The 63,393-nt window shown below is 39.1% G+C and overlaps 4 protein-coding genes across 12 annotated transcripts; 1 reads left to right on the top strand and 3 right to left on the bottom strand.

Moving 5' to 3' along the window:
• Nucleotides 1–15,213: 15,213 nt before the first annotated feature.
• Nucleotides 15,214–25,684, bottom strand: apbb1 (amyloid beta (A4) precursor protein-binding, family B, member 1 (Fe65)). 4 transcript variants are annotated; one of them, XM_044202699.1, is made up of 15 exons: nt 25,512–25,684; nt 24,198–24,856; nt 22,358–22,563; nt 22,214–22,273; nt 21,810–21,889; nt 21,639–21,705; nt 20,987–21,133; nt 20,495–20,622; nt 19,731–19,736; nt 19,420–19,534; nt 19,225–19,309; nt 19,047–19,127; nt 18,774–18,889; nt 18,191–18,367; nt 15,214–17,907 (listed from the first exon to the last, which is right to left on the bottom strand). In XM_044202699.1, the coding sequence occupies exons 2-15, from the start codon at nt 24,832–24,834 to the stop codon at nt 17,752–17,754; spliced, it is 2,061 nt and encodes a 686-aa protein (XP_044058634.1). In that variant the 5' UTR covers nt 24,835–24,856; nt 25,512–25,684; the 3' UTR covers nt 15,214–17,751. The 4 variants fall into 4 exon arrangements, with proteins under 4 accessions (XP_044058634.1, XP_044058635.1, XP_044058636.1 ...); XM_044202700.1 differs by having other exon boundaries at nt 24,198–24,851; XM_044202701.1 differs by lacking the exon at nt 19,731–19,736.
• A 1,636-nt stretch (nt 25,685–27,320) lies between these two features.
• On the bottom strand, nt 27,321–42,062 carry LOC122879053 (integrin-linked protein kinase). 4 transcript variants are annotated; one of them, XM_044202709.1, is made up of 14 exons: nt 41,909–42,002; nt 40,606–40,682; nt 40,350–40,474; nt 33,509–33,674; nt 32,064–32,159; nt 31,856–31,952; nt 31,664–31,747; nt 31,344–31,429; nt 31,123–31,232; nt 30,763–30,890; nt 30,437–30,558; nt 30,168–30,267; nt 29,162–29,292; nt 27,321–29,018 (listed from the first exon to the last, which is right to left on the bottom strand). In XM_044202709.1, the coding sequence occupies exons 3-14, from the start codon at nt 40,436–40,438 to the stop codon at nt 28,869–28,871; spliced, it is 1,359 nt and encodes a 452-aa protein (XP_044058644.1). In that variant the 5' UTR covers nt 40,439–40,474; nt 40,606–40,682; nt 41,909–42,002; the 3' UTR covers nt 27,321–28,868. The 4 variants fall into 4 exon arrangements, with proteins under 4 accessions (XP_044058644.1, XP_044058640.1, XP_044058643.1 ...); XM_044202705.1 differs by lacking the exon at nt 40,606–40,682 and having other exon boundaries at nt 40,350–40,537; nt 41,909–42,062; XM_044202708.1 differs by lacking the exon at nt 40,606–40,682 and having other exon boundaries at nt 41,909–42,060.
• Nucleotides 42,063–45,104: 3,042 nt separating this feature from the next.
• Nucleotides 45,105–50,254, top strand: rrp8 (ribosomal RNA processing 8). 2 transcript variants are annotated; one of them, XM_044202703.1, is made up of 9 exons: nt 45,105–45,310; nt 45,398–45,517; nt 46,114–46,375; nt 46,507–47,389; nt 48,334–48,463; nt 48,543–48,649; nt 48,742–48,838; nt 49,091–49,182; nt 49,357–50,254. In XM_044202703.1, exons 1-9 carry the CDS (start codon nt 45,149–45,151, stop codon nt 49,394–49,396), a joined length of 1,893 nt encoding a protein of 630 aa, XP_044058638.1. In that variant the 5' UTR covers nt 45,105–45,148; the 3' UTR covers nt 49,397–50,254. The 2 variants fall into 2 exon arrangements, with proteins under 2 accessions (XP_044058638.1, XP_044058639.1); XM_044202704.1 differs by lacking the exon at nt 49,091–49,182.
• A 382-nt stretch (nt 50,255–50,636) lies between these two features.
• si:ch211-149e23.4 lies at nt 50,637–62,553 on the bottom strand. 2 transcript variants are annotated; one of them, XM_044202697.1, is made up of 14 exons: nt 62,429–62,553; nt 59,433–59,765; nt 58,897–59,205; nt 56,277–56,558; nt 56,030–56,183; nt 54,986–55,155; nt 54,584–54,865; nt 54,152–54,445; nt 53,711–53,995; nt 53,434–53,596; nt 52,663–52,823; nt 52,444–52,519; nt 51,277–51,304; nt 50,637–51,098 (listed from the first exon to the last, which is right to left on the bottom strand). In XM_044202697.1, the coding sequence occupies exons 1-14, from the start codon at nt 62,493–62,495 to the stop codon at nt 50,952–50,954; spliced, it is 2,751 nt and encodes a 916-aa protein (XP_044058632.1). In that variant the 5' UTR covers nt 62,496–62,553; the 3' UTR covers nt 50,637–50,951. The 2 variants fall into 2 exon arrangements, with proteins under 2 accessions (XP_044058632.1, XP_044058633.1); XM_044202698.1 differs by having other exon boundaries at nt 50,637–51,095.
• Nucleotides 62,554–63,393: the final 840 nt, after the last annotated feature.

Below are 63,393 nucleotides of genomic sequence, written 5' to 3'. Positions count from 1 at the left end.
ACCATAATCTTGAGTAGTCTTGTGTTTCTGAAATGCCACTGAAGACGTGTTTAAAATGTTCAGCGGTGGATGTGGATTTCCTGTTTTTTAGACACTGCATTTGGTCGTCTTTGTTTGCTGTGTTTATAAATACCAGTGCTGGATGAAAATGGCTGCTAGAAGCCTGTTTCAAAAAATATATGTCACATTTTCCTTTTTGCAAATTACACAAGGAACAGAATGGCAGACTGCAACTCAAGCGAAAGCAACCAGCTGTAAAGGTTTTACACAGGTAAAAAAAACAACAAAAAACAATCTCCTTCTAGGAGAGAAAGAACTCAAACCACCATCTCAAAACAGTTAGAAACTGACTGTAAGTAGAAATGTTTTTTCATTATATTGTCCGTTCCTTGATGTTTTATTGTAAGTTGTATGTTTTTCATTATATGTTTTATGTATTTTAATATGTTTTATGTGTCCTACTGGATGTTCAAGTCTGTGTGTGTTTGTTCTGTTTTTCAAGTGGCTGCATTTTTCGCTTGGGAACAAAAAAAGTTAAGTTAAAAGGCTGAGAGGTTGAAATGGCCTTTTCCAGCCAATATTTGGTGTATTAAAACGGTGCTTCTCTAGATACAAGTAACAACACTGGCAAAACATGTGCACTAATGACATGAGTGATGCATGTTCCCGCATAGAGTGCATCACACTTCATTCTGTCATTAAAATGAAAGAAATAGTCAGCCCGTGTAGAGTTTTACCTGCCAAAGGCTCTGTGGGGGATTGAAAATGTTAAGTTTTTGGATGCAGCTTAAAGGAGCTAAATTTCACATATTATATATTATATATTTAGTGAAGGACTGTTTAATAAATGCACATACTGTATGAACACAGTTCAAGTAATAAAAACCATTTATTTCTATATGCAATATATTACATAACTACAAAGTGGATGAAATCTAGCACAACAGAGCCAACGCTTTTTCCCAGGTTGGTATTTGTGTCAATCCAGCAGGACCAGTTCCAAATAAAGATTGAGTCCAGTTGGAACCACATGTATTTTAAAAGCAGTTCATCAGTCTCCTCTTAGACAGTACAGTGTTATTATTCCACTCACATATGATTCAAAGATTCATGTCCCACAGGCTTCGTGTTGGCTACTTTGTGTAGTTTTTAGGCATTTATAGCCACACACACACATACACATGCACACACAAGAGCACTTATCCACTGGATTGTTATAATAGTAATCAATAATCAAAATTTAAATGTTTAGCATTGAACCAAACCTTTTGTTGCATATGAAATACTGCATTCATGAATATCAATTAAAGGCAGAGAAGATAAAAACACTAATTTGTTTATCTCTCAGTGGTGCACTGCAATATCCTGGGCTTTCACTATAATTCATGAGGGGCTCTGTCTAATCCATTTCGAGCAAAACACCATATGCCAATGAGTGCACACATATGCGGGGCACCGGGGCCTGCGAGCCCATGTCCAGACTCGATGGATTTGTGTTGATTTTTTCTCTGCTCACGACTCAAGGTCACGGTTCTCTGTGACTCTGCATGGCCTTGCAATTCCTGCTGCACACTGTGTTCTCACTGAAGGCCGTGCTGTCTCAGCTTTCTGTCCCACAATCTGCAAATGCTGCCCTTGCCCTCTCGACATCCCAGAGCTCAACCTGTCAACCCACACGCCCCCAAAACCCTGCTGCAGTGCAGCATGGGGGGAGTGGAGTTGGTGAAGATGTAACAATGGAAGAAAAGGGAAAGAAAGATTAAGAAAAAAAAAATGGGGGAGGCAGGTATGGGCTGTAGAGCAAAAGACAGAAAACAATTTAGAGCGGTAAGAATGGGAAAAGCCAAAGCGCTGGAGATTGAAGGGCCTCTTCCTCTAATTTGCACCGTATTCATCACCTCAGAGGGCAGACACTCTCATATCGCTTTCCATTCACTTCCTCACCCTTGGCTGCAGGTCAAAGGAAAAGGCAATTTCCCCTCAGCCCGTGTACAAGCTGCTCCATTCCTCATGGATAAACTGTACTTTTGAAACACGTAGAAGTGAGGGCATTCATCATCAAGCCACCCCCCCAGGAAAAGCTGGAAGAAGCAAACACATCTGATTAATAACTTTCTCCTTGTGCAGTTAAAGACCGCTCGGCAGGGCCACTGTCAGTCAAGAGGGGCAGTGTTGGGCATACTGCCCACCTAATTCGCTTACTGAGCACTGGGCAGCGTGCCCACCTACTGAAGAGGCAGAGCAGACCGTCTCAGGCTGTCAGACTTTCATCTTGGAGATCCACCATGCTGGGCCTGCCAATGAAGACACCAGGAGTCTGTTACAAATCCACTCTTAACATTCTCCCACACATCTTCAGCTGGGAAAAGAGAAGAAATACCGGCAAATGAAAGTCAACAGAACCAAGCAAAATATGCCTTGGATTTAAACAGATGTCAGTACAGAAGGATATACTTATATGTATGAAGGCAAAGAGGGAGACATTGTGTGCCTTGGCTTTATTTAGCTATTAAAGTAAAGAAAAATGTTGTAAAAATAACTCAATAACATCCCTGTCAAGGTGGCAGCCAGCATGCCCCAAAAGCAAAAATGAACACTTGTGTGAGAGCACAGATACAGCCATTCTTCTCTCCTATCGCACCAAATTTCCATCTCTCACTCACACGCTGAATTCCTCTTTAAAACATCACTTCTACTTCAGAGGGATGGAGAGTAGAGAGAGAGGGCTGGAAGTAGATGGATGGATGATGATTATTCAGACACATTCTCTCTTCTCTTTCTCCTCTCTCCATTGATCCCGTCCCATCAGAGAGGCTATAAATATTAATAAGAGGGCTTTGTTTTAGCAACCTGTGTGAAGATCAGAGAAAGAACAATAGAAGTATCTGGATGTGTTTTTTTTTTTTTTTTTTTTGCAGGCAGACAGGCAGGCAACCTGCAGAGTGTCCTTGGGGGAGGGGAGCCTGGGGGGGAGCCCAGCCCTCAGCCCAACGCCTCGGGCTCAGTGTGTTCAAGTCAAGGGCAGCTCAAGGGGAACTGCTAATGTGGGAGACCTGAGTCTGGTTCAAAATTAGCCTTTCACAGGATAACTCATGGGGGATGACATCGTGGACATACATTGTAGTGTGTAGAAGATACAAAACATTTATGTACTTTTTCTCTCTATTTGTAATTTTTAAAAAGGTCAGTTCACCAAAATCACACACAAAAAAATGTATATTCTCACTTAGTGCTAATGATATCGAGCCATGCAGATTTTAAAGGAATAACTCAATATTTTGGGAAATGCGCTTTTTGGCTTTCTGGGAGAGAGTTAGATGAGAAGATGCCACTGTAATGTCTGTACAGTATAAGGTTACAGCCAGCAGCTGTTTAGCTTAGCTTAAAAAAAATCTGTTGTCAAATGAAATCAAATGATTTGTTTTCTAGATCTTCAGTTCTTAGTTTCTAATATATCTTAATGTCAGACACTGAATACCTGTCTCCGTCTCAATAAGGTTGCTGGACTGCGTAAACACCAGACAATAATGAAAATAAGTCCAGTACTTCATCATTTTATCCCTAATAAAGTCTGATTTGTTGTGATTTTATAAATATATTAGAATGTTGTTAATAAACCAAACCAAAAAAAGGTTTTGGGGCTGCATAAATCTCAGATACTTCAAAACCGCTAGATACCACAAGGGGTAAGTGAGAAAAAACGTTTTTATTTGGTTTGGGTGAACTGACCCTTTAACTTAATTAAAGGAAAACCATACAGAGATGAAATAGGTCAAATATAATCCCTCCCTCTCAGTGTCATTTAGTGTCTTAGAATAATATGTGTTTGTGTGTTATGTGACCTCCATTTTCTCATCCTGACCTGACTGATAGTGTGAGCGTGTGGGGTCACGGTGTCCCTCCACTTGGTTAAACGTTTTAATGTTGTACTCGACATCATTGTGTTCACAAACCAGTTCTCCCTCTGACGGAGGGTCTGGCCTGCTAAGGTTGCAAAATAAATAAAAAAATGAAACCAAGACAATGGTTTGACCCAGGAGAGAGAGAGAGAGAGAGAGAGAGAGAGAGAGAGAGAGAGATGGTGCCTGGTGTCAGAATGGATCCCTCTGGTTAATGGGAGTTTAAGATTTACAGCAGATGTTGGCCAACTCCTTTTCAATCTAGAAACAATACGCGTGACATGGGGCCCATTTCTAGAAGGGAACGAATCGATGATACAGAATTGTGTGGAATTTATGAGAAGTTGGGCTGGCTTGGCTGTGGGGGTATGACTGATGCAAGCCATCCAAGCTGATCCACACAGCACAGGGGCTGCCTTTGTGATGTGTGGAGGCAAAGTGAAGCAGGAGGCTGGGTTAGACATAGCCACTGTTTGTGCCACTCATGTATTACCATGACATTGAATTCACAAAGCTAGGCATTGGAACAGGGGGGGGGGACTATTATTTGGAACTTCTTCAGTCTCTTTTTTCTTTTTGAGAAAAACTTGGGAAAAAAAAGATTTGACAGAGACAGAGCTAAGCATCAGATTTTTTGAAAAATAAATACTTGTCAATCTTTGAAAAACCCAGAAGGTTGTTAAACAACACGTACCACTTTTCTGAAAGTATTTCCAGAGTTCTTAAAGACTCCTTTCATCTAAATGAAAAAATATTCTGTCTGTTGCACAATAAAAAGGTTTTTAACTCGTTTCTCAAGTTGCGACTGAAATGAAATATGTCATTGCTCTTTTTGTAAAACACAATCAAAATATTTATTTATCTTTTATTATTTTGTATGAAAATGACAAATTGTGTAACATCAACATATACCAGTATAACTGACTACAAATTCAGGAAGAAGATACTGTATGTCATTTCCAGCTACCATCTTTGTTTGGAGTTAAAATTTTTGCAACAGATTGAATATTTATAATATGAATATTCTTTCTGATTTTACCGTCACCACCTTCTGGGTTTTTGAAAGATCGGCAGGTACATATTTTTTGGGAAATTGAATGCTTAGCGCAGTGACTCAAATGTGTGTGTGTGTGTGTGTGTGTGTGTGCAGAGGGGTATTCTGGTGTTTCTTCTTTTTTGTCATAAAAAAGCAGATTATCATCCAGTTGAGGAATGAGCAAAAGAGAGCTCCAATAACTCCTCTATCGCTTGGAACACCACTTATTACTTTGTCTTTTTCTTCTGTTGTTTAACTGCAGATTGCATCCAATGCTGCATTACCACCCTCTACTGTTCATCCTTTTTCTTGATTTATTCACCAAAAGGTTATGGGTAGCCCTTGACACCGAAACTAAGTGCAGTGGTAAAAAAATCGAGTTCGGAGGGAAAGCAGGGGGTTAAACTGTTACTTGATAGAGTACATTTGTGATTTGAGACACCGCTACCTCTCATGAAATGTGCAGTCAGAAGAGCTCAAGTTTAAAAAAAAAAGCAAAGCAATAAAAGAGTCTTGTGGTGTATTTGAGGAATTCTGCCTCTTATATTCAAAACAAAGTTTGTTTTTAATGTTAATCAGCATGACTTGTATGATAAAAGATTATTTACTCACATTGTTGAAATGACATGCACTACCTTGATTTTATACCTAGAGTAAAAAAAATAAAGATGTGTATGACAATAGCAGTGGGAGGAAATAATCAGGGCTCATTAGAGTCCACGTGTCATGAGAGAAAAGGAAACTCAAACCTTAAATCAACAGCTAAAATTAAGAACAGTGGGGTGTGCTGTTGATGGTGAACCTGTCCAATAGTTTGAGAAATATTGTGACATGAATCCCGCTGGGGCAGCTACAGCAAATGGCACCATGGTACCAAAAATGTCGATTTTAAGAGCTAATATTTAGCCTGTGACAACAAAGAAACAGAAAAATTATTCCCCGTTGCAATGTTGTTTTTTCATCGCTCTCCGCCGAGAAACAATGAAAATGCCAACGCACAGTGGACAGGCAATGGTTTGCATTACTTTGTTAAACAGACCAGACCTAGGTTGCAGCCTATGACAATTATGAACATGCCCACAGTCTCAAATGTTGGTCTTACGGAAAACATAGTTGAGTGCGCCCCCACGCAGGAAGAGACAGCATTGTGTTTATTAGACACAAATTTTTGGAAATTGTTATGCACACATAAAAACTCACGTTGCAAAGTGCTTTACTGTAAGCCTATTACTTATTTCAGGAACCTATATATACAGGAAATTAAATTTATACAGAAAAACCCCTCATCCTACCGAGGTATTCTTTTTGTCATATCTCACAGGTTCTTTATTCTATCATTCCAATTTTTTTTTATGACTTTGTCAATAAATTTGTTTCTAATGACTTCATATCATTGTTTCTGTTTCTGTTTTAATTGGTGCTTTTTAAAAATACCAATGTATTGGGGTCGTGGTGGACCCCAGTCAAAAGCACCCAATACTGCCTTTTAATAGATGGAACTATTTATGGACTTCATGTTTGCCATGGGTGCTAATTTAAAGTATCACACACTATCGGGGGGGTAGGGTCTGTCACTTTGAAGAAATTTTGAGACAGACACAGATGCAGATTTCCTCATCTTGGCGACCATAAATACTGCTCATCCTAAGGTAAGATGATGTTCAAAGTCAGAAATACAATACATATAATTTCATAATCAAATGTTTTATGACTATCAAATTTAAAAATTTAAAATGTATGCAATATTATACAAGATAAGACTGTAAAATAATGTGTCATGCATATGATTGACATGCATTCTGAGCATGATCAGGACATTGTGTGAGGGAAAAAGCACAAATGTAACCATTTTTGAGGCTGCAGAGGGAGATGGCGAGAAGGAGGGGTACGCGAGGAGATGGATTTGAGGAGGTTTGCTCTGTTTCTCAGAGCTCCTAGATGTGTTTTTCTTTCAGATGACATTCATTACATAACTAATATTGTTTTGAGAAAAAATAAGTTAACATTTTGCTATGATGGTTGTTTCTTACAGTAGTTTATTCTTGGGATCCCCAGGTACCCCAGTAGTCCTTGTATGTTAAATATGTTAGTAGGATGAGGGAAAAACCAGTGGCACCAAAAATTAGGATATTTTAGAGCTCCCCGTAAATTGAGACTTTCATGTCTCTTTCAGGTGAGCCGAGCTCCCCGTAGCTCCCCTGTATTTCGAACCGTGTATACACTTGACCGGTTTGACTATATGAGGCTTTTTCTCTGCTCCCTCTTAAAGCCCTATTGAAGCAACCAGCAAGGTGTGTGCTTGCATTTCATTTGCTGCGAGCCACTTAAGTGTCTCCAGTATGACCTGTAAACAGGTTTCTCTGCGTCCCAGCCAGCGTCGCCTGTCTGCAACAGTGCTGAGCCAAGCGTCGCCCATGTCACGCTCCGATAGCTCAATTTAAATGGAAATTGGATGAACTGCTTGGAAGTGATCCAGCCATCCAGAACAATTAACCCATATTACTGGCAGGCCTTGAAGGAGTAATTTGACTTTAAATGAGAATGGGGAGGAAAGCCTGTGGTATTTAATACTACTGAAAACAAAATAGCCTCAAGTTCAGAAAAGAGCCTGTTTGCTACTTTTGGTACCAGAGATTTAATGTCAAACACTGTCTCTAAATCCTTTAAACATAGATAAAATGATAACAGTAATCCATTGTTAAAGTGGAAGCACTTCACCAAATAGGATTTAAATGAATGATAATGTTTATTTTCACTCCACTATTTCATTCAAGCAATAATAAAACTTGTATTCAAATGGTTTCTATTACTGCTACCCTGGATGATGGGAAGCTTATCTACAGAAGTCACTAATCCGCTGCTGTCTTTAGTTGAAATTTACAACCAATATTAAAAGCAAACGGTGCCCAAAGAGTAAAGCTAGGGTTACTCTATATCTTTCTTATTGTCAACAAATCTCATTAAAAGACCAAAAACAAAATATCTATCAGTCCGATTTTCAATACTTTTCTTCTTTTCTACCTGTCTGTTGCATTCAGGCCCAAGCACAATTGTTCCTACTGAAGACGTACATTTTCAGTAATTTCCTCAAACAGCTGGCCAATGTAGTTTTTAGCAAACGTTTCTCAAATAGGAGTAAAAAGGAGCATATAGGGGACTATTTTCAGCCGTGGATGAATACACATTTTAAATTACATCAGACTATGGGTAATGTGTCTTATCTAATATGAGCCTCTCAGAGGGTAGACGCCAAACGAGAAGAGAGCTGAGGAAGAAGAGAGAAGAGTTTGATAGACAACGAATGATGACCTTCATCCCTAAAGTAAGGGCCATTTTCAGGCATAGTCGAACCGGGCAGTGGCCTGTTAGTTTCTGGTACAGCCGTGGGGCTTAGCAGTAATTAAATCCCTAGACCTAAAGGTCAATTCATGCTTGCTGTATCCACGACACCATGAGGTGTCAATTTTGTCATCTGCCCATGCCTGTGAAGGTCCACCGCCAAAAATGTGTGACTTTTGAATTAAAGTGGACTGTACACATTACAAGCACGCCAACTGTGCATGCACTAGAAAAGCAAACTGGATGCTTGTTTTGTGTACTGTAGTTATGTGCTGTATTGCCCATCCTTTTATCCAATTCTCATTAAGCTGTGGCACACACCATTTTTCTTTTTTCTTGACTTCTTGTTGTTCAGCCACATACAACAAAGGTGTTCTTCTTCTTGCTGTCATGAGGTCGTCACCTTTCTAGCGCGTGTGTTCATGTGTGGAACGTGTCTGCGTACACAGTCCCCTGATTGTAGCATGTATGGAAACACGTGCACGTCTGCTGTCTGTGTACAAGTCCACAGCTGTGTTCATCCGCATCCGTATTGAAGAATGAACAAAGCTTAACAAGTAATTTTACCAGAACTACCTTGGGTGACCTTTCTCTTTAGTGATTTTAAAAATAGATACACAAGCATGTGCAGTTAAAGAGCCAACCATGATCCATCACAACCAATCTAGGAATTAAAAGAGAGGTGTAATATAGAGACTAGAGCTCATCACATCCTAACCTTGCCTGGTCTATGTAACACATATTAATTTTTACACAAAGCGCATCACTAAAAAAATAAGTATTCAGAGATTTCCCTTGTCCCCCTGTGGTGTTGACAAGAGAGAGTTAGATGAAAGGCAAAGGAGGGGGAGAAGAATGGCAAAAGCAGTTGAAATCACGGCACTCTGTATGCAGGGGACTCAAGCGTGTTGGACTTTTGAGTCGGTCAGGTAATGGGTGAAATTGTGTCTGCTGCACAGCTTATAAATCGCAGTGCTGGCAGTATTTATCTATGTCTCAGACAATCCTGCTGGGAGATGGGAACGGTGAAATGAGAATCAACAGCCGACTTCTCCTCCCCTCAGCTCCCATCAGGTCATTTCACCTCCCCATCCCGCCTCTCGAAGGCAACATGTGAGAAGAAACTGATAAATATAAAGCAAGTTGAGAGCCGCCTGCTTCTGCCCTCTGCATTTCACCACAATTCCTGAGGTCATTTTAATGTATTTTGTTCAAACCTAAAGGGAACTCAACTGAGCTGCCTCTCTTGCCGAAATTCCTTGCAAAGCTATCCCATGATGAAGTATTTATTCCTCTTTTAAAGCACTCTGTGTCCACCACTACTACATTAAAGGCCATCAAGTCTAATCCTCCATCGCATTTCCACTCAAACTTTGCATATTTCATCTCCCAAATCAGGGGTTTTTACACTCTGGTGATGGCAGGTGTGTTCTGTAATAAAAGATGGGACAGGAGCTATTTCTAGTCTCCCATCCAAGACAATTGCCCTTTAGCTTTGTCTCTTTACAGTCACACCTTGTTACCACATCTCCAAAGGATAGAATAGAGGGGACAGACGTGGGCATGAGGAAAAGGCTGGATAGAGAAAGAGGACAGGAACACGGAGAGGTAACAATAGCACACAATTTCAGGCTTCATTGTAATTCCGCTCTCATCTCGGTCCCAAGTGACAAGCGGCGAGCCGCCCAGGATTCTAATCATTCCTGTTGTCAGATTGGTACCCCAAGTGAGATTGAGTTGATTGCTTGAACAAATTTGCAAAGTAACGATGCAATTTGCTGCAGTATGCCTTGGGAGGGTTTGGGCCGTCAGATTGGTGGGGTCTGTGGAGAGACTCACAGGAGACCAGGCTGGCTTCTTAGAGAGACTTAAATTAATCTCCCTGTTAATCATTACACCTGTAAGACAATAAACTGTTTTATATCTGCATCGGCTCGGTTTAACTGCAGCAACACAGAGCTACAGAGAGCTAAAGGAATTTTTTGAGTTAGATGAGAAGATTGGGTAAGATGGGGAAACAGCTAGCCTGGTTCTGTCCCACCTACTTGGACATCTAAAGCTTCATTTATAGCTATGTGCGTAGGCTCTGTAGCTATGACGTAGCTGACGTGCACCTCTTCAAAAATTTGGACTACAGTTGCTACAGAGATACCACATGGGGACTGCAAGAACTGTGATTGGTCAGCTTGGACTGTTCGTGTCTTCTCCCAAAATTGTTTTTCTACGAATATACTGCTGGCTGTAGCTTCACATTTAGTGTACAGATACGAGACTGATATCAGTCTTCTCATCTAACGCTCAGCAAGGAAGCAAATAAGCGTATTTCCCAAAATGTGGAAATGTTCCTTTAAAGCTCAGAAGATTCATGTGAAATGGTTCATTTGACTATCTGGAAATGAGGAGTCATTCAAAATGTTGTGTCTGTAAGAACCTCAGTAACACTGTTGGAGTGTTTCATCCTCATGTATAATAAGAGATTTCATTTTCCACTAACTCCAATCATTGAACATTACTGCCTGACAAACCCCAACCATCACACAGTATGAATATGAATTGGTTGCTGCCTGTCATCTCAAGTTTAATGATTCCAGTGACATGGCAGTGCACCAATATAAAGACCATTCATTTCAGTTTGACAGTTGCTTTTCTTCATAGCAATTACTCTATTATTTATTTATATAGAAATGACTGATTGGAGGTGGGAGAGAAGGGGCCAAGGTGCGCCAGATAAGTATATTTGTCTGTCTGAACAAAAGGACTTGTCACTGAGTCATATTGAGATACTTGCGGCAGACTCAAAAGTATTTGCATCCATGCATTTGTTGCAAACATGTCCGTGACAAACTCTAAAAAGATTAATTTAAAAGGTAGCTGGAAGATCAATGGACTATTATACTCTAGGAAGAGTCCTGATTGTTCCAAACTTCTTCCATCTAAGAATTATGGAAGCCACTGTGCTCCTGGGAAGCGTCAATGCTTTGTAGCCTTCCCCAGATCTGTGCCTCGATACAATCCTGTCTCTGAGCTCTGCAGGCATTTCCTTCGAGTCATGGCTAGGCTTTTGCTCTGATATGCATTGTGAGCTGTGAGACCTTATATAAACAGGTGGATGCCTTTACAAAACATGTCCAAGCAACTGAATTTACCATATGTGGACTCCAATCTCCATCAATGTGTAGAAACATCTCAAAGATGTTTAGAAATAATGAATTTAAACGATTTTAGTATAATTTCTGAATGATTTTGATCTGAAAAGATTTTGCATGGAGGACTTTGGCCTGTAATTGAGTATTTTTACACTGGAAGAGCTAATTACTTCTTTCTCTACTGGAAATTACTAATAAAATGTTTTTACTGTGCACTGCTTTAGCAGTGAATTTAAAATTGACCAGTCTTAAAATACATAAATAAATAAATAAAGAGAATATTGAGTTTTGGGGCGTATGTATGGTTTAGGTTATGGTCTAGTTTAACATTGTCGTGCATCATCACATGCTACATGCTACAGTACAGCAGAGTCAGTAAAGACAGTGCTTCCTCTCAGATTGGTGTGTGTACTGAACTGCTACTTAACTGCCGCTGAGCTGCTGGAATCGCTGGAGGACCACTGGAGAAATGATTACTCAGACACCAGTGGGCAGCTGGCTTCTCCCACTGGCAAAGCAATCACTGTGTTATTTGGGAGGGAATGAATTACTGAACATTTTGAGATTAGACTACTTAATCCCCAAATGAACGCCTCAGGGCATTATTAGAGACTGCACCAGCATTTGTGTCTGTACTTGCATCTGTATTGTCTGTTGTTTATTCTCCTGTCACCTGTCATTTCATGTTTTTTTTAATGTATCCCATTTTGTTATGGATTTTATTAGACTGCGAAAGCAAGAACTGTTTACACTCCCTACAGTGGCAGCATAGGAAGTATTATCCTCTCCTTTGGTTTTTCTTTGTAGTTGATCCAACTGCCTTCATACATCTCCTGTGGCCATATTTGATTTGCTGTGGCCCTGACCAAAGCTCTGCACTCGGTGGTGTCTTCCCCGATTACCAAGAATCTCTGCAGAACCCAGAAGTGGGCAAAAAAAAAAAAAAAAAGCTGCAGAAATCTTCATGGGTAAGCACTGTTGAAATAAAGGCTGCAGAGAATATGAGAATCCTTGTAGCAAGAGGTGTATTCTTGCAATATGAATGTGTTTGAAAAGGCCCTACAGGGATTTCCATCATCTCTCTCAGACCTTGGTACCAGGCTGAAGACGGAGCTTGCACTGGCTCCTTTTATCTAGCCTGCGATTGGTGATTAGATTGAAGAGCCCAGCAGAGGACACGCAATACCTCTCCTCCACACTGAGAAGGAAAGCAATGTTCCACAAGACTACACATTCATTACTCCAAATAAATCTCCATTAAACAAATGCCATATGCATAATTAGGCTATAGGAATAATTATAGTTGTGATTAGTTTCTCCATGGGCCGACCTATGTAAATTGTGATTGACACCCGGCAAAAATGGAGTGCATAAATCTGTCTTCAGAGATACATGGACACACACTGCAGCACAATAACAAGCATCAGAATACAGAGGCGACAAAGGGATTTAGGGATTTAGGGCATGGGTGGCTGTAAACATGCCACCACCGCACATTAATAATCCAAGCTATACAGACAAGGCTCTACACAATTACTGTATGTTTTCTGTATAAGGAATAAACAGTCAAAAAATGCATTACACCGAAAACAAAGTACACTCAGTTGCAGGTTATTATGTAGTCGACACCTACTAATACAGTCCAATATAACGGTCCAGCAATAAATCCTACCTTCATGTAAGTTATAATCTTCAGTTTTTGTTGAAGCTGTTTATCGCCTCTAATTGATATAAATGAGGTGGGCAAAATACTAGAAACACATCTCATTATAAAACAATACAATTCAAAAGCACCACAAACCACAGCCCCCAAAATGACCATAAAGTTCAATTAACACCTCTCTAAATCAGTGGTAACAAAACACATCAGCACAATACATCAAGGGAGAATAAAAACAGATTGTGCTAGTGGGATTCAAACAAGACTCAAGCTGGGTCCCAATTCTATACTATATACAACACTTAATATATAATATACTTGATAGTAAATTGGTTTTGCAGTTAGTATAATAGACATTAACATACTAAACTGGTTTATACTAACAGGAAATGATACAATGTGTGCGCCGTGCAAAGGCAATCAAACTGCGACTTTAGAGTGCTCCTGCCACTTAAACCTAACAAATTGATGGAAAAATGTCCAGTTTCTGGAGCTGTGTCACCACCATCAATACTTCCAGCTAGCATGATTAGCGCCTCCTTGTCCTTTGTGCATTGCATTGCGGGAGAATTGTGTCTATCAACAGCAGACTCAAAAATTAGGGGTTTTAGTATGCATACTGAATGTTTTGAGTGTACTTTCTATGTCACTTTTCTAGTGTGAACACACTGCATATTCAAACCTGCTTAGAATTTGTATGTAGTATGTATTTGGAAAACAGATTAAGAGTCTAGAGCCATACTAGTGCTGTCAGGTAAACATATCTACCATGTTTACCATCTTCGTTTAGGGGTAACAGAAAATAGAAAAAAAATGACCAACAATTACCAAACATTACCAAAAAAAAATAGACATAGGATACACACATATATGAATTGCTGCCAGCAGGTATGACATTCAAATGCTAGAAAAGACACAAGGAAAGAGAACACAACATTTGACAAAACTGAAGTAGTTTGTCTCATCAAAAAAGCTTTAAAGTAAATTTAAAATTTGTGAGAGGTAGATTGTGTTGCAATATGATAGTACTGATTGCACGGTCGAGATCCTCTTTATCCGAAAGACAGAGTAGTTCCAAACCTTGGAAAATGCAAATTATTTTTCACGTCTGGTGGCTGAATTTGTCTGGAAAAATTGATTAAACTGTTAAAAGTAACAAATGACTTTCACCAAAAACTAAACATTACAACCTTCATAAATGTCTGTTGCCAGGCCGCTGTGTTAGACTGCATTAGTTTTAGCTAGGCGTACCTAATAAACTGACAGCGAAGTGTAAATATGAGCTATAATCTGTTAAGAGATAGTAAAAAAAAATAAAATAAAAAAAATCACATGCATGCATGTTGCTCAAGTCGACTCATGTGGTATAAACAGAAGCAATATTTGTAGTGTATTAAAGAAGCAGTCATTTTTGTCTATAGTACACCACTGATATGTTTAACACACAAAGCAACAGGACAGACTATAGCAGGTGACTCAGATATGTTTGATTTACACAAACATATGTCAATAAGTCACCTAGCACAGAAGACCCCGTCTCTCTTTTCAAAAGGAAGCGATTATAGCCAGAGCACTGCTCCAGGATCCCGCTGACAGGGTAGTCCTGATATTTGTGTGGAGATAGTGAAGCCAATTATTACCAGTCTGCGCCTGCTGTGGATTCCACTTGATGTGCACCTTTCATCTTCAAAAGCCATCTCTTAGGGAAACAATACCCAGCCCTACCCATCCTTTTGAACTCACCAGGTGGGGGCAGCAGTGCTGATATGAAATGAACAGGTGCCTCGAGTGGGGGGTTGTGTTTATGCACTGTGTGGCTGGGCTGTCAATACATATGGTAAAACCAGTGTTAGCAGGTTTAATGCATATGCAAAATGGCCAGACAGGCTGAGTATGTGGCTTCTTTTACATTTTAATGGAAAAGCTGAGAAAGACAGATAAAGTCATTAATAAAAAATGAAAAATTGTTTATGCTTCCACAACCAGAAACCAAAGCAGACATTTTCAGGCTATAGGATATGGACCTGCTCTTTGGAAGACAATCTCTTCAGACCCACTTGGCTTCACACAACCAAAAAAGAAACATAAAAAAAAAACTGCCAGGATATTAAAAGACCACAGTTACATAAACAGTTATGATATGTTCACATTTATTGTGCAGTGACTTTTAAATACATACATTTTATACACCTAATTTACATGAACAGAAATAAATTAATCTGCTAATGTTCTTTAACTCATCTGGCTTTAGTGTTGCCACTGACTGGACACAGCAAACGTCAAAGGAGAAAAAGCAAAAATAGTGACACATGAGTGACAAGGCAGTAATATGAGTCAATGTAGTCTAATTTTTATTAGTGTTATATATTACACATATAAAGAAGCAGTTGGTAAGAGTTTTAGTGTTTGATAACTTCTAAAATGTTAAAAACATCTATAGGAATCTATGAATGAAAGTTTGAGAAAGGCCAGGCATCACAAAGCACTGCTTTGCTTTCAAAATTGGGTGACAAGGTCATTAAATAAGGTCAGACAACAGAACAGACTCCATGACAGCTTTATAGTCGGAAATCTCAAGAACACAGTGTCACACTTCTCTATACTCACATTCCCAATCCATATGTTTCAAACATGGATTATATATTTTGTCGCTATATATTTTACAAGTACCAAACTTCTCTTAGAACTCTTTTGAGGACAATTCAGATTTCTGCTTTTTGCAATATAGAAATAATATCAAAGATGACAAAACATCTAGAAAGTTAAAAAAAAAAAATCTGAAGTTGTGAACAATGCAATGCTGACAGCAGGTAAAGGAGACTTAATTAAAATTATTAATTATTAAAAATGGCTTTATTTTCATTATGCACCAGTTAGATTTAACACGAAGTATCACTTTTTATATCAGCATGATATAGTGGGCATAATCCGTTATCCACTAAGGAAATCACTGTTTCAAAGATGTATTTTATGTTTTTAAATACAAAGTTGTATTTGTTATGCATGTCTATATATTCCTTTTGACAATATTTTGTTGTAATTTAATTGAGTGATACTTTTCCTGTAAAATATCTATGTGTAATACAACATATTCTGATGTGGTTTGGTTTTTATTTGTAGACTTATTTCTATGTAGCTGAGTCAGTTAGCCTGAGGATATCCAGTAAGTAGCTACCAATGTCTCAGACAACATGGCCAAACAAATGCCTTGCAAAGGCAAATGTCCAAAATATCTTACAAACTGCAACTTTAATATTTGAGATGTCTATTACTATTGTGCTACATAAAGTATTGATCACTGACAGACACATAAAGATAAAATACGACTTGGCTAATTAGTGTGTTCTTTATAAAAAAGTAAATCTAACGAGATAATGTGAAAACCATCTTAACAGTGTACATTGTAGTGCGTGTTAACAATACAAAATACATTAACTGGAGTGGCCAGAGTCCACACGTCAAAAGGTGGCCAAGGAAAAAATAAAAATGTAAACCACTGGAGAATCATCTCTAGGTTTCCCATATACACAAACTGTAAATACAAACATTAACCTGCTCTCATCTTTTCACTCTGAAGGAACTGACAGGAAGTCTAACTTTCTACTGCTAGCTTATGATACACTGACACTAACTAGAGTGACATGCCAATGAAACACGAAACAACACATCAACTCCAGCCTCCTCTTACCATACAGAAACATAGAGAAGGAATTTACAGTATACATTGATGGGTCTTAAGCACTAAACTGCTGCAAGCAGCAAGAACTCTAAGCTATCAAAACATGCAGCTTGTGGCAAGTTTCTACAGTACTATTCAGTAGTTATTGTTGGTAAATGGCTGTGTGAAAACCCAGAGTTTGTATTTTTTATTACTATTATTTCTATCGCAAGATAATGATTTTCAGCATGGCTCTGTTGTTCCATTAGCCTCACACTCAATCTAGCCAGACTCTCTCATTAAAGTGAACAAATAATCACATGGCAGCCATCTTATCACCACACCATACAGGAACATCTGATTATTGCACACTAGCACTGAACTTGCAAACGTTCATGCAGAATGTATGAGAAACACACTACACTCAAATCAGTGGTTGCTCACTAAATGACAGATGACCATACAGATCTTTGGAAGACTACAATACATTGTCTGGGAGGGTCAGGGACAGGGACATATAACTACGTGGCACACTACTGAGACGCCTACAGCGCTTGTATTACAACCTAAGGTGAGAGAGAGGTGCAATCATGTTTTAGAAAATCAATATTAGGTTACTTGACACCAACTGACGACGACCGTGTTACAGTACCTTCTTTAAAAGTAGAAAAAGAGGAGCGTTAGAGATGATAATTGCACCAAGGAGGAAAAGGGGAACGAGACCATTTCTGTGAGAGAATCTAGCAACATCCAAATCCAACATTCATAGCATTGTTTCTGTTAAAACACAAAAATAGTTAAGACTCACAGAAAGAATCCCAGCAAAGAAAAAAAATAGACACACATTTTCCTCACAAACTACTCCACACAATATACTATTGACTAGACAAGTGAAACGGTCGTAAGGCGAAACTGTGGCAGAAGGATGAGGAGGAGGAGAAGAAGTGAGATTGAGAAGGGGATGTGGTGATGGACCTTGTGTTTAATGGACTGTGGATCATCTTCACTCCAACTCAAGGGGACTGAGAGCCTGACCTGTAGCTCTTAAAGCTGCCCAGCAGACTCTGCACCCCCTTCTTGACCCGTCGAGCCACAGAGTCAGCAGGAGGAGTGGGCAGGCAGGAGGCTAGGCTGGGCGGACGTGCATCCAAACATTTCTGGTAGCGAAGCTATAAAAAGAAAACACACACACACAGCATAGATTACATATTACAGACACTCAACTCTAAACCATTGCTTGTGAATGTAAACAACTGTGATTCACATTGGTACCAAATTAGCTTTCAACTTTGGGACACAATAAAGTGAAGTCTTCACAGAATGAAAAACACAAATAACGCATTTCTCAAGTGTCTTCCTCAGGAATAATTTGTACGTCACTTACATCTCCATCTCATCTCTACATCTTTCCCCCTGTATGGTTTTCCTCTCAAGTATGTGTTTACGACTCACCATGCAGGCAGCCTGCACAGCCTCACTCAGACTGGCAGCGTTGGGTTCACACCAAAACATGTGACAGGTGAAGTCTCTGGGACCCTCCGCCATGATGAAAGCAAAGGTGTGGACGTCCTTTCCCACACCCATGAAAGACAGGAAACGCACCCTGCACTCTGACAGCACCTCCTCATTCTGGGGTTAGAAATACAAATGACAGCAAAATTATTCAGTGTAATTGAAATATTTTTGTGGCAACATTTGTACTTTGTGAAATAAAACACGCAAACATTGCAACACTTAAAAGGTCAAACAAAAGATATCCTAAGCTAATCTCCATCTTAGAATAATAATATTAAGTTGCCAACAGAAAAAACAAGAAAAAGGTCAATCACAGTTGACACATATCCACACTAATTTTTACAGATTTAAAGCTATGAGTAGGTAACAGTGCATGCTGAAGGTAATGCATGAACATTTTACACTAAAACATATTGCTGACATCCCTGTAAATGCATATGATGAAACTTTAGCCCCTTATTAAAAACATTACCATATCACCCTCCCTGAGTCCTGTCATGTTCAGTTTGTTGTTTGTTACCTGTTTTGAAAGTATTGTGAGGGTGGCTGGTGCGACATTCACAGAGACAGGAGTCCATTCACTTTTATCTTTACTATTCACTGCTACCTCAAGCGCATCATTTATTACATCCATACCTGAGAAATGCGTACAAGAGAACATGAAACATTACATTAACCTTAACACAGAAAATCATAATTGTGATCAGGACACAGAAAATACAGTTACCATTTCAAGGCACAAACAGCTGAAGTGTTTACATAAACCATTATATATTTGAAGGTGTTTTCTTACCAACTGGCTTAGCCACAGACTCACAACCAAGGTAATAAACATGGAAGTGCTGGAAGAGTTCATTTTTTGGAGCAGGAAACTCTGTTAAGAAAGGAGGAAGCATTAACTGATCTGTTTCCACAATTTGAATTGTGAGGATATTCAAAGTGTGTAAGACCCTGAAGGTACTTTTCTTTACCTTCAACCGGGATGACCACAGGGTTACTCGGGTCAGAGCTGAGCCTGCTCACTCCTGGCTTGGTCGCCTTTCTCTCCATCATTATCTAAAGTCAAATTACAGGGAGAAAATGTGTTAAAATTTTCAAATGCATGTTTGATTATGAACCAACAAATTGCACTGAATTCATAATGAAACAATCCAATAGTGGCTGACCTTTGAACACATCTCATGTAAGCTGGTGGCTATGTTCTTGGCAGGTGAGTCACAGCGGAAAACATGACACTTCAGAACTTGGGTCAGGTTGTCTCGGGCCACATAAGCAAAATCCCTACAGGTGAAATCAAACAGAAAAGGTTACATTCCCATGAATACTGAATCATTAACACAGTATAAATGAGTGAACCAGTTTGAACAAATATATGCATATGTGCACACAGAGCACACACAAACATGCTATTGCAAGTAACAACAGCACAAAACAATAATTTCATAAAACTTTTAAGATAGTAAACATTAATGTATACCTTTCCCTGTTCATGATGGAAAATGCAGCATGAAAGAAAAAACATGATTGTTACAATACAGTGAGACAGGAAGCAAGCAAGCAGAAACAGGGTCATATTTGTCTGCAATGTTCTTAAAATCCAGCAGAGGGCAGCAGCATACAATAAAAAAGTACACACAAAAGTATAATGTGCCTGCCATGACAAGAGGCCTTTCTCATTTCTCAGTTTGTACGTCCTCAATTCCTTTCCTTGCCTCCTCTCCTCGTGTCTTAGTCCGTCTCACCCGAGATGCAAGCAGAGGAGGTGAGGAAGAGACACTAGGAGAGAGGAGTCGAGGCAACAGACATTTAACAAAATGAGACATCCTTGCTTCGGAGTCGTCATTTTAAAGTGACGTCAATTCAATATAACGTGTGGCATCATCTGTCCATTGTCACGCCTCTTTTATATGTCACAGGTGCTAAGACTTCTGCAAAGGATACACCTGTGCATCATAGTTCCTATGTCAAGCCTCCTCTCTCCTCTCTGCTCGAGATGCATTTTAGGAATTGAAACATCCTTCAAGATGGCGCACTAAGATCGATTTCCAGGGTCACAGGCAGGAGGACGGAGAGAGGAGACGAGGTGGCACAAAATAGAGAAATGAGAGGAGGCCAAGCTTCTTAAGGAATGCCAAGCTAAATCTTTTTGAAGCATGGTTTGTTTAAAGCAAATTTAGTTAGATAAATAAATCACGTGTAGTTCTGCCATCTTCATTTTGGCCTTGTACTGTGGACACTGACCTGCCGTTGTCTCTGCCAACACCCCAAACACGGATGCTGCCAATCGGTTGAGCATGAAGCAGAGTCTGGCCCAGTGGGTCGATCAAGTTCATAGTGTCATTCTCCAGGACCATCAGCATATCCTTACCCTGTCACGACACACACACTGTTAGCATGAGCAGCCTGCCTTAAAAACATTTCACCTATAAGAGTAATTTGTGGGCTGCTCAAGTTAAGATATCTATGCATGCATTAGTACACATTTTAACTTTTATGATTTGAGGTATTTCGCTTTAATTCCAATATGAATTTAGCCAGAAATCTGTTTAACAATACCTGAAAAATAAACCAACCACACTCAGACAGCGTACTTTTATGAAATTCCCTGAAATTATGAGTATGTAAAACTTCTGACAAGTAAATAGCATTTTCAAATGTATCTACATTAAAGTGGACATCACAGGAATTGTCAGAAGTGTCGAGTCACAGTGCGATTCAGTAAAATTCCCTCACCTCTCCCCAGATACCAGCAGTGTCATGAAGGTTGTGTTTATGATAAGAGAGCTGTCTGATGCAGTTGTTGACAGCAACACTGCTCTTGCCGGGTGCCATGTCCTCCTCAGACATCTCTACCCAACCCAGGGAACGCACTGCAAAACACTGACAGTACAAATATGCAGCACATTAGCACAAAACAGGACTGCACAGGGAAGGTGTAGAACAATGACGTTAGGAAAGGGTGGAAATTTGAGGTGTGTCGGGTCCTAACTCTGCTTATTTCCCCCTCTTTTATGCTCCTTTAGTTGTGCTGGTTACTCCATAACTGAAAACAATGTTTGCTTGGCTACAAACATGCAAATACAATGAGAAAAGGGTCATCACTTGGCTTTACTGCTCAACCTGCTCAAAAAGTGCAAAAATGTCAATTGCGATACACTCATCAACTTATAGTTGCTTTTTCAAGTTCCTGATTGGAAAGAACTAATAAGTTATATTTATTAATCCCTGTGTAATAATTTCACCCATCCTAAATGTTTTAAAGCAGTTTTCAGTCACAGTGCAGCACTCATGGACCAAGGTCTCAAGTGTAATGATAGTATTTTTCGTACAGACCCTAATTTACTCTGAACATATTGGAGAAATCCAACATGAAGCACTGATTTACCTTAGTTTCTAAATCTGTGCAGAGTGGGGCAAGCTTTTCTTCTTCCTCAGACTGGGAGTAATTGTAACTGCAATGATAGAGAAAGAGATAAGGTTAAGAAACAGGAAGAGTATAAGAACATGTGACAATATACTAAATACTAACTAATCAAAAAGCTTTAATAGGACATACTTCAGGTTGATGGATGCATAGCGTAGAGTTGCCCCCTCAAACTCCTTCAGACTTTGATCAGATGCAACCTCTCCCTCCTCCTGAGGACACAGACAAGAAGAAAAACTGTTAACAATGGAAATTTCGATTTATTCCAGATAGAAGATGTTAACAGACACCAGTTACTTGTTCTGATCAATTTTCAGCCTTGAGAGAGAGAGAGACAATTCAACACTCAGTGAACATAAACTGTCAAGTTACCTATTTTATAGGTTGCAGTTTTATATAGTCTTGACTATGAGCTGAGTGAATATGCTCAATAAATAATTCCAAACTATTTGTTCTTTACCAAAATGTGAAAATATGTACAAACTCATCTCCCATGTATTTCGAGTACACTTCATTACACTCTTGCCACGACTTACCTTCCATAGTTCCCCTTCGCCAGCTCCTTCATCTGTGCTGGAAAGCTGAGCCCAGGATTCCTGGCAAATGTAACAAAAGATATTAGTGTCTACAGACTCACATGTCATTGCCTCTATCCAAGCAAAATGTGTGTTAGACCTCACCTCAGGCTCCTCACAGGGTGTAGTCTCCAGGGACATAGTCGAGGACATCATGGAGTCATCAACTTTACCCAGGGGTGAAGGAGGCTCCCACTGGGTGGTGCCTGTGGGGATGTGCCAGTAGTATGTGCCTGATGTATCTCGCACCCTCATCCATCCTGAAGGCAGGTCTGTGTCTGTCTCAAAAGCACTGGAATCCCAAAAGGACTCTGAAAGGCAGGGAGCAAAGGAGAAACACGGGAAAGGGAAATTGTTTAATGTGAGGTTGAAAAAGAACAAAAAATAAATAAAACCACACTGATCATATAGGAAGAGAAGGAAAAACCAAAGATTCTGTCTAATGTGTACGTATATGTGCTGACAGCACTGAAATAGTTGACTCTTAAAAGTAATTAGATATGGTGTCTGAAAATCAGAAAAATGGAAAGTAAACACAAGGATTTGATAATGATTCACCATGACCAGCAGTCTATCTTCTTTATAAGCTAAACAATCAATAACCAGTTATTTTTTGTTGCTTCTATTTATCTTTGAGTGTTTTGATTTTTCCTTTCATCAGCTTACTAATGAGAACGAGAAATGGTTTTAACAACGTCGTTGAAGATAACCTTTATAACTTCCTCTTGTTCAAACAACAGGTGAAAAAGCATCTAGAGTGGCATTTGTAAAGTTGCTGCACCTCATTGTTGTTGGTATGAAGTGCCATTAACAGTGTCATCGGTTAACCTAAACAATATCACTGATAAGATTAGATTACTATTACACTACTACTATACACTATACAATTACCTTACGTTACCATATACTACTATAACTGAATATTGATAAAATAAGACTGCACTGGCATCACCGACCAAAATGTTCAACCTGACTCACCAAATCAACATTGCACAAAAACAGAGCGTGGAAATTGTCTCCAATGCATAGATTTTAGTGTTTCAACCCACTCCACCATACAGTTTAATATAAAAACAATATATTAGTTAGAAAATATTAGAGATTTAGCTTTAATTTGTTTGACTTATTGGATTGAAAAAGACTGATCAGTAAAAGATTAGAAAAACAATATGCAATCTATAGTCCTTTGCACACCAAGTCCAAAACAAATTGAAGGTCTTTAATCTGAAAGAAATGAACAACCCTTTCACAAGTATGGTACAAAAGAAAGAAAAATATAAGATTTACAGCAGAAAAAAGTGAAATGTCTATACATGCCTGTTTTTATCAGTAACACTTTACTTTAGGTCCCCTATTTAGCACTTATAAGCACTTATCCAACATTTAATAAATGGTTTTTAACACACTATTATGTGGCTATAAGCAGATATAAGGACATGTTAAGTTGTTAAGTAATGTACAGTATTTGTCAACAATTATAACTCCTCCTACAAAGGCATATTTGATATTATTACAACTGTGTTTTACTATATTGTCATTCATTATCTGTTTAAACACCAGCCTCCACTTATGTGTGCCTCACAGTAGGAGTTATAGTTGTTGTGACAAGTACATTAATTATAAACTTACATGTACACTACATTATAGTGCGATATAAACCATTTGTTAAATATTTATATACTGCTTATAAATGCTAATCCAATCTGCAATTCATCTACTCAATGCTCAGTATATAATTTGTTGTTTTCTGAATGCATATACCGAAGTTTTCACCATGCCTTCTCCATCTGTAATGGTATGTTGTTTTGTGCTGCATTTGTCTTTTTTTAATGCATGTTGTCGTCTGTGCAAGCTGTGACTTCCAACTGCTCTTACAGACATGTCTAATGTTGTATTATACCATACATGTGTGGCCTACACATCAACTTCATACACTTCTATTTACCTCTGTTGCCATTTGGAGAGCCCTCAGCTGTGTTGTCCTGAGACAGTGCAGGCCAGCTGGCCTCTTCATCATTTGGTGTCCCATTCATGTTGGAGAACAGGAGGCAGGCATTTCTCCCCACAACACTGCCCTCTCTCTGAGACTCCACATTACTCTGTTCGTCTGTCACTCCTCTGGTATCACCTGATGTCTCTTCATCTTCCTCTGATTTGTTTTCCTTCTCTTTGCCATCTTCTTCTCTCTCTTTATCTTTCTCTTCTGTAGGCTCCAGAGTGTCGATGAGTAACGGCTCATTAAGGATGTTCTTGGACTCCTCCTGACTGAGACCAGGGGTCATTGCTATTTTGGGAGACTTGGTCTGGTCCTCGTTTCCCTGTTGTTCTTCCTGAGTGGTGGTCTGATGAGGGAAGTCTTCTTTGTTCCCATTCTGGCTGATATTGCAGTTGTGGTCCTGGTCCTGCTGGTTCTCGGCTACTTTCCGCAGCTGGTTCCGGCCTTCTTTGACCCACTTGGCATTGTTGCCAGTGGACTCCTGGTCGCACCAGTGGCTGCTGTCATTCAGCTTGTTCTTTAGCTCTTCATCTTGTTTTTGTTTATTCACAACATATGACATGTCTTCATCATCATGGCCACCCATGATAACTTTCCATGTAACTGCTCTGACGGAGAAAGAGGTTGATTTATTAGCATTACCGTTAGCATGCTAGCTAGCAGGCTAGCGATTAATAATACTGAGTTTCAATCAAGAGTTTCTCATCAGAGTTCGAGAAAATGTACTGTGGCTGCTGGCAACGAATATATTCTAAAGCTTTAACTATGCTAATATCACTAACATACTAAATTGACTGTAAAGCAACTAACAACATTTCAATCTGGAGACTGAAGTCTGTTTCTTGTTCGTCTATTCCGGGTTGGCCATCACTGCAGTTACTTCCACTGTTGGGTTTTTCGGTCGAATATGAAGCGTACTTCAGCAGCTTCACCTTCCATTTGCCAACACGACCTTTTTCTCTTTTGATATTGAGGTCAATAAAGAGCAAATCAGGAGCTCAGTGCATCAGTTTAGATTCAGTCAGCTGGTTGTTAACTAAAATACAGTTCTAAAAGCAGACTGCGTACTAAAATACAACGATATTAATCGGATGCCATCGCCGCAGCTGGAAATAACGGGATCCATCCACCATCATTACAGTCGTCATCTTGGCTAGGCTAATGTTAGCTCCTCAGCTAGCTAGCTAACGGTTCCAAACAGATAAATCAAAGCGAGCGCGGTGACAGTGATTTATGAAGCGTATGTTAAGAATTTTGACTTACCAGCTCCACCAAACCTCCTGTTGTCGAAATATGCTGAACTATGCGAGCTAACTACATATTTCCACGAATCGTGAGGGCTCGCTTCGTTTCTAGGTGGTGTTTTCTGTCAGTGGGCTCGACTAGTAGTGATGGAGGATGAACTGCGTCACGGATTGACGTCACGACCAGAGCCACTCAGGCAAAGAGCTCGACAGTAACTTACTTAACAAAATGCTTTTTAGACTGTTTTTGGACATAGTGATCCGGTGATGCATATTTTCAGATCCTCACGACTAAAGTCATCTATAAAGCATAATGCATACCTTCCGTGCCAACAGCAATATCTATAAGATTTTATACTTTCATTGGCATGGAACTGTTCACCAACATTTATATATTGGGTAACCCCTTTTTAATAAATCACCCTTCATGAAGTGTTTATAAGCTGTAATTAACAGCTTTAATAATGGTTAATAAATCCTTTACTAATGGTTTATAGTTCAGTAATAAGACAATAATAAAAAAAGTTTTGGGTTGCCAAGTTGTGGAAAATCCCTTTACCTCGTGTTTATCCTTTTCCAGTGGGACACTTCCTTGTCTTGGCCATGGTGGTCTTAGCTTTTTAAACCATAAGACAACTCCAATGGACTATTTGGCCTCTGACTTTCTGGAAAACAGCTGCAGCGCATCTGGACCAGAATTCCTTTAACTATTACATTACATTAACATTAAAACTGCAGACTTAATGAATTATTTTATAAGAACCTTTTTTATTAATGACTTACATTGACTAACATTTGTAACTGCTTACTTGAGGTTTATTACCCTTTATTAATTACATTTATAACAGCAGATTACTTACTAACTTTGGCTGATTGCTTATTAGAAAGTGAGAAACCAGTGACACTTATTTAATAACTTTATTGAAATGTATATGAATTTATAGCTTATTAGAAAGTAGCCTAACTATTAAACTATTAGTGACTCACCAGCTAGATTTTTTCACAACCTGGCAGCCTAGAAGTTCTTCTTAATAATGGCTTATAATTGATCTATAAAACATTATCAAATTAATTATTAACCATTAATAAGGTTGGTTTTAATTTATAAAGCCTTTATAAAGGTTGATTTATCAGGAAGTGGACATTTTACTTTTTATAGACATTCATCAAAGGAAAATAAAATAAATTAAAAGGACCAAGGTATCAATAGTTCATCTGGAATTAATTTCTGTCAGATTTATTTAGAAGAGTGATTTAAACTCCCTTATAAATATATAGAAAATAGGAGATTAAAAACCACAGATTTATGTATGAAATATTAAGCCAAAATAATACAACAAAAACAACTAGGACTACAATTTTGCATGGGTAGTCTAACACAATCAAAAAATACGCTCTACTGTTTCTATATTTGAACTGCAAACAAAACACTGATTGTAGTTTGAATTAAATCTTAATTAGAGAGATCATTTTCATTCACTTTTTTTGAAATGCCCTTTGCTTTAGAGGTAATGATGGAAAAGCAAAATATTTACTTCTTAATAATCAGTGATTGCAGGACCAATTTCAGCTAACAAATATCTTTTATATTTCCTGTAAAACATTTATGCTTTTTCTGTTGCTAATTTGACAGTTATATTAAGAGACTCAAACCTACAAAACGATCACAAGCACTATTACACACTGAGCTAAATATCCGCAGTTAAATAACTTTGGACTGATATTCACGTTGCTTTTTAATAGAATTATTCATTTGGAAACTTTACACTTTTTCCAAATTACCCAATAATGTAAAATTCCCACTATAAATCCACACATTCAAGTTGCGCATATTTTTCCTTTTTAATATACTTATATATAAATACATACATTTGCATAAGTCATTCTTGATTTTGGCTTCACCCTGTGATTCAGCACAAACAAGCAAGCTGGTGGAGGCACATAAACGATGCAGGTAGAAGAAACAACCCATGAGATTGATATAAAGTGAGAGGTCATCTAGATGACCAAAATAATAGAAATGAGTGAGAATACAATATGACAGTTTGTAGAATGTTAATACCACCCCTTAATGTCCCAGTCACCTTCTGCTGGCAGCTGCTTCTGATGTAGCCATAAAATTGGGAGGAAAGGCAGTCTCCATGCTCGACAACAAAACAGCTAATTATGACTGTACCTATGATATCCATGAATAAATTACAGTCTGGGTTGCAGTATTCATTCCCGATACTACAAGGAAAACAAGGCATTACATGTTGGATTACATAGATTGTCAGTATTCAACATGAAAATAACACTTGAGTTAAGTGCAAACACTTTTAGACATCTTGAAACAGAGACTGACCACTCTTCACTGAATAGCACAGCTAACACCATTCAAATCATAATAAAACTGTTACCTTAATATTTTGAAGGGAAACTGAGAATAAACCAGATTACAGTAATACATTTGAGTAATTTAGATAATTACATTATTACAACTAAAAAGAGAAAACCATCAATCTTGCAATGCATTTTGAAAGTAATCTTCCCAAAATTACAATGATCAACAGACATTATTGCTGCGGCAAAAAAAAAAGTTTCTATGGCCGGTTTTACATCATTGTCAGCAGGTTGTACAGGGTACAAATCAGAGAACATCAGGGACCAATGCTCAAGACAGGTTAAGCTCTACACATCACTACACAGCCAAGCTGAATGGTACAACACTGCTAAGTACTCTCATGGTCACCACTCATTCATATACATTTTCTTAATCTTACATGTTTAAATGCTTGGTTTCAGACATGTGCCATGCTTGCCCAGCTACATACAGTTTGTTGCTAACAAAACAAACACACACTTTTCCCCACAAGACAAGCTTTGAGTTACTATGTTATTTGTTTTATTAACAGGAACCATTGAAGAGGAGCAGTTTCCTTACGGGGTGACTTTTTTAATAGTGAGCCAACTACAGATACAAAATAAGGCCTTAAATCCACTGAAGCAATGCAGCAGACTGTCATGCTGACCTCCACAGGTTATACAGTCTGGAAGATTGAAGAAGATTGTATTCAGTCCAAGTGATTACAATTTAGAAGATGAACAGTCAATATTAAGCTCCTGCAGAGAGCATCACCTGATCAGTGACAAAGATGAAGAAACTAATAAAAACTTGATAATCACATTGAAAAGAGAGAGAAAAAAAAAACAATATAAAAGAAGTGACTGTTGCTGAATTCATCTCAGAAGCAGAAGCTACAGTGGCATTGAATGCAGCGGTAGAGTAAGAGTTTAAGGCAATACTGGTAAGCACCACACCACCATATCAGAGTGATATTTGGGGTATGATATCTTGTAATTCAACGGTTCAGTACAGGAGGGCATTGGAGGTTTTTCACTTGTCTTGCATTTTTTCCAGAATTGGCACAATCATGTCAAATTTAGGCCTCTTTGCTGGGTCTTCGTTCATGCATATCTTCATGAGCTTGCAAATGTGGGGCGAAATGCCGGGGGGGATAGTGGGCCTCAAACCCTCCAGGGAAACCTGAAAGCCAAAAACAGACAAACGCTTGGCACTGTAGAAGAGATATTCCTGAATGCATTAAAGCTATGAGTAATACTTTATTTTGCCTGCAAGCATTTGCTACTCAGTTGGTAATTTAACGAACGAAAGATAGCTCTGCTAACCTTCATGCCAATTTCCATGTTGGATAGATCAGCATACGGTACTTCTCTGCTCACCAACTCCCACAGCAGGATAGCAAAGCTCCACATGTCTGCTGACCGACGGTTGATCTCTTCTGGCTTCTTCTGCAGGGCTGGAAATCACAAAGAGCAGCAAGTGAAGGATATTTAGAGAAAACACACTGAACTACACAACAGGCAGTGTCTCGCTCTACCTTCTGCAAAAAACCTTCTGCCTCAGGAGGTGATCTAAGAAGTGCTTGATAACCATAGTGCCCACAGTAGAGTCATGTAGGCTATATGTAGCTATATGAAAACTGAATGTCATAGATGGGGATAAAGTGAAGGACTTAACTTTAATATGATGTAGTTAATTTCACAATAACAGATAACAGGTAACAGAAAAATGTGCACAACAAAAATGGAAAATTTTAGTCAATTCTGTTTAAAAAGCAAAAATCACAGTGAAAGAGGAGAAACAGTCTACTAAAATGTAATGTCACTCTGAACATATTTATTAAGGTTCACTTTTACAACACAATTTTTAGCTGGCATACACAAGTATCTTAAAAATCTTTCTGTAAGAAATCTGATGTGCTTTGTTTTGTTTGTTTTGTAAGTTAACAAAACTGTAAATCATGACTTAAGTTTTTAAAAAATCGCTCAATACACTCAAAATAACTGACTATAAAACAGAAATATCATTATATTGCCCCAGCAATACCAGTGATTGACAGACCTCAGTGTCTTTATATCCAAATTAAATCTCAAGCTCCTTTTCCCGCAAATCCTTCATTTCCATCTCTTCCAATAAGTGATACACTAAACGAAAAGTAATTGTTTATACATAAATCATGATAGACATGTTTCACTGTATCTCAAGGGGAAATCAGCTGCAGATTAAATTTAGTTCTGAGGCAGTCTAGAGTTCCCTGCATCCATCATTCACGCTCGAGCTTGTGTGGCTTCAGCTGTCACTTTGGATCTGTGCTGTATGAGTGATGCCTACCCTCGGGGGCTACCCATGCAGGCGAGTACATCCTGCCAGGACACTGGAAGGAGAACTTGACGTCTGCCATGCTGATCCTGGCTGTCATGTCTTCATCTATCTGTGGAAACAAGGAACACTGACTGAGATGTCACTTTAAAAAAAAAGTGTAACGGACATCCCTACTTTCTTCTGCAGTTTTCTGTGTTTCTTATAACATATTTTATATATATATATATATATATATATATATATATGAAAGCTATGCTGAAACCACAACTTCTTCTTACCATAACACCCTTGCTGTTGAGATAGTGGCGAGGGATCATGGGTTCAAGTGTGTGTAAGAAGGCCATTCCACAAGCAATGTCCAGCGCAAACTTCACCGCCTGTGTCTGGTCCACCACAAAGTCTGACAGCAGGATGAGTGACAAATAATACCAGGTTTCAGCCACCCTTACTTTCACCACATAACAGGATGACAGTGAAATCGCTACTGTACAAAAAGTGATGGCAACATAATGACAAATGCGTAAGTGCAATAAATCACAAATCCCTGCAAATCACCAAAAATGGTGACAAGTATGGACTTTGTGACCAGAGTAGAAGTACTCACTGGTGCCTTCATGCAGCACGTTGTAGAGGGAGCCATAAGGCATCCAGTGTGTGATGATGATGGGGTGAGGGGCGGGAGGAGACTGACATGCTCCCAACATGGGTAGGACATTCGGATGGGAAAATATCCTGTGATGGAGCCCAAGAGGGAAGGACAGGGAAGAGAGACAGACAGACAGACAGACAGACAGACAAAGAGGCAAACCCACAGAGGATTTGACATAAACATACGGCTCGTGTGAGATGCAACACCCCCAAAAAGAAACAATACATAAAGTTTGGTTCAACACAAACAAACAAATGAGTGACCACATCAGCACAGAACATAGAGGCTGTAGAAAAGTCTGGATTAAATAATAACCTGAGTTTGGGATATTCCTCATTGAAATCTCTGCTTTTCCTTGTGGTCCAGTCACGAACTTTTAGCACCTTAACAACAATTTCATTTCCTTGCCAGCGTCCTTGCCATAGCTACCGATGAGAAATAAACATAGACAAGGTGAAGTGAATGATATCTACCTTTAACTGACCATCAGCAGTTCTACAATAAAATAAAAAAGTGAAAACAAGAATGTAAAGTACCTCTCCAGACTGGTTCTCATTTATTTTAGCCAGGAAAGAGAGCTGTTTGTAGTCAATGCCTGCATGTTTGTTCAAAGTGCCATTGCCTAAAACACAAGATTGAGACAAACTTTAGTGAAAGCTCAGACAAAAGCCATGTTATTCATGTGAAATTTAGCTAACACTATGCAGACAGGAAAGCGGTGGAAATTTCACACACTACATTACGGCTGACTGGGAGGCCAGCATGGAAATCTTTCTATTTCATGCAGCACTCTGACCAAACTAAGTGATGGAAACTGGTCAGCTAATAAATTGGTTTCTGTGTGTGTGGGACTCACGGGGTCGAGTTCTGGTGGTGCCTTTCCAGAACGTGTCCTTGAAGGGAATTTTAGTCAAGTTCTGTCCCATTTTCTCAGCTTTGTCTGTGTGATGGAGGGACGGATTGCAATAAGAAAACTGAACAGAAAGACAATCAAAAATGCATTTGAACCTGTTAGAATGAGGTAAGTGGTAATGGGGAGTCAGGATACCTCTGAGGAATTCACACAGTTGAGGTTTGGCTTTGTCCAGGGGAGTTTCCCCATATTTGTTACAGATGCTCACCTGAGCCCCATTAGTCACGAGGTCCTGAATAAAAGCATGGATTGGTGTCAGTGACCTTTTAATTGTTTGCCATGATGGGAATTACACAAAAAACAGACAAGTCTCAGCTTTTACACCACCAGGGGGCACACTAACCTCAGCCACTTGGTCTTGGCCCCAGAAGCAAGCGTAATGCAGTGGTGTGTTCCCGTGTTCATTGGCTGCATTAGTGTCTGCTTTGCACTGGATCAGCTAAAAGAGAAGCAGAAACAAAGGATTATACGCAAAACACGGCTGGTCAGATCTTGTTTGGGCTGTATACAGGGATGGGTTTTAATGTGGCCAGCAAAAATCCTGGAGGTTCGTCCTGCCTGTGAACACATACCAGAGGTATTGAGACATGCCTAACATTAAACTCAATAGCTGCCTGGCAGCAATTCTAAATCAGACACCCTGGAGCAGAAGCCTCACATTATGGTATACGGTACACTCAGATACAAGACATCCTTGTATTTTTTCAGACTAAAATTAATGTCTTTAAACAGTTTGTGTTTTTCTATTTTACCAACCAGACCTGCTGTTCTACAAAACCTTATTCAATAATTTCGCAGCCACAAGGAGCTCCACACACCGCACTGCAGGGTGCATTTCCAAAAGTAAACCAGTGGATTACAAAGCATTTAAACAGGACATACAGTATACCCATGTGATGCATCTTAAAAGGCCAAAGTGGAATCCTGCAGGTGTTTTTTTTTTTTTTTTTTTTTTTTTTTTTTTAAATGGGAGCTTGTGCAGACACAGCCTATCAGTGAATCATTCCCTGTATTGCTGGTTGCATTTCAGCTACTGTAAATGGTCAACTAATTGAACTTATTTTGGTGAATAGAACTGGCCAAAATAATGTCCAAACAGCCTACATTTAGCCTGCAGCTGATGTATTTGTCCTACTGACTAACCCCTTTAGGATATCCTTGAAAAATTAGCAAGCGGGCAAATTGACTGGCCCTGAATAAATAAAGGATTAATCAACATATTTTGAGGAAAATTACTACTTTCACATCATAAATTGCAACAAACAAATGTAGTATTAGGCAGGTTCTATAATCATACTTACTCGTACATACTCATTGACATCGACACTGACAAATTGCTAAGCACTCCCTACAGTTTAAAATTGCTGATGGTGGAACTGCAAGAACAGACAAGACCTTTGCCTTTATAAATGCTGTTCAGATTACATCATTTTAGGTTTCATAATATCCTGTATTTATGAAGCAAACTTTAAGAGATGCATCTTCATTTTGGCCAGTGAGATTTGTGTGCAAAGGAGAGATTAGTGTCAGTTTCACAGCTTTTGACTTGATATCTAGGGAGGACTTGTTTAACATCTGGCACAATACAAGACTTATTCAGACAAATAGACCAGAGAGAGAGAGAAAGAGAGAGAGAGTCAGTCATGTTCTAATGACAGGGAGGTAACTCATAATCTGATAATCATCAGAAAAAGTTTTACTGTGGAGTTACAGGATAACCAAAGGAACCAGGAAGGAACCTTTTCTAGCATCACTGTGTGCATTCCCCAGTGTTTACATGAACCCTACCTTTCCCACGATGTCGCGATGCCCATGGCTGGCGGCCAGGTGCAGAGGCGTGTCGTCTCCACGGTTCATGACGTTAATGCGAGCCCCTCTCATGATGAGCATGTCCACCACGCTGGAGCGGCCCTCCCTGCATGCCCAGTGGAGAGGGCTGAAGCCGTGGTCATCTCTACAGTCAGAGAGGAGCATTCATATTATTCAGCACAGGTTTCACACAAACCCTCAGCACAGCAAGGAATTAGAATAACTGTAGGACAGACAGGAAAAGTGTATGGAGGGAGATAAAGTATACCAGCTTCAGGCCTCCGCTATCCACAATAAGTTTTTCCCTGCAAACAACTCTGTGGTATACTTGGCACAAGGCCAAGTAATACAGACTGGGACTGTTTTTTGGAACATTTGTGTTCTGCTTTGACAATCAAAATATCACTTTTCAGAAAAAGACAACAAGTATGCATTCCAGAGAAAAACTGGGTGGTCATAAAAAATACATATCAGTTCAATTAGCTGTTATGGCCTGATGCATTGTACACAGAGTGCCTTTAAGAATGCCTCAGTTCATAAGACTTAAAAATACACTCAGTTTCCAGTTTATTAGGTACACCTATCTAAAACTATTGCTGTGTAATGTAAGTCCTGCTATAAATCCCACCTTCATGAAGGTTATAATGTTCAGTTTTTGTTGAAACAGTTTTACAGAGGTGTTGATTCAACTTTGTCATTTTGGCAGTTACAGTTAAGTGCTTCTAATGTTTTCTGCCCCATTTATATCTATAAGTGTAGACTTAATATTAGAAACATCTCTCAGTGTAACAATACAATTCAACACTTCTCTAAAACAGTTTCAACACAAACTGAATGTTAAAACCTTCATGAAGGTAGGATTTACTGCAGGATTGTTGTTTTAGACTACATTCGTTCTAGCTAGTTATACCTTAAAAACTGGCAACTGAGCGTATTTATCTGAAACTACAGCATTGTGTTGTTTTAGGCTATTCAGCTGTGAACGCAATGAGGAATTTGTTCATCTTCCTCTAAAAACAGGAAGTTGATGCCACTCAGACTGAGACAACAGCTAATAGGCCTCTGATGCTCATCATTCCTCTTTGTCTCTGTGACACTGACAGCGACACATGTAGGACAGTGGCCATGATTACATGGCAGAGTGACTGATGGTGTACCTCCTCAGAGAAAAAGAGATAAATACTGAGAGATTAAGAGACAGTAAGAGCTGAGTGATAGCGAGTCAATCAGGAAAAGACTGACTTGTAAAAAACAAAAAAAAAAAGTTTCCTCCCTCATCTGAGTTTCCCCATTCCCTCGTCCTCTCATTCAAATCCATCCTCTCCCTCTCAGTTCCACTAAAACAGCTGGACTGTACTATGATACATTCCACTTTCCATACACTTTCCCTTTTCAATGTGGGCTTTACTGTTTGTGCCAAGACATAGCACAATCCTCCAGATAATGAAAATTAAATTATGAGTAGGCAGACAGCATAATAATGTGATCTGAGAACTGAGGGAGTATTATGAATCTGCAGGAATCTGAACCCTCTGCCCACCCCCACCATCAATTCACTAGCCTGCCTCAAAACGGCATCAAGAGCCCCACAGAGACCCTCAGTCCCACAACACACATCTATCTGTGCATCTGGGTGACCTGCTGCACAGACACCAGATCTGCTCTGCGTGCAATTTCCTCTCAGACCAAAAGGCCAAATCCTAAAAACTAATTACCCTACGTTTATGAGAGAAAAACTCCCCACAGACTAACCTCCACGATTTTATTAGTTTTCTGTGTTAAGCTTGGGCCTGTTTAGGGGAGAAGGAGTTATGAAGTTAATAGCTGTATTCTTTAAAAGCAAGAGCGGACATGTAAACATAATCACCATCCTGCTTATCTGTATGATCTTAGATTTACTATTTGCAAATAACTAGAGCTGAAACAATTAGTTGATTCTTCGATTAGTCAACCGACATAAATTAATCTGCAACTATTTTGATAGTTGATTAATCGTTTAAGTCTTATATCAATCAAACACTCCAGCCATTCTCTGGTTCCAGCTTCTCCAATGTGAGGATTTGCTGCTTGTTTTATGTCAATGTTAACTAACTGTCTGAGTTTTGTTCTGTTGGTTGGACAGAAAAAGACATTTGAAGATGTCACCTTACTACTCTGGGGAACTCTGATGTACAATTGATCAATCGATTAATTGAGACAATAATTAGCACATTAATCGATAATAAAAATATTCATTAGTTGCAGCACTACAAATAACAGCAATACACTCTCCAACTGTAAATGAGGGGGGAAAAAACAGCTATCAAATTAAGAGACAAAATTCAAAGCTAAATATGAATATAGAATATTTAGTTTTAGCAATTTTGTATGTCCATGTCCAATAGTCCAACTTCAAAGAATGTAATAAAATAATCAAATTACACTCTATATAATCCCATTTACCACGAACAGAAAATGAAAAGCAAAGCTGAAACTAGTCTAGTCCATTTGAAAAAAAAAAAAACCCACCAAAAACACATCAGGTACTCTCTTTTCCCTAATTTTCTCTTCCTGTGTGTTTCTATCTTGAGAAATGATGTAACCTTTTTTAATATCACAATGTGTACCATGTGTATATGATGTGTAAGTGCATTGTTATTTTCTCAAATGCTTTAATATCATTCAGCCCCAATTAGTAACTGACTGATGATCATTTATTATAAACAAAAAAGGGCCCCAATCCAGATAAAACAGCCGAAAAAGTACTACCTACACATCAAGTGAGGCTCAGGTTTCTGTGTGTGTATTTCTATTCGGGGGCCCCTTTTTATAGGATAGATTTTCCCTTTAAGCTTGCTTCATCCCCACAACCCAAAGGCACTTGAGTGCCAGGGTGTTCTCCTGCTCACCCCCTCCACACTGGCTGCAGTAATTTATTTCAGGCACTTCCACCTGCCAACAGTGCTCAGTCTGGCAGAGGAAGAGCCCCTGTCTGCACCCTGTATGTCTCTGCCCCGACATCCCTGCCAAGCCTCAGATGAGGGAAACAAATGAAAAGAACATCCACAGAAGCAGAATAAACAAGTTTCTAAAAACTTTATATGTATGTTTAGAACTGTCACTTCTGCTGTCATTGAAGTAGTTGATGCAAAAACGTTTTTACAGTGGAGAACTAACTTTTGTAGGATTTCTTTACTTTATTCTGTCACCTCATGAAAAGTTAAAGAAACAGTTTATGCTCTACAAAATAATGTTGAACATACAGTACATGAAAAGAGCAGAATTTATGGCACTGAGGGCTAGACATGTATTTGGTTTGGCAAAATGTACGCTCCTTGTTTTTTTTAAAATCGGTTATCGTTGTGAAATTCGACATTGGTGCATCTCTAATAACCCATTCATAATATAGCCGAGGAGTATCAGACCTGTGTTAAACCCAATAATCTTTGTTATTGGCAACAGGCACAACTGCTGCCCCCACTAAAGAGGTTATATAAAAAATCAGTATTCACATTATAAATCTACCTCCTTCCCAAACAAGGAACCTCAACCTTGACAACATGGTAAACTCCATAAAAATAAGTGCTGTCCATAACAATCACGAGGGAAAACTAAAGTGTTGCTGCTCAAACTGTTATTCTCACATGTACAAGGCTTCTTTGGGATGTACATTTTGACAAGGCTAAATACAGACAGCCATCAAAGCCACGATTACACACTCGTAGGCCGAAGAAAACACAAGAGTATTGAACTCAGCCCTCTGTTTGAGACCAAACAACACAAATGGGGCACTGTGAGGAATGGAGGTTGGGCGCAGGGCCTCATAACCTGTATTCAATTTATTATAATGTAAGACAAGGAAAAGCAGCAAGTCCACACATTTGAGAGGCTGGAACACACAACTTAAATTAATTAATACATTGTTAAAACAGCTGCAGATTAATTTGCTGCCAATTGACTATTTTATAGCTGAAACAATTAGTCGATGGTCAGAAAATTAATTGGCAACTATTTTGATAATCGTTAATCGTTTTAGTCCTTTTTACAATCAAAAGTTCTCTAAATTTAAACTTTAAAATGTGAGGATTTGCTGCTTTTCTTTGTGATAGTAAACTTGGCTTGATGTCACCCTGGGAAAGTATTATGGACATTTTCACTATTATCTGATATTTTATAGACAAAATGATCAGCAGATTAATTGTTAATTAAAAGAATTGTCTAACTGTAGATTATCGATTATTTAACTCCTTGTTTCAGCCCTACATATAAATTGAATTTAAAAACAAAACGACCTGAATAACTTGAATTTCAAAACCACAGATTAACCTCTGTGCTAATTTTCAACACAAAACTATAACTCGTACTAACATTATGCACCAACTAGTAAAGTGGCAGTGTAAAACATACTCAAAGAAGACCAGAGATGATGTAAACATTTAGGAGAACTTGTTTTAAACTCTTCTAAACTTGGAGGAAATGTTGAGGAGAAATGAGTGGAGTTATCTAATACCACTGGGAGACAAATACCGGAAACACATAAGTGGAGGAGGGGAAGGTGATTTGCTCTGCTATGGCTTACTGCATTTCTCTTTTGAAAAATTCACTATTTGGCCACACACACACACACACGCACGCACACACACACACACACACAAAGATTCTCTGTCTCATCCAGTCCTGCCCCCACTACAATAATCTCCTCCCCCTCTCTCTGAGTTTTGGTGGGTGGTAGATGGTTCCCTCAAGGCCTGTGTGTTCTTCCTTGTAAGGAGATTCAGCATTCCACTACTACTCTTTGTCTGGGAGTTACATCAGTGTAAACACACCATCATTGAGGAAAATATTTCAGTAGTATCTGCTTCTCTGACAGGCTGAGGTATTGTGGGTTTACTGAAATATAGGAAGGGAAGAATTAGAAGTTCTGTAGGGAAATGAAAAGGCAAGATTAAGAGTGTTTCACCCACTGGAGAATATATATCAACCGGAAAAGGGAACTTGACACACAATCAGCTAATGGACGGGACAGATGTAGGGGTGCATGTGTCAACACTGGCTCGATGCAATCATACATTCTTACAACTATGGGAAAATTAATAGGAAAAACAGAGCAAACACAAAGTCAGTGCAGAGAAAAGAGAAAACAAATCTCTCTTAATTTCTGCACAAATGCTTAAGCTTAAAAGTAAAAAAAGGCCACAAAACTGCTACAAAAAACCCAAACTTGCATAATTTCTTGCATATTATTATACTTTAAAAACTATTTTTTTAAATTATAATATTGTAATAAAAAGGTATGAATCCCTCTTATCTTTACAGCAGAAATGCCTCAAGCAAGAAAAGAAAAACAACACTGACCAAATGGCAACAATTTACTCTTTCCAGCCAAAATTAAAATGTACCTAGAGACATCTCTGTGCCTCAGAAGGCAACAGAAAATGTCCATATATTCATATCGTGTATTATTATTATTACTACGTTACACTAACTACTTCACTTCTGGATGTTATCACCACATGTTATCACAACTCTTAAACAAAATAATTTTCTCACCATTATTACATGTGAAATTAGAGGGTTGGCACATTACTAGTTGAACATCATGTTCAACATTAATAAAACGTTACTGGTTTCTTTGAAACTTCTGAAACTTGACAACAATGTTCTTTGTCAAAGAGTCACACACAAAATACAATCCAACTAGTTGTTAATGTGCTCAAACGTACCATAAATGTACAGTAACATAGGAAAAAAACAAAAACAGAGCAGTTCAAAGGTACACAGTCATCATAATTAAATGGATTATTTCATTCTCTCTTTGTTTGCTCTGAAAACAAATACCGGTAATCTAAATCTAAGACAGAAAGGTCCAAGAGAGAAGCTTCTTGGGTGGCCATCACTACTTGACTGGCAAGCTCTGCCAAGTTTTTCTTTACAGACAAAAGTTAGCTGAGGATACAGAAGCATCTCAGGACTGACTGATGATCTGTAACTATCAGACAGATATTTTGTAATAAACGTGTCAAATCTTACAGAAGCCTGCAGCATTCCCTGTACGTATGTCCGCAAAAGTTTGTTCTGTAAATTTAATTGCAGCAGCAACTGCAAGCGTGACTAACACTACCATCACAGCAGGTTTCCTGTCCAACATCACACTTCTGAATTGTTCCGCTGGCATTCTGCACATAAACATGCGCCCACAAGTAACTGGGTTCAATCACAGGCCACCATCTCGCTAGGGACTGAAAAGGCGGGCTCTCAGCCTGCACCAGAAACTGGGCTTCAGAATGCGACATTTAAAGTAAACAATGACACTGCGGTGTATTTCCTTGAGATTCTGATTCACAATATCTAGCATCACAAATTCATGTTGTGCTAAGTGTCACACAGATTAAGTACAATTGTGCAAAAGGAATGATTGGCTGAAAAATTAAGATACAGGAGAGAGGACCCTCTATGTAATCTCAAAACACTAAGCTAGTGTCTTTGAAACTTTTTGATGATTCTTCAGTCTGAATAGATATTTTGTTTAAAAACAAAACAAGCTAATTAGGCCGTGGTTAGTGTGATATCATTATTGATTAAAAGCATCAAAAAGTGATTATTTTGACACCTTTACACAGGCAAATTAAGACACATCCTTACTGTCTACGAGAGCCTGCTGGACGTGAGTTACCAGTCATGCTTAGGGGTGTATGCTATTTAGAGATTGCATTCTATGGTTTGATTATATTCAATAGTTTGTTAGCTTTGATTAGCCATGGATAGATGTGATTTGTGAATTCTGGATACCATCAATATCCTACAGACAAGAAAACACACAAATAAAAAAACCTTGGCTCACCCTTGATTGAGGTCATTCTCTGTATTGTCCAACCATAAGCGAACTGCCACTGCATTGCCTTCCCGGCATTGCGTGAAGATATCATCCATGTTGGCTGGTGTATTCTTCTCCTATTAAAGGTGCACCTGTGGGAGTAGATGCAGAACTAAACTGGGACAGCAGGGTCCTGGCCAGCATCAGTCCCTCATCTGGGACAATGAGGAGACACAATCAAGACAACGGCTGAAAAATGGGACAGAAAAGCGGGCGTTCTTACGTTAACATATTTTTCAATCAGTCCGACCTCTATTCCAGACAGGTATATCCTCTCTCATCTGATCCTGTTGTACAAACCTAAAAAAAGAAAGCCAAGCAACCAAGAAACCTAGTGTTGCGTAATCTTATCCACCTTAGTAATACTGGGTGGGTATGCGGTTTACAGCATTGTGACTCACAACTAACACCCTGTAGACCAGGGTAGATAAATATTCTTATCCAGTGCCATGATAACTTCTGTACTTCCTTAATATTTAAATTAGCGCTAAAATGATTATTTGACTAATTTATTAGCTGATTGGCAGAAAATCAAATGTTTAAGTCATTTATCAAACAAAACTGTCAAACATTACCTAGTTCCACCTTCTCAATTCTGTGGCTTTACTGCTTTTCTCTGTCTTATGTGATTTGAAGACTGCAATTTGAAGATGTCACCTTGAGCTTTCTTAAATTCTGATTTTTCTGACATTTTACAGAACAAATGATTAATCAAGAAAGTAATGAGCAGCTTAATTGTTGGAAGTGGAAATAATCGTTATTTGAAGCCTATGGACATACTTCCCCTCTTCATCTTTCACGCAGCCTGAACTATTATTGAATTATTTGTTGGCTAAATAAAAATCATTACTACAAGTCATTACTGAAGACAACAGCTTGTGACAGGGTTAACAAATGTGGCATGACACTAGCAAAGAACTGGGATCGCAGTTTTTGACTTTTAATTACAACCATCAATGAAGATACACAAATGTTTAATGTCTGATGAGCCAAACACTCAAATTTAAAAGGGTATGATAGATGAACACAAATATAGCTGCAGTTCAACTTAACATGCCATAAATACGCAGTTTAAATAAAATCGGAATTTGAGAGTTAGAGTGATTTGTTCATGTTGTTAACATAAACATTGCAGCAAGCTGGTGTCACAGTAATGAGCTCACCGTTAACAATTTACTGCCTTTACAGCAGTCTGACTAGCTGCGCTGCTATCAAGCTAACACATGGGAACAGCTCATTTAAGTTAGCTAGCTGGTTATCCCTTTCGCTCCTGGCAGTACCGCCGTGTGCTTTCATTACACTCGATTAACTAAAAGTGACTCGATTAGCTCCACACATTAGCTAACATCCACTGGTTGACAAAATGAGACACAGGCAGGTTTGGCTAACAAGCTAACCAACTACCCTGACGCCACGGACTCTCTGTTTCTCTCATTTGACGTTGACTTGACTGAGATGAACACTACAAAACATAATTTAATCACTTCAAACTGACAGTAAATTTGCCTCCGTGGCGATAACCTTACCAGGTATAGTCGCCTGTTGCGGTGTAATGCGGTTAGACAGGGCTGAAGTTATTAGCAGCGTTAGGTTGTGTCCAGTAAACTGAACGCCGTGGGACGTCCACACCCTCACCGCCGCCGCACGTACGTACGCGGTAACGTAGAGCGCCGGAAGAGAGCGCCCCGCCCCCTACAGGCGGCACAGGGAACTGCAGGGAGTCAAAATATTCACCGCCTCTGGTCATAGTTTTCAACAAAATCCAGTTTATAGTTTCTGTGTAGTGGTGGAAGAAGTACTCAGATCTTTAAAGTAAAAATAGCAATACCACACTGTAGAAATACTCTGTTGCAAGTAAACTTCCTGCATTCAAACTTTTACTTAAGTAAGTATTAGCGTCAAAATATAGCTTACATAAAGTACCAAAAGTAAAAGTACTCATCATGCAGAGCGGCCCATTTCAGAATAATGTATGTTATATTACTGAATTATAATTATAATTATTGATGCATTCATATGTACATTACTTGATTGTTGCAGCTGGTAAAGGTGGAGCTGACACACTAAAATATCCACTTACATACAAATGATAAATTATATATTTACAGATTAAAAACACCGTTTTGACATGTACTTACTATCCATCAATGTCAAATGTAAATTCTGCACGATTTATATAGACATGTATACATGCATATACTGTACATAATCACCCACCTCATGCATAACCACTCAATATTTATTTCTTTGCACTATTTATATTGTTTACAATTTACAGAAACACTTGGCTTGTATGTAGCCATTGTAGGTTGTTGGTCATTGTTGCTTAATATATATATATATTTATATATACACATTTTTTCACCTACTTGTATGTTTATAATAATTCCATGTTCATTTCACCTATCTTTGTTCATCTTTGTTGTCCTCGTTTAGCTGTATGTCTATTTCTATCTCTATTTCTATTGTAACTGTGTGTAACATTGATAGCATTTTAAAACCAGAGCCAACTTGTATGTGTACACATACTTGGCCAATAAAGCTGATTCTGAGCTTATTTTTTACTATGAATACTGCCGGGTAGCAGAAATTAAGTCGTAGATCAATAAAGTCTTATCTTTATCCATAGTAATGCATCATTTATTTGTTGATCATATTTTTTATTATTAATCTGAATCTGCAAAATCAGTAGTAGGCTAACTAAATGTATATATGTGGAATAAAAAGTGCAATATTTCCCTTTGAATTGTAGTGGTAGAGTATAAAGTAGCATAAAATGGAAAGTAAAGTACAAGAACCTCAAAATTGTACTTAAGTACAGTACTTGAGTAAATGTACCTAGTTACTTTCCACCACTGTTTATGTGCATGTCCTAAAGGACCCCAAACCACGTAGGTTCTATGGTGTGATATGATGCTTATTATTTTGAATTGCAAAGTGAATATGTACAAACATAAAAACGGTCACCCTAGGCTGGAGATCATCTTTTTCTCCACGTGTCTAGTTTCAAGTTTAGGTTTATTTGTCGTTCTAACTATTTTAAAAACAACTGTTGAAATAAAATATTGTTTCTTCATTACCATGATATAAAAACTGACAAAACGTTAGATAAAACAGAAACAGAAAACATTTAAAGTGTGTGGATTTATCAAACCCCTTGGGTGGGAAAAGATGTAAGTATGTTTATATAAAGTGCATATAGTATAGAGAATAAGGATTACGCAAGATATCTACTGCATAAACATACTTATGTAAGGCAAGGCAAGTTTATTTATATAGCAGATTTCAGCAACAAGGCAATTCAAAGTGCTTCACACAAAACATCAAAAGCATTGTGACAATCATTATCACAGTCATTAAAGAGCCAAGAGAATAGAAAATAAAAACAAGTTAAAATAGAATAAGACAGGTATAAAATACAAGAATACTTCAGTGGTGGCAGTTTGAGACTTAATAAGAAAGTCTTTTGCCTTGTGTACACAATCTACAAATCGGCAACTAGGCCTTTGAAGACATAAGCATAACCGAGCCTCCCATTTTCCCAACAGACACAGATTCACCACCGGTCTTGATTAACCGAAATGAGCCTCTGTAAGTATACAACCTGATGTAAGGTGCCCAGGTTTATGCATGTGTGTGTGTGTTTATGGTATGTTTGTTTTGATTTGGTTACATCTAAATCGGTTTTATTTAATGCTGGCCTTCCAGCCATTAATTTGAGAAAAGTTCTAATATCCCACATATATTATACATAATACAAAACCACAGTTATGTTTGTTTGATTATCCAGAAACTTGAATGGGGGAGTGTTGGAAAAATAATGGATTTAAAAGTATTAAAAATACTGCTATTGGAATTATTGCAGTATGTCATTGGTTTTGTTGATCTTTTTATTTAGTTATTAATTGTTTATTATTGTTTGTTTTATTAATATATTTATTCATTCATTTAAGTTCTGAGTGCTTGAGAAAATAAATTTGTGATTCTGAAATATTGCTGCATTAATGTTTACGGTGCATTTAACTGCTGTAGATGTTAAATGTTGAGCTCATTTGAACTACTTTATGTACTGTTGGGTAGTTTAATCTACAGCAATGCGTCATATTTTATAAGATCATCATGTTTGTAGCGTTGCTGTCCTGTGAGAATTACGTATTGCTAAAAAGTCAACTTTTCATGAGCTCAGAAAAACAGCCCTGTTTTCAGCTTTGTAATGATGCATTTTCCAGCTATACAAGTTTTTTTTAAAGAGTTTATTTATCTTAAGAAGGAATTTACTCCCCCCATAAAGGAACACTTAATCCTTCAGTTTATCAGAAACATTCAAATAAAAAAAATCAACAAATTTGGAGATACATGAGTAAAAAGTATAAGATTTGCCTCTGAGATGTAGTGGAGTAAAAGTATAAAGTTCCATAAAATGTAAATACTCAAGTAAAGTACAAGTACCTCGAATTTGTACTTAAGTACAGTACTTGTGTAAATGTAGGTTACTTCGTTACGTTCCTCCACTGCTGCTAATGATAATTAACTACTACTAACATTATTATTATTATTATTATTATTATTATTATTATTATTATACAAACATACAAATGGTTGAATTTTGAATTTACTCTACAAATCCTGAATAACAACAGAAAATGTAGGTTCATCTATATTTGTGGTTTCTAACATCACTACGAATAACGTCATGTCCCACAAACCTCTGGCGTGCGTGCGTCATCCACATGCGCCTGTAGTTCTGTTTTGCTTCCTTCACGCACATGAGACAAACCAACGTGGCTTTGCCTTTTGACAAGAAATTACTACAGCTATTTAATGTAGTTACATGTTTATTAAAGAAAACACTTACACACAAACGCCGTCATCAACGAAACAAGCCGTTTGACAACTTTACAACGCTTTGCTGCCTCAGAGACGAACCGGTGAGTAACTGAGTTAGCAGAGTTAGCAGTGGCAGGGTTTTCCTCATCTCCAGCAGTGATTTACATGTTTGTGTTTGTTCCTTACAGTCCTCGGGGGAAAACATGTTTAATGAGGATGAAGACTGGAATGACGAACAAGACGCTCAAATCCTGAGCACAACTGCCCTCGGAAACACCCAGAAGGCGAACAGCAGCACAAATGTCAAGGTAAATGTAGATTCAGTTTAGTTACCTGCTGCAAGCAAGTTATATTGACATCAGAGCTTGTATTTCCATACCACCTATAATGGTATATGGTACATGGCTTTATTCAGTATCATGAGTTGTGTAAATAGAAATACAAAGCAGTTAGCGAGTGTCATTTCTATCAGGTGGATGTCTGCAACCATAAAAATGACCAGAGGATAGTCAGGCCCATAGTTTGTTTAGTTTAGTTTTTTTTAGGGTTTTTTCTGGGGGACGGTCAAACATGGAAACATTTTTAAAAAATGCAGCAGTTATATAGAATACGAAAAAAATATATATAGATAAATTAACAAAAAAACCCACACGTACATTACAAATTTGGACACACAAAAATTTTGTTCCTTTCCTGAGCAAAGTCGGCAACATAGCAACAAATGTCATATTAGAGTAAACTTTTTCCTTTTAAAAATTGTGAATTCCCACAGTAATGTGACACTGTATCAATATTGGACCGTCTTCTGCTTATCTTGATACAGTATGTATTACCCAGTCCAACATTAGGCTGCACATGTCATTTAAAAGACTAATTATATTATCTGAATTCATCCCCTGATCAGTCCAAGGTTGTTGGAAAGAAGAGCCTGCTGCGGACCCTGCAGACACTGGGATCAGTACCAGAGTGGAAGAGCGACGACCATCAGCAGGACAGTGACAGTGAGACAGAAGTGCCCCCATCACACAGTAAGAAAAAGAAGAAAAGAAGGAAAAGGCCAAAGCAAGCGGAGACAACAGGAGAGCAGCAAGAGAATGGCGACTTAGATCAGACTGGTAAGGAGGAGAAACTTCTAACAACAAAGAGGAAGAAAGACAACAAATTTGGTGAGTAATTAACTGGTCATTTACATTTTAGAGTGTTAATATGTATTTAATATATTCAGAAACAGAAAAATGTTGATGTTCACATTATTTAACTATGAGATAATGTTCAAATGTTTTCTTTCTTCCTGAAGGGGCCCTGAAGGTAAAAACCACATCTGTGGGCAAGACAAAGGATAAAGAAATGACAGAATCTGCAAAGGTGAATTTAAACAATCCAGAGAACACAGAGAGACTGAGCAGACAACAGTGGAAAAACAAAATGAAGAACAAGAGGAAATGTAAAAATAAATACAGCCAGAATAAGCCTGAGGAGGAAGTAAATAAACCTGAATCTGCAGTGAAACACAAACCAATGGAAGAAGTCAAAACAGATTCATATAGCAACAAGAACAGTGAAAAAATCAGTCAGAAACCACCCGAGAAAAAGGAACATAAACCACAGAAAAGGAAAAAGACTGAAGAGGACACTGACATATCCCGAACAACAGAAACACAGACACTCAGAAAAGAAAAGCAGCAGATTGAAAAGGAGAAAAAAACAAAGGGTGGCAAAGCTGAAAAAGGTGCAACTGAATCTTCTGCTGATGGATCAAAGCAGAAAGCAGATGAACCTGAAGTGGAGATCGCAGACGATCAGCACCAGTTACCCACAAAAAGACCTGAGCTGAGCAAAGAACAGACTCTGAAAAGAGCGAAGCTACGGAAAATGTTGCGCAGCCAGGAAACAGTCCAACAGGAGAGTCCTGCAGAGACGAAGGACGAGCCGGCGGCACCAGAGGAGGAGGTGAAACAGGACCGCTCTGCCTCCCTCAGGTCCCGCATGGAGCAGCGTTTGGAGTCGGCTCGTTTCCGCTACATTAATGAAGTTTTATACAGCACGTCCAGCGGCGAGGCGAAGCGTATGTTCAAACAGGATCCGCAGGCCTTCGGGATTTACCACAGAGGATACACGGCTCAGGTTCAGAGGTGGCCCGCCAATCCAGTGGATGAGATCATCTCTTACATTCGACTAAGGTGAGGTATTCTAGTCAATAGAATTTTATTTTTTAAGTTTCTCTGAGGGATGCTATGAGGTAGAAATCAGTATCTCAGTTCATAAAATCAAACAAAGATTTGTAATTTGGGCATGAAAGTTCATTTTTGACCTTTGAGAACAGTATATATAACGAAAGTTCAAAAGTCCTCTTACTAGCTTTTTGGAGCTTTCAGTTGCATCTCAAGGTCTTCTTCAGCAAATGGAGCAGGCTCGGCACGTCATAACAAGTACGACCCCTATACAGAAACTTGAAATCGAAGTCTCACACTTGTATCACGTGAAGATACTTGAGCCAGCTCCGTTCGCCGAAGAAGACCATAGGATGCTGTTTGAAGCTACAAAAAGCTAGTAAGTGGACCTCTGAGCTTAGATGATTTTGTTACACATAATTTTTGAAGATTAAACATTCAGAGTCTCTGAACACACCTTGCAAATGTTCAACACACTTCTTTCTAATTGCTTTCTTGAGTCCTTTTGAAAACATCCTTTAGTTTGCTCACCTCCATTGAGGTTTGTTGGACAAACAAACACAACAACGAATTACAAGGAATATTATAAGTCATAAAATTCACAGTTAAGTTCAGTGTGTGATGATGAAGTCATGATTTAATACATTTTCATCACAGCAAAAATAAGTCATGACTGGGAATGACCGTGGCCGCGGTGAAATTCCTGCCCTGGCAAGGTGTAATGCGGGAGATAATGCTGCACTGTGGGTGTTTAATTGTTGCTTCATTTGGCTGCTTTGAGAAGATGGCCTTGTTAATGTCAGCAGTTTGGGAGAAGATGAACAATTCTGGTCAACACTCACTGGTTGTTTCTGTGTAGATCCTTACTTGTATTTCATTTAAAGGTGAGCTGTTCCTTACAGTTTAATATCCTGTGATTGTAAAAACATCATTTATCATGTCATTTATTTCAGACCTTCCTCTCTAGTGGTTGCAGACTTTGGTTGTGGTGACTGTAAAATAGCACGCAGCGTGAAGAACAAAGTGCACAGCTTCGACTTGGCAGCTGCCTGTGAGCATGTCACAGTCTGTGACATGGCCAACGTGAGTGTGTATCTGTATGCTAATTCAGATACAGCTTCTGTGATTGTTATAAAATAAAACACACATTCTCTCTGAGCAGGTCCCGCTTCATGATGGCTCTGTGGACATCGCTGTGTTCTGCCTTTCTCTCATGGGAACCAACCTGGCAGATTTTCTAGCAGAGGCCAATCGTGTCTTAAAGATGGGGTAAAATATGTAATATTGATTCAGTAAAGGCACGGCAGTTACATATTATATATTCGATATATCTGTATAACTCTTTTGCACAATTATCATAGGGGTGTCCTTAAAATAGCAGAAGTGACGAGTAGGTTCGAGAACGTGCGGAGCTTCGTCACTGCACTGGCAAGTCTGGGATTCAAGATGGTGTCCAAGGTGAGGCAACAATGACCATGATTACAGGGACAGAGAAACAGTCTCTTATTTGTCTACCTTCCCTAATGCACTGTTTTTTAAAATCTTAAGCAAGTTGGTGCATGCATTGTCACAGCTGTTTTAAAATGAAATGGTAAGCTCATACTCCAGTTATGAGAACTCTGAGCAAATGGTTAGTCTTGCATATAAACATCTAACAAAAATATACAATATTTATTGTCAGACAGGTAATTTCTTTTTCCTTTTATGAAGTCACTGTGCTCAAAGAGGAAGTTAGTAGCTGGCAGCTGCATCTTTCATAGCTTACAGCGTGTGGCTTTGGTGCTGTGGGCAGGAAACATCAGGTAGACAAGAATATATAGTAAACTGGTTTAATGTTGGCAACAAAGAGTCTTGGTTAAATGTGTTAAAGGTAGATGAACATCATTTAAAAAACTCTGAATAAGAGTTTAACCACATGATGGCCGGTAGCCATACAAGTTAGCTTGTACATAATACATCTTTGTTTTTTTCTTTAGGACACAGAGAACACGCATTTCTACTCCTTTGAATTTGTGAAGATGGGAAATGCTCCAGAAAATGTCAAGAAATTTGGACTGCAGTTGAAGCCCTGTGTCTACAAGAAGAGATGAATTTATGTGGGAGGACTTCATTCAAACAATGTCCATGTAGTTTTTTTGTTTGTTTGTTTGTTTTGTTTTTTTAAGCTGAATGTTTGTGTATGTGCAGCTTGGGTCTACTGTTTTTCAAAGCAGTAGTTGTAAAATGTATTGTTTTTAATTACTACTACTTGAAGCCTCTGTAATCTTATAATAATTTTTTTTGTTTCAACAGATTTCAGTAGAATTGAATTATCTGCATTATTTGTACATGGTTTTTCATGTAATACAGGGCTGTGTGATCATGTGACATCAATATCCAAGTGCATGCAGGTTTCCTTCCATTGTCTCTGGTTTAAGATGATCAGTGAAATAACCCTATGTGTTGTTTAGGTGAAATGGAAACCTACATACATACATTATATACAGGCCACCAATTTAGTACATTTTATAAGAAAACAAGTTATGTAAATGTTAAGATTGTCCTATTGAAAAATACTGAAAATTCTGGAAAAAGTGAAAAACGAAATATACATTTTTAAAATGAATCTTTCTTGTGACTGTATGATACACAGTATTCTTAGGAGCACTGATACTCATGATTGTATTCATTTTTTGTAGGAAAGTACAGCGGTTGTGTGGCACTAAACCTTCTATAAACTAAAAATTACAGTTTTATTATGTAATATTTTTAATTACTGATTCTGTTTGTGCAGTTTTCACTGCACTCTGACCAGCTCCAAGAAACTCTTCAGAAACTGTAATAACAAATAGATCTCAGAGGGATTCTGAGTAAAAACTTTAAAGGAAACTTAAAGGAGTGTAACTGATTTTTGTCTGCATAGCGACCACAGGCTGAATGGCCGTGACTAAAACCAGATTCAATCAGTTGTGTGTGCAATCATTTGCCACAAGAGGGTGTAACAACACTTCTACCTGATGTGGGCGGATGAGTTGAGGATGAGTCTTGTCTGCATCTGGATTATATACTGTACAAGAATTTATTTATAGAATTACTCCTCTTGTCACAGCAGATTGTCCTTCACTAATTTAGTCGACCAAAGTAATCACAAGGGCAGATGGTGTGTAGCTGAAGTCACAGCCAAGTCTGTCAGTCATCTCTACTATATCAGGAAATGTGTTTGTTGTAGTACAGTTACATGGTAACAAATTAAACAAAAACGGCAAATTGAAAAAAATATATTTGGAAGATTTTATTGACAAATACTGGAAAATACAATGTGCATAAAAACAGTACAAAATTCAAGTAAGATGAAAAAGTGCAAAAGTAATACATTTAAAATTTTTAAATCTTTCATTAATGCCAATCAATCAAAACTAAAAACCTTAAAAAGAACTGATATTTCAGTACATAAACAGGATCCCTTCACTTCTAATGCTTCTAATGCTCAAAATACACTGAAATCATAAACAATGCTGCAGTTGCAGTAAGCCTTCACAGTAGTTTCTGTACAACGTAAAGCTGAATGTGTAATCCAGAGCACCTTTTGTTTTCACACTGTACTCTTGACGTCAATGACTATGGAGTAACTGACCAGCTGAGTGTATTCCTTACTGTCTTTTTCCATCACTGCTGGCTTCTTCACCTCAGGACAGCCGGGCTCTTGCATCAGGGTTGTCAAGGCCGAGAGAGACTTCTGCTTTTGGATCATAGAGAGAGAGTGCAGCAGCAAGACATGGTAAGGAAACAGAGACTATTAAATTTGGTTTCAGATTTGCAAAATCTGAAAAACAAGATGAACTATCAACTAAAAACCGGATTTATGAACACATTTCTAAAGTAAAATAAACTTGCATGTTAACTGAATGTAGTCTTACCTTATATTGTGTCCTGCTATTTCCTTTGCTGTAAAACAAAACAAAAAAGTTTGTATTAAACGTGAATAACCCTGTTGTTGAGGAACTTCTAGGGCTTAACAACGCCACTAGATGACACTGTGACTTAATCTGACACACACGGCCAACTCAAAATTGCAGGTGTGAATGCATTATGCGACAGGAATTTCAATGGAGATGAGTGATGACCCGAGTCCTCATCATTGATCTCTGATGTCAGAAGCAGCAGCCCACTTTGTACATTATGACCTCAGTGAGGGGGGTTGACGTTAGTCCTAAAATAGCTTTTCTCCCTGGGGAGTCATGTTTTCTTGTGTACGCTGTTGTACGCTCTGTGACTGACCTTCCCAAATTAGCCTGACAGGACCCTCTCACTGGAGCAAGGGATAATGGGGCTGAGGCTCTGTCAACCAATGGCACCTTGACCAAATGTTCTGACCGGAGACGAAGGCCTATTGAAACAGCTTCTGAACCACTGCTGTGCTGCACAGTGCAGCTTTATTCATAGCAAGGCCTGATCTGATCCTGACAAACTTTCTTGAGAGAAGTTAAATTTGGCAGTGAACGTGGAAATGTGCAAACTTCTGCAGGCAGAAACCACAAACAGTTCTAGGATCGTGACAGATATCCCACATCAGTCATAAAAGTCGAGTGACTCACTGATTCTTTCCAACAGCAATAAGACTAAGAGATGGATTTGTAGATTTTTTTTCATTGACAAATGGCAGCTCAAATTTCATTATACTAATAACTTACGAAGATGGGGACTTTTTGAACATTTTACCTCTTACTTTTGCTATGTGGCATTGATGATAATGAGCCAAACTAACAGCAGTCTACTACAGAAAGTGCCAGAAGTAACACTGCTAATAGCCAGAGCAGGAAACTAGAAAATAAATCTGTTGTTGTTGCTGATAGAGGGAACATTGTCTACCTGTCTACACGCAAGTCTGCGGTAGCAGAGGCACCTGTCTGCTTTAGCCACATTGCTTCCTGTTTATGAATCCTGGGGTTTTGGTGAGTTGGGTTAACGATCAGTACATCCTGTTTGTCTCATACTGTACTGCACCAGCGGCGTTGCCCTCATTTGCCCATTAACACATCACCTGCCGAGCTACAACCTGTCACCTGTGGAGGCATTTAACTCACCAGCACAAGCAGAGGATGGTGACGAGGATGAGGATGATGGCCGAGACCGAAGAGATGCAGATCATGGCCACCAGTGCTGAAACACATACATACACACAGTTGTCAAAGCCACAAATACTAGACCTAAGTCTGATAACAAACCTCAGCATGTCATCAGAAGTAAACATGTCAATCTGTTCTGTGAATGTAGATGGAAAATACAACATGGTAAGTTCTCACCAAACAGTTTGTCCTCGCTCATCACCTCCACTTGAATGTTGACTGTGGCTATGTGGTGATAGAAGGACGCCCAGCAGGTGTAGAGGCCTTCATCCCGCTCTGTGAGCTCTGACTGGAAGACCATTGCAACCCCTTCCATTTGGACAAATGAGCCATCACTCCTGAAACAAAGGATTATTTTTTATTTTACGCTTATTGTGAACAAATCACTTGAAAAGACCAAAACCAACAATGTGTTAGTTTCTGACTTCCCTACCCTGTCTGTGGTACTCGACTCCAAGCCCATCTGTTTCTACTAAAGACAAGCTCTGTAATTTTCTAAAACAGCTGGGCACTGTAGTTTTTAGCAAATGTTACTCATATATGTAACAGTAGTAAATGTGCATTAGCTGGGGGCTATTTTTACACATTTGTTGCTCTAGTGAGTATTTACTGCAGCTGGATGTGTGTGTGGGATTGACTAAAAATGACTATGGTACAGAGGAATAAGCTATATCAGACTTTAGCTACACAGACAACACTTTTCATGAGATTTGTTCCCATTAAGAAATTTTTTTAATATCTCCAAATTTATACTCTAATTTCAAAATTATGCTGTATGATATCCATGTCGTGGAAACAATCCACATTACATTTTCAGGCTGATAATTCTTAAGTCTGAGTGTATTAGGTCCTTTAAATGGGGTGAACATTGAGTTTTGTACAGCACACCATGTGTACAGGGGCTTCCTCATGATGATCAGGTGGTAGATATAATAGAGGATATATCACCTTTTACAGTTGAGGTTGTACTCTGGCACGTTGCCTTCGATTCGGAGCAGTACTCTCTGGTTGCGATGATTTTCCTGGAGAGTCAGTCTGTGTACGATGGGTTTACCACCGTAGCGGCTTTGCAGAGGAGTCGTGTGGTTTAGGACTCTCACAGAGGAGATATCTGCAGAAAAGTCAATTGAACCTTGAAGATGAACCCTGTATGTTTGGAGCGCCGAATGTATTTATGTGAATTTCTACATTTGGAATAACTGAGTTGTGTTTCTGTTAAACTCACAGTATCTGGGGATATGAATGGTCTTCTTCTCTGTGGCTCCGTGTTCATAATGATACACACAGGTCAGGTCCTGCCCCTCATGAAGGGCCAGAGGAAACTGATAAGTCAGCCTGGCTTTTAGGACCCGGCCTTCATACTCTGACTGGAGGGATGTTTGGCCTTTAGTATTTTCGGGAAGGACCCAGGCGAGGTTCGTCCCAACACCCTCCCCTCTGCAGTCACACACTGCCAGCCAGAGGGGAGAGTCCTGCTGTCTTACCACAGACACACTCAGCAGATGGGCTTCTGAAAAAGAAAACAAGGGGTGACAGGAAGGGGATGAGCAGCTGTGTGTGTGTGTGTGTGTGTGTGTGTGTGTGTGTGTGTGTGTGTGTGTGTGTGTGTGTGTGTGTGTATGTGTGTGTCACAGGGAGAAATATCTCAAAGAAAGAAATAACGTACTGTGCACAAGAATGTGTATTGTTCTTTTTTCTGGTGCCTCCAGGCTCGGATGCTCCACCATGCAGGTCAAATCCTGACCAGAATACAAAGACGGCAAGAAGTGCACAGAGCTACGGGTCGATACCAAACCATCAGCCTGGACCTCAGTCTCCGACAGAGAACTGATGTCATGGTTTCCAACATGCCAGGTTATAGTTGCTGCAGGGGCAACACTGTCCACAGAGCAGTCCACCTTTGTGTGCTCGTTACCATTTTTCCACTCAGTGCCGGAGCTGATGGTGATGTTAGGGCGAGCTGCGTGGGAAAGAGAAGTTAAACTACAAGAAGTGATGGATTTCTTTTGAGAAAAAGCTCAAATCTATGTCCGCCTATATGGCCAAATATGTCCGCTACTCAGACAAAATTAACCATTGCTCGATTTGTTGAACATACCGCAAAGAGGGAGTGTTATGCTTCTGTTCTCTGGCTCCTCAAACGCAGGGTGATTTATCACACACTCTGCAGTGAGCTCCCAAGGCGAGCAGGCAGGGAGGAGTAAAACTCCCCTGACAGAGTGGCTTCCATTATGAGAAGTGAAATTGAACCAAGAAACTCCAGACACACCCTCTGGTAGAAGCCAGGACATGTTGGCTGCAGGAACAGCATCAGCTGCTGAGCACTCAATCACCCTGTGTCCATCTTCAGTCTGCAAATCAACTCTTATAGTGGGAGGAACTGAGAGGAAGGGCGCAGAGAGAAGGTTCCACATCAATATTTCATAGTCACACAATGCAGAAAATTCAAAATGTGTTCATGAAAGTCTTTTAAGAAACATATGAAAAGAGTTTTACCTACCAGGCTGTATAACTTGAGGTTTAACTGTGACATTAAACTGCAGCTTTGCTTGAAGATGGTGATAGGAGAAGAAACATTCGTACAGGCCAACATGCTCATGCCCCACAGGACCCTGAACTGTGAGGCTGCTGCCAACCAGCTCCATTCCCTCAGGCAAGGGCCCATCATCTCTAGAACGGAAACACAAGCAAATATACAAAGAGGAATTCATGGTTCAGTTTACCAATATTAAAATATTACAGTTAGATCTTGATTAAATGATTATTTCAATCAGGGAACATGTCTAAATCTGGTTCCTGTCATATGTTACTTGTGGTTTGGTGCCACCGAACTTGTTACCACATCCTCCATAGGATATGTAGGTTGTTTCAGTCTAGATATATTTTCCCCCATATAATTCTTAATTTTTTTTCTTGAGCAAAAGAAAAAAAAGACACTTGTAACAAAACAAAAAGAAAAAATACAATTACAGACGTCAGACGTTGCCAGATATTACATCAGGCTCAATTCTACAGTCAACCATGTACGAAGTGACAAAAATAATTACTCTAAGGATATAATCAATTAAAGAAAAGTTGATCATTGATAGTGAAATATGTGCATGACAGCACACTGAAATCAAGACATGAGACAAGACTTTCTGTCTTAAAGGACTGCTCCAGAGATTTAGTGACACACTTCCAAAAAGTTATTGGACTCACAAAAGACAGATTAAAAAATAATGGTCCAAATTGAAGCAGCTGAGGCCAACATATCCTGACATTAGTCCCTAGCAAGGAATACACGATACACTTCCCTTAATGCAGCTCAATAGCATTTTTTTCGGAACCTTCTCCTGCCTGGTAAAAGCCCATGTCTTTCAAACTCCGCACAAGCTTTCTGTTAAAAATTATAAGTCTAAAAAAAAAAAATGACAATGGCATTTTTCATACTTAAGAAAGCTTCTTTAGAGCAACAGAAGAGTTTTCACAAGTTGAGTAGTGCTCTCCATGACGATTAAACTGAACCTTATGGAGTACTTCTTTAACATCAAATATGTCTTACTTTTTGCAGGTAACATTGTAATGTGGCAGATTCCCAGTGACCCGCAGGCTGATGACGATGTCACTCTGTCCTTCCTGCAGCTCTAAAGATTCAGAGTCTTGGAAGTCATCACTGTTGCTTCCAAGCTCTGAGTACAACTGAACTCCTGACAAATCTGCAGAATAGAAAGCACATCTCTGTTGATGCTCATGAGATAGAAGTTACAGAAAACAGAAGTTTTCGCATATGAAACACTGATAATACTCACAAAAAGACGGCAGTGTTATGACTCGTGACACTTTGTGTGTAAATTTGGGGTGGTCAAACACACAGGTGACATTGCGCCCCTCATACACGATTGCAGGAAGGAGGACTGAGCTTGTTTGGATGTCTGAGTCTGTGTTGTTCTCTCTCTGCAGCTCTTCATCGGTGTTCAAAACCAAGGAGATGTCAGTGTCAGGTCTCCCTCCAGAGGAAATGCAAGAGACCACCCAGAACTCACTTCCTCCTTGTTGTATCATCTCTGCTTTAATGGTCACATTTGGCCTCGCTGCAGAGCAGGAAGAAAGGCGAGAAGAGTTATTTTTTCACAAGGTCTGATGTTTTTTCCAGCAAATTAAAAAGTCAGATTGCAAGTTGAGGCTAAGGGTGTTTTTGTTAAATAGGAAGCTGTGGCCGGATGAGCTGAATGTTAGCTAAACATAGGCCGTAAGGGGCTTCTGCTTGGGTTTTGGAGAGTGCTGACTTAAGCTTATCACCTGTCCCATCTGTTGGCCGGGCTGCAGCTGAGAGCAGATGTCTGGCCCAGCTGCTGTCCAACCAAAGCTGAGAGAAGTGCAGGCTTTAATACAGGGAATCAGCAGAGATCAGAGTCTATTATAAAATACATAAAGTTGTGGTGTCATACAATAGCCAGCCATCCCTAATGAGTAAGACAAGTGAACATAATAACACCTCATAATAGCTCGGGTGTTGGGGATGGGTATGTACGATTAAAGTGAGTTAAAGCACTTTGCCTTTAAAAATTCCATCTATTAACACCTACGGTTATGTGTGAATTTAACCACTGCACTTAGATAATTACCTAAGCTGGAATACTTCAGCGGAGTGTGAAAGTATATCGGGCAAATGAGCTGGCTGGCCTGGCTCGTGCTAATAGGATTGTTACCATACAGTCTGCCGTATGAACATTCACTGTATCCCTGCAGGGATCTGGACACTCTGCACTGCATAAAGTATGGATGCAAAGGCCATTTCAAAAATATGGCCATACAAATGAAGAAGTAAACTAATTAATTAACCACAGAAAAAAGCTTAACTGGTATGAACTGCTTCAAATGCAAGGCAGCAAATAAGTAGCCCGTGACCACTAGGGGGCATTTCAAGAACAATTTGAAACTCACAGTAGCAGAGGAAAACCAGAGTTTGTAGTGTTGGTAAAGTGTTGCTTTAAAGTTTTACATGAGTCGTGTTTGTCTGCAAGATGCATTTACAAGTGTAAATTCATTGAAGTGTCATCTTGGCATGAATTAAGCTACATAAAAAACATAAATTTATATAAATAGTAGCTAATTTTAAATCTGCATTATCTGATACTGTTGGCCACTTGGGGGCAGCAGAAAGGAGTTGTGAACACAACATTGACATATTGAAGTTGACATGAGTGAACTTGTTAGCAAACAGTTGCTTATTTACACATTAAGCAACATTACACACAAAGCAACATACGCATTCTTTTGGATTTGTGTTTCTGGCCACCTGATGAATGTAATTTCAATATTCACTCAATATTCACTTTTAGCTCTTAGTCTTTGGTCTCTACCGACTCCTGAGGGAAATATCTGGCTCTTTAACTGCTAAATGCTCCACTATGTTCACCAGGTAGTTGCTAACTTTGTCTGTCTGCTGTTTGGTGCTCAGCAATAGTGTACAGTGGGTTTTTTGTGCTTTTTTGTTGAAAACACCTGCCTCCTGCGGCTTAAAACAACACTATGAGAGCAGTAAGAGTGAACCAAAACAGAAATGTGTGGGCCTGAAACAAAAAACCAAAACAATGAGCTCAAAAGACGCTAAAAGGCTCAGTAGAGCTGAGAGAAACTGCAGATACAGGTCATAATTCTCTATGGACTCATCACTACAACCTTTTGTAATATACATGTGGTCATATAAAAATATTGATTACAGCAGCTTTAATGTTGGAACAAAATGTTGTGACTAAATAAAGTGCATGTGCTCATGATTAATACTTTATGGTGTGCAAGAACTTTGTTGAAGTTAAAAGTTGTAATATTTGAAAATGTTTTTTCACCACTCAACAGAAATGCAGCCACCAAATTACATGCTGCACTGTGGTATGATATTGTTATTAGTTACTGGGTTGTTGCTGCATTTTGGTGTTCCATATGGTCGACACCAGTGAAAAAGCTCATTACTACATGAATGCTTTGCACTGTGCAATGTGATTTATGATCCGTCACTGTGTATGTGGAGCAGAGTGAGAAGGAATGGCCAGCGTGAAAAATCAGCAGGAGAGTTATTGTGTTGTGAGCTGCAAAGTCATGATGCACGATTACAAAACTCTGACTGGTGATGCAATGCAATATGTCACCACCTGGCAACACAGATGTACAAACACTATGGAAAGCCATGTGCGCAAGTAACGTCTTTTAGATTTGTTGTTTAGACTACATTAGAAAAATTGACCGCAACCAAAATAGCCACGTTAAGGCGTCACTTGTGATTGTTGTGTTAACACGTAGAAATATTGCGTTAATACTACAAAATTCTACGGGTAACACATATTTTATGTAGTCTAAACAAGACATGTGCAAATGGCTTTCCATAAAACACAGCAATACAGACATGCTCAGCTATTAGTGTGAGCTTACTGTACGTTTCCACCCTCACTGTGGTGAGTTTGTGGGTTGGGAGGGTCGGGTGTTGCACCACACAGGTCACGCTGTCCTCGTCCTGCAGGTGGGTGGGGAAGCGGAGGATGCTGCTCAGGGTGGAGGTGCCGTTTGAGTAAACAGTATCACTCACGTCCACAGTAAAAGGGTAATCTGAGGGAGGAAGGCCATCGACCAACCATCTGATCTGAGGCATAGGCCTGCCACCGACAGCAGAGCATGACACCGACTGGTAGTGAAGGCCGTTTATGGTCTCTGCATTCACCATGACCTGGATATCAGGCCGAGCTGTGAATGAATGAACAAGTAAACATGTCCTTAAATGGCGTAGGCATGTTTTGAGTCAAAGATGCATCACCTCTACACATTCAATTAAAATCCAACCGGTGGTGCAACAGTTATGACCTTTTAGATTTATAAATCTTTATCTTAAATTGTGGCAACTTCATCAGGCTGATTTCTTCACATAGTGGTGAATGAATAAAAGAATAACATACATTATTGGCTTGGCTTACCTACAACAGTGAGGAATATGCTGCCAGAATATTGTTCTTCCTCTGATTCAAACTCACAGATGTATTCTCCCTCTACATCCACACTGGACACATTCATCTTAACTGTGAGGTTGGTGACAGAGATCGGGGCTGAGAACTCATAGCGGCCAAACGAGTGGCCATTAGAAAATCCTGCTTTTAGCTTGGATTTAACATTAGAGTTTTTAGTCTGATATTTCCACCTAGCACTCCGGATCTCACTCTCGCCCAGATATCTACACCTCAGATACACGTCTTCTCCCAGGACCGCTGTGATGTTCTGTGTGATCTCAAGAATCAGCTCTCCATCCGGACCTGAGACAAAGAACAATGCAACGTTCTTCAACAACGAGAGGTCATAAGTTTACCTGAACAGCCCTAAAATTGCAAACACTAGTAAAGCAGAAATGTCTTGAGGGGATAAAACGTGATTGTTCCTCTACCTGAGAGGATGGACAGCAGGATGATAGATGTCCACGGTTGTGCCTATTAAAGGGGTTTCTGCACATCTTGTCTTTCACTAGTTAAGTGAAACTGTGATGGATGAGGCAGATTAACCAGGTCAGTGGTTATAAGGTTCTTAGTCATTTTATCATAATTAGAATGTGCCAATGACTGATCAATATAAACAAGACTAAGACTCTACAGCCATGCTAGCAGTGCTTTGAGCTAAGTGCTAATGTCAGCATGCTAACATGCACACAATGACAATGCTAACATGCTGACGTTTAGCAGGTAAAGTTTACCATGTTCACTATCTCAGTTTAGCATATTTGCATGCTAACATTAGCTAATTAGCACTAGTACAGCTGAGGCTGATGGGAATGTCATAAACGTATGGATGATAGTTTTACCCAGTATTAAGGTGGGAGGTGATCCCAGCTGACACTGGGCAATAGGCCTAATTAAATTTAAAAAATGATTATTGTTTTAGTACTAAGAAAAATTAGACCATAATTGAATGTTAAAAAGAAAACCAAAATTAGATATTGAAATATTAGATATTGTGAAATGGCATTTTGAAAATGAAAATGGAAAACAGAAGCTTAAATGCAAACGCTTAGATTGAAATGTATAATAGAACATGAAAACATATATAAGAAGATTTGAAAGAGTGAATAAATTATCTTTCTGTTTTTTTTAATTCTACTCCCTCCCTTTTGCATTTGTCATTTACCATTTGGCATATAAACCAAAGTACTCAAAGTAACCAAAGTAAAAATTTGACCTGATGGTGGCGCTAGATGAAAAGTCAGCTTGATTACCAAATTTCTTCAAATTTCTATTGTGGGAAATGAGAAATTTCACTCAGAACCACAAATGTCAACCTCATGGTGGCGTTAGAGGAAAAGATAGGGGATCACCAAACTTGGAAGGATACATTTTCTGGGGACCATGAATATCTGTACAACATTTTGCAAGGGCGAATTGTGACCTGCTGGTGGTGCTAAATCAACATCATGGTGGTACTAGAGGAAAATACAGGGGATTAAAGATGGAGTAGCCCTCTAATACTCAAAGGGCTGAAGACAGGAAGTATTCTGTGTGCACACAATAACACTTGACAAATGTGGCCTTGTCCCCTCAGTGTATATTTAATAGAGGACTCCATTTTGGTAATGAAATGAAAACAGTCCAAAAGTTACGCCCTGATCCATACCCAGACATCTATGACCTCTTCCCTCCACACATGAGAAATCGGCCATGATTAGGAGGGGTTTCAGTGGAAAGGACGTTTAATAGAAGCTGACAGGTTTTAGCACTTGCAGAATGGACAGTGTGCAGACTCCAGTGCATACCAAGTCCCTTTCATCCTGCTTCCTTTGCTGACTTTATCAAAGTGCACCTAAGGACACAGTTCGCTCTATTTGCCAGTTGAAGCCAAGAACTTCTATTCAGCTTTAGATACATGATGAGTAAAACAATGACAGCTTGTTGCTGCTGCTTCATGGAAAACCATTGAACATACAGCCAGCTGCTGCAGTCTAAACTAAACTGTTTGCATCAAACACTGTTAAAGCTGAAATGCTGTTGGTCTTACTATACATCACAGCAAATGGAAACAATGTGGAGAGCCTCCAAAGCCTTTTAAGAGGAAAGGACACAGAGGGAGGGAAATAAATATGCTGTACGGGTTAAATTATGCCTCGTGGGTTTATAATTCATTTGCCCTTGCAGGTTATTGCCAAAATAAATGTCAGCCAAGCATGGAAAAGGCACACCTTAAGGATACAAACTAAGTAATAACTGAGAAAAAAAATCAGGTATTCATGCACTGCATCATATTTCCTGAGCCCCACTGGCTTCTTTTTCTCACCAAACAGTAGCCATTCACCCATGGCACACAGCAATTCTTCCTTTGCAGACTGGCATGTGGTAAACAAATAAGACTTTGACTTTAAAAAAACAGAGCTTCTTCACACGGTTAAACTTTCATCTCCACCTGGAAGTCCCAGTGACTCTGCAGAAACAAAGACTTCATACTGAACCCAAAACCGTACAGTAGGATCTCAAAATAAGTGAAGCCTGCAGAGGGTTTTCCCCTTACACAAAGAAAAAAACCTTAACAACCCTCATATATTAACTTTTAAAGGCTATAAAGAAACTAATGTAGTTTTAGGTGCCACCACTGATCAATAATAATGAGCTGACTGCCAGAGTGACAATACCAACATGCCATCAGCAATATATTGCAGAAATAGACTACGACTGAAACCTTTTCTACGATGGAACACTCCTGGACGAATGAGGGACTGCACCGTCCTATTGCAGAAATAGTTATTATTTAGTGCATTCCAGATGCATCCAGCATGTGGCTTTATTGCCTGTGTGCATTCATAACTGGACTAATCAGTTAGGAAAACCATCGCAGCACTGTTTAGTGTGAATGGCATAGGTTAAACAAGACCTTAAAGGCCAGTAAAATAAGCCCATAAACAGCTGACAGTCACAGACGGATTGTAACCCTGCAGACTTACCCAGAATTTCCAAGCAGTGAGCAACATTTAGGACAAGACCCAAAATCAACAGCCCTGAGCATCCCATGATGGTGTCATTGAGTGAAATAGAGTTGGATCAACTGACTGTTTGTAAGGCATAAGGGTATTTAAAGTGCGTGTGTGTTCTGTGGTTTATGGTTAGAGCTACACACCCTCCTCTACAGCTGACACTGACGTGTAGGTGCCTTTGTGCATGCATGTTTGCTGTCACTCATACACCCACAGACTGGATGTGTACATGCTCACACACACACAGCTGTGTGTAAAATCACTTCTCCCTTTTGCATTCTGAAACAATAACTGGGCTTCTGTATATCAGAGTTGCTGCAGATTTGCTTGTCTCACAGTTTTCTGTTTTCTGAGTCTGTTTCCTCCAAGTCGGCATGCACTATGTGTCTTTTTGGTTGCTCAGCCACCTCATATAGCAGGGCGCCTTGGGAAGTGGTAAAGCCATGCATCATTCATACCATCCCGTCCCCGCTGGGACACTCAGAGACGGCCTGTCTGCGAGACAGCTTGCTACTGCTCATGCCCTGCAGTTCTGGAAATCACTCACTCATTGTTTTATCACTTAATGCTCCTGTAATTCATTTTAAGGCAGTGTGTGTTTTTTTCAGTCAGACTTGCTGAGCACCCTGCAAAAAGAAACAAATGTGGGTGCGAAAGGTAAAGTTTTACAGGGGGCTCAGCATTGCACAGCATTTTAGGCCAGTCTCTGTGAGGCTCCCATCTTTTGTTTCCTGTTAAAGTTGATCAACTTTAGTGATGAGTCATCGAGACCATAAGAGGATGACTGAATGAAATGACCTGACAAAAAAAAACTAGAAAATTGCTGCCAACACATTTTGAATGCGTGTGGTTTGTAACGGCTTTTCAAATCATCTGGTATGAAACCAGCAGCCGTAGTGAGACATTTTGTAGCCTGTGAAAGTGGTTTTACAACA

The sequence above is a fragment of the Siniperca chuatsi genome, linkage group LG7 (assembly GCF_020085105.1).
Source record: "Siniperca chuatsi isolate FFG_IHB_CAS linkage group LG7, ASM2008510v1, whole genome shotgun sequence".
NCBI classification, from domain to species: Eukaryota; Metazoa; Chordata; class Actinopteri; order Centrarchiformes; family Sinipercidae; genus Siniperca; species Siniperca chuatsi.
Note: the sequence above shows the minus strand (reverse complement) of the source record. Positions and strands in the feature narration are given on the sequence as shown.

Excerpts from the sequence above, each read along its gene's own strand:
- apbb1 (XM_044202699.1), bottom strand. The coding sequence starts at position 24,834 with ATGGGTGGCCATGATGATGAAGACATGTCATATGTTGTGAATAAACAA. Across the intron at positions 22,274-22,357 it reads CACCCTGTGAGGAGCCTGAG|GAATCCTGGGCTCAGCTTTC; the intron begins GTGAGGTCTAAC and ends TACATTTGCCAG. Across the intron at positions 19,128-19,224 it reads TGTGGTCATCCCGGTTGAAG|AGTTTCCTGCTCCAAAAAAT; the intron begins GTAAAGAAAAGT and ends CTTTCTTAACAG.
- LOC122879053 (XM_044202705.1), bottom strand. The coding sequence starts at position 40,438 with ATGGATGATATCTTCACGCAATGCCGGGAAGGCAATGCAGTGGCAGTT. Across the intron at positions 31,953-32,063 it reads GCCAAGACCAAGTGGCTGAG|GACCTCGTGACTAATGGGGC; the intron begins GTTAGTGTGCCC and ends GCTTTTATTCAG. Across the intron at positions 30,268-30,436 it reads TCAACAGCAAGGGTGTTATG|ATAGATGAAGACATGACAGC; the intron begins GTAAGAAGAAGT and ends TTGTTTCCACAG.
- rrp8 (XM_044202703.1), top strand. The coding sequence starts at position 45,149 with ATGAGACAAACCAACGTGGCTTTGCCTTTTGACAAGAAATTACTACAG. Across the intron at positions 48,839-49,090 it reads GATTCAAGATGGTGTCCAAG|TCACTGTGCTCAAAGAGGAA; the intron begins GTGAGGCAACAA and ends CCTTTTATGAAG. Across the intron at positions 49,183-49,356 it reads CTGTGGGCAGGAAACATCAG|GACACAGAGAACACGCATTT; the intron begins GTAGACAAGAAT and ends TTTTTTCTTTAG.
- si:ch211-149e23.4 (XM_044202697.1), bottom strand. The coding sequence starts at position 62,495 with ATGGGATGCTCAGGGCTGTTGATTTTGGGTCTTGTCCTAAATGTTGCT. Across the intron at positions 59,766-62,428 it reads TCACTGCTTGGAAATTCTGG|GTCCGGATGGAGAGCTGATT; the intron begins GTAAGTCTGCAG and ends TCTTTGTCTCAG. Across the intron at positions 51,099-51,276 it reads ATAGCAGGACACAATATAAG|CAGAAGTCTCTCTCGGCCTT; the intron begins GTAAGACTACAT and ends ATGATCCAAAAG.